At 38.8% G+C, this 72,089-nt stretch overlaps 2 protein-coding genes across 2 annotated transcripts in view; both read left to right on the top strand.

Moving 5' to 3' along the window:
* The first annotated feature begins 3,471 nt into the window (after positions 1–3,471).
* LOC398377 (alcohol dehydrogenase 1) lies at positions 3,472–21,459 on the top strand. The gene is made up of 9 exons (XM_018243398.2): positions 3,472–3,567; positions 10,745–10,846; positions 12,651–12,792; positions 14,596–14,683; positions 15,095–15,314; positions 16,210–16,470; positions 19,064–19,199; positions 20,204–20,342; positions 21,273–21,459. The coding sequence occupies exons 1-9, from the start codon at positions 3,550–3,552 to the stop codon at positions 21,301–21,303; spliced, it is 1,137 nt and encodes a 378-aa protein (XP_018098887.1). The 5' UTR covers positions 3,472–3,549; the 3' UTR covers positions 21,304–21,459.
* A 39,427-nt stretch (positions 21,460–60,886) lies between these two features.
* Positions 60,887–72,089, top strand: part of LOC108706741 (NADP-dependent alcohol dehydrogenase) — an 11,835-nt gene continuing 632 nt past the window's right edge. The window contains exons 1-8 of the mRNA XM_018243399.2: positions 60,887–61,006; positions 63,649–63,750; positions 66,283–66,424; positions 66,959–67,046; positions 69,567–69,783; positions 70,201–70,461; positions 71,428–71,563; positions 71,864–72,002. Of these exons, the coding sequence (XP_018098888.2) occupies positions 60,989–61,006; positions 63,649–63,750; positions 66,283–66,424; positions 66,959–67,046; positions 69,567–69,783; positions 70,201–70,461; positions 71,428–71,563; positions 71,864–72,002 (1,103 nt within the window). The 5' untranslated portion in view covers positions 60,887–60,988. The remainder of the gene's footprint in view (positions 61,007–63,648; positions 63,751–66,282; positions 66,425–66,958; positions 67,047–69,566; positions 69,784–70,200; positions 70,462–71,427; positions 71,564–71,863; positions 72,003–72,089) is intronic.

A 72,089-nucleotide genomic window follows, 5' to 3' on the forward strand; every position in this document is an offset into this window, starting at 1 on the left:
AAGGTAAAACCACTGGGGTATGGCAAGTTGTTAGGCACCCCCCAGTGATTCTATTCATTTTTCTTCCCTGAAAAGCTACCCTGCCAATATCTTGTTCTGGCGTCCTAGTCATCCCCTACACCTATTGTAACTGGGCACATGTGCAGTACAGAAATCATTGAAGACCACCACTCCTCAATTAGAATTCCAGGCTAGGACCCACCCATGTTTTTACTTTTCCTTGTCCTTTAAAATGCAGCTGATGCTGTTTAGTTCAAAGGGGCAAAATAGCATTTTACAAATCTGATATTCATTTCACATGCTAAAATAATACTGTGCCTATATATAAATACAGAATGCAGTCACCATACACCTTCTCCTAACTGGTGGGTCCTGCCAAGCTGTCCCCCATTACTGCTGAGGTGTAAGGGGTAACATTAGTCTGGTAACATGGTGCTAGGTGTGCCTTACGAAAAAGTACATTAAATACACATAAGCCATACCTTTTTATTATTTATCAACCTCTTATTTTAATGGGTGTTGAAGTATAGTTGAAGGGAGATATTATACTGCACTTTCCTACCTAAGCAGAATACTAACCCTTAGGTTGGTGACAATTAGGGTGGTGCAAATTGCCTCTTCTTCGGGCGACTAATCTCCCCTAAATGCCTTCCCGCTGGCTAAGATGTAAATTGCCGGTGGGATGGCACTCGATGTTTCCTCGCAAGGCGATTTGACGCTTGCTGTCTAATCTCCCCCAGTAGCCACGTGTGCCACCACCCTAAATGTCTAAAGCCAATCACATGTTACTTGCCTTTAATCTTCACAGTATCACCGTTTATTTGTTTAATGCAAAATCTGATGTTTGGCATACTTCATAAGGCCAGAAAAGAGTTCTGTTATATTTTATTTTATCTTTTCGTTGTGCATTGATGTTGCAAATATAATAAAGCTTTGTTGTAAAAGAGCAAAGGAACAAATAAAAATGTAGACACAATGTAAGTGGCCCCAGCTTTAAAAAATTAGTTTGGAGATAAGAGGGAGGAAAAGGACAGAAAATATAATAAAATAATGTAACCGAGGTTTAATGCAACAGCTTCTGCTATTGGACAACGAGCAATGCAGATTAAAGGACCAGTAACCAGAAATTTTTAACAGAATACACCATTGTGCTTTTATATTTGCAACCTACCCTTTATTTATCTTTTCCATTGATTTAGCAATAATCATACTGGCAAAATGTGCCTGCTATGGAGCAGCAGTCAGAAAGAACAGCTCTTAGTGTAGAAAGAAAGTTATATTGCAGACATAAGAAACTGCATTCCATACATGGTTATCAAGGCATGTTAAGTACAAACATCTGCACTGAAGTGAGATTGGACAAGCAGAGCTTTTCTGAATGCCTGATTGCTCTGCACTGTTTTGCACTTGGAGAGACAAACCTAATGAACAATTTCATTTGGAGAGATGGGGCGGATGTGATTGGGCAAAAATATTGTCCCCAACTAAACGTGCAAGCTAATAGAGCCCGCACTCCTGTTGGGGTAACATTTGTTTTTTTTTAATTGCTCCTCGCTAGCGCTAGGCCACCTGCCTAAGGACCACAGAGGGAGCACCCGGTACTAGTGGTCATGTTGGGCACACACATATGCATAATAAGCAAATGCCATGACTTGCTCATTATGCTCATGTGTGTGACATCAAAGGTACATTTGCGCATACGCTTTGACTGCCACTGCTAATGTCCTAGTGCTGGCAGAGGCAATCTAATTAAAAAAAAAAACTACTGTTGCCCCAAACCGGAGTGCGGGTTCTATTAGCCCACACCTTTGGTTGGGGATAAAATTTAAATGATAAACCAGTGACATCAATATTAGAAACATTTCTTGTTTGAAGTGGCATGCAAGTTATTTCTATCCTGTTCATGTACAGATGTTTACTTTGAAGCAAACCCTCATTTAACACAGTGAATTTGCTATAGGTTTTGCTGTGTTCAGCATTCTTTTATCTGTTATCTAACAAAAGCCTACCCACTTTATTGGGCTCAGTTGATATATAGATACCTGTTCAGGAGTCATCCCGAAGCCCAACCAAATGTGAATTTCATGCTATCTAGATAAAGTTAAGAATTTTTGATCCTACAGTCTAAAGATAGTGTGAACATAAGGCAGTTTTTGGAGCAAAAATACATATTTTATTGTTTTCATACCAAAATCTGTCCTGTGCACATTAACGGTTGATGCTATTCCTGTCAGTTTCTCTACTAGTGGAGAATGTGATGTCTGCCACTAGCCTTTGGGTAGAACGGTAAAACTCATCAGCAATTGAAGGACGAATAAAGCCAAATGTTAGGCACCCCAAGTGATTTTTTAGCATTAAGCTGATACCTTGGGACCTTGCTCCTATTTACTGAAACCTGCACCAGGACAGGGTACATCTGTAGGAGTCCAACACAAATGATTTTGGCCCTCGCACACCCTACCCACTAGGCGAAAGAGAGATGCCTGGTGCACACAGGTGGAGGCCCGGCCACCTCCCAACAGTAACTCCAATAGAAAAATTTCAATGGCACAGAGGTCTGCCGAAACACCTCAAGTGTTTATTGCGGAGTGCAGTGCAATGTTTCGGAGCGGACCCCTATGTCAAAATGTTGCACTGCACTCAGCAATAAACACTTGAAGGTGTTTCAGCAGACCTGTGTGCCAATGGAATTTTTCTATTGGATAGCCCAGGGCCATCAAATAATGAAGATACAGAAAAGGTTGTGTTTTAGCTAACAAAAGCACTGGACCAAGGTATCAGGGAAGTGATTATTATCACAGGGGGTGCCAAATGTTAGGCACCCCCTCCAATTATTATAACTTTACTTCTCTTTTAACAACTCAGCCCCTAAAAGAAAATAATGGTTAGGAATATACATCTTAAATCACATTGCTCCCATGGCCCCAATGAAGGGGAAATGTATGTAATATTGCAAATATGACATATTATCAACATGGAGATGGCGCGATCTTTTATAAATTTTGTTTGAATAAAAATTATTTTTGAAAAAAAGAAAATAATGTCTAAAGCATATAGCGTTTCAGCACCTGCAGAGTATTCACAGACAGACTACCTGGTAGGGTGAATATGCTGGCAAGTAGTGATGAGCTAATCTGGCCATTTAAACACTATAAACATTAAAAATGCAGACCAACAGAAATGTGAAGTGTGCTGTGAACACCATATTAAAGGTTAATTTTAAGCAGAAAAACCAGTGCTGACCTGTTGCACTGATCAAATATCTGATAAAAACACAGAGCTCTGTTTATTGCAGTGAATAGAGGTCATTTCTTAGAGCATGAGATTCCGGCTGGTTACATAATACTGTACATACACAATACATACATAGTATATTCAGTTGGTGTTTACTGCTCCTATATAATCCCGTGCAAATTTACAGCAAGAATTTTCAAGGAGGAGTGAACATAATACAGGGCGGTGCTGGTAGGTGGTTACATTAGTGACAGCTATAGATAGAGTGTAACGGTGAGCAGAGCAAGCTTTTAGCTGGGAAGCACAGACATCGAGATGGCCACTGCTGGGAAAGTAAGCAGCTAACTCTCTACTGAATACACAGCTATACATTAGAACTTTTTTTTCAAGGAAGCTGCAGTCAATTCAGATACAGAATTAAGCTATTTCTCCTATGTTATCACAAAAGAAATTATGTAGTGTAAGACACAGCTTAAAAGAAATTGCAACTTGTTTAACTTTTTAAGATTCATACTTGTATGGAAATAAGAATATATTAATACTTGGGTTTATCATTTCATTTAGAGTGTGTGGGTATGCAAAATGCAGTCCAAACATAATTGCTTCTTGGATTTGGTCATAATTCATTCATTACTATTCATTTGTAGTAATGTACCCTAGATAGGGTCAAGATAAATATAAAATGAGAAATAAGGTATTATTTTTATTTTGTTTATTGTTTTTGGAGTGTTGAATTTTACAATGTGCTACCTTGTACAATACTATTTCCCTTTTTTCTATCTCTATGTTTTGTTCTAACTTGGAAGTGTAGAAATTACATAGCATTCGATTGTTTTTTTTCATGCAGTATCATGCATGCTTATGTTAATGATTCTTAATTTATGAGTCGGTACCCAAATATGGACCCCCAGTGCTGTTTAGGCTGGCTCTATGTGATTCCCTGAAAATACTGAGTTTTTCCTATTAAAAAAAATGTATAATTAGATGCATAAATAGTTGTACACCAATTTTTAGGTTGCAAAGCTGATTCATTATACCAAAAAAGGGTTAAGAAACACTTGTTTATGCCAGTAAATTTCATTATATTTTTGTGCCATAACTGAAGCAGGGGTGTCCAAAAGGGAGATCGGGATCTACCAGTAGACCTTTACTGGTGATCAGTAGATCTCAAGACACTGTCAACAAACAGCTTGTCTAAATCACCCTCCTATTTCATGCTTTTCATTCAGTTTTTAATGTTAAGGTTACATAAGAAATACATGTTTAAATATAACAATATATATTTTCTGATAAATCAATTTTTCCATGGTACAGAATACTAACAATGCTTTTATGGATGTAGATAATAATGGGACATCATCACTATACTAAAAGCATAATTAAAAATATGAGATAAGAGTAAGAGCATTTGCATGCTATTGTTCTATATATACAGTATATATATATATATGTTTTAAGTATTTAAATAAAAGCGAGTTTTAACCTTTTTTAAAAAATCCCGGTGTGCATCCATTTATCCACATTCTTGTATGAAAGCACGTTTGGATAGCACCTGGGTTGGATTAACTTTTTCCTGAATGGTGTGCTGAGACCCAACTGGACATTACATTTATCTATATACCTTGCAGGTATTTTTCTCAAGCACCCAGTGTTATCATTTTGAGCAAATTTGTTTGTTTTTTGTCTAAATCAACGGATTGTTTTCCTTCCAACATGGAGGAATATGTGGACCGAGCATTATTGGCAATGGACTATGCAGAGACCTGGCATATATCTGAAGCCGATGCGGACCGAGTATTATGGCAACACAGCCACACAGATTTACCTTGTAAAATGAATGTTAAAGATATAGCAGCTGAGTGGGAGAGAAATAAGAAAAAGGAGATCGATTTGGACTTACATGGTCTATTCCTCTCAGATTATTACAGTCTGAAGCGGATCCCACGAGGATTTCGCATTCACAACACTCCAACCATTGGACGGTCAAATCCTGACTTTTGCAAGAAATGGATAGGCGTCCTAAATCGCTGCTCATTTGATTTGATGATCCTTGTGGTTGAAGAGGTATCGAGCGAGTTAACGAAGCTCCGCAAGACAATGGAGGCGTTTGAAGTTGAGCACGCTGCACTAATCAAAGGAGACGCTGCACCGGAGCTGATTAGTAAGACCGGCGCCGCTATTGAATCCTACAAACAAGACTTGCTGCGATTCAAACGTGAGAAACTTCGCCGTGTTAATGAAGACTATACAACCCATCGAGTCTACCGCTGGCTCAGCGGCGAGCGGCACCCCAGTCAATTTAACCCACGGTTTAGGAGAGCTCCAAGACGCAAACTTCTGAAACCGTTAAATTCTGTGGACACCAGCTCGGGGGATTCTGAGGGCGATGAGTCGGGTCTTACGAGTACTCAGGTGGTGAGTGTTATTGCCGATACTACTCCTATCCCCCCTTTTTTAGAGCAACCCCGGACTGTGTCAGACCGTCCCCCTACGGGTCGGGGTCCCGTAAAAGGTACCCAACACGGAGGGGCAAGAAGGATTAGACATACCAATTTACAATCTTTCCCAGCACACACTGACCTTAGCAGAAGCAAGTTTGCTACGCAAAGGGTTAACCTTTGTGCCCACTTGTCAGTTTAACCAATTTGAATGGGAAGTTGACTGCTTTAAATTTTGCCGGATGGTGAATCTAAAAGATTACTTTAAAACCGTGAGTGATAAAGAATTACCATCTTCTACATTGAGATTGAAAAGTACTTTCACACCCCCTTTGATTAATCCGGCTATAAAGCTGTTTAAGCAAGTCATTGAAAAGGAGGGGGCAGCTTGGTCACCCCAAGACCACAGAAGGGACAATATAACAAAAGCAGAAAGAGCGGCTATTAAAACCTTGACTGCTGACACCAACATTGTCATCCGCCCAGCGGACAAGGGAGGAGGGATTGTAATACTGAATTATCAGGACTACAGCAAAGATATCAAAGATCAATTAAGCGATATTAAAGTTTATAAATGTCTGCAATCTGACCCTGTGTCCCAATTTAAGAAAAAGGTTGATACATTGGTAAATTTGGCTTTTCAACAGGGCATTATTGATGCACATTTGAATAATTTTTTGTTACAGGACCATCCTAGTTGCCCTTTATTGTATTCTTTGCCCAAGGTTCATAAGAGTATGACGTGTCCCCCTGGCCGCCCGATAGTCTCGGGGCGGGGTTCATTATTACACCCCATTGGGATTTACCTTGACAAAATATTGCAACCGGTGGTTCGTAACACCCCGACTTACCTTAAGGATACCCCACATCTGTTGGAGTGCATTAAACAGTTGAAATTGCCCATTGATGGACCCATCATGCTAGCAAGCATGGATGTGGTCAGTCTGTATACTGTCATACCGCATGAAGCAGGGTTGGAGGCGGTTAGACGTTCCTTACTTGAATATGAGTTATATGCAGGCCCACCGATCGATTTTGTTCTGGAATTATTAGAGTTAGCTCTATTGCTAAACTATTTTCGTTTTGAAAATTCATTTTATTTACAGCTACTCGGGACGGCGATGGGAGCGGCCATGGCGCCGGCATATGCTAATCTTTTTATGCATCAATATGAACAGCATCACATTGTACCCAAATACGGCGATAATTTGATTTTTTTCCGTCGTTTCATTGATGATTTAGTGATTGTCTGGAGGGGCACAGAGGTGGAGTTCAGGGCAATGGTTACTGATTTGAATACTAGAGAGAGCCCAGTGAAGTTTACGTTTACTGTACATCCAATAAGAATACAATTCTTGGATGTGGAACTAATACTTGATGGAGACCATATTGCCTATACTTTATTCCGTAAATTAACCGATAGAAATACCCTCCTTCACTATAAAAGCTTTCATCCGCGACATCTGAAGAACTCCTTACCTGTTAGTCAGTTTTGCCGGGTCTTAAGGAACAATTCCGACCCCCACCAGTGTGAGCAACAGATTGAGGATATGTGGGTAAGATTTAGCGTTAGAGGGTACCCTGATGAAGTTTTACGAACGGCCCTGGACACGGCACATAAAAAATGCAATGACACATCTGATAGATGTAAACAAAATCCAAAACTAGTCTTTAGCACCAAATACAATGTGGGTACTAAGGATCTAGGGAATATGGTCAAAAGGCACTGGAATATTATCGGGGCAGACAGTGACTTGGCTAATGTACTCCCTGAACCGCCTATGATTAGCTATAAGCGTGGAACTAACTTACGCGATTTACTGGTTAAGACTGACCCAGTGAATTGCTATACTACTAACAAAAAAACATGGTTAGCAGATTTAAAACTAGGATGTTTCCGCTGCCCAAGCTGCACGTCCTGCCGCTACATGACTCCAGGCACATCCTTTTACATCCCCACACGGGCAAACGCTTCCAGATCCGACACCACATAACATGCACTACCACACATATAATTTATTTAGTAACATGCCCTTGCGGGCTGTCCTATGTAGGAAAAACGGATCAAACCCTCAGGCTACGAATGGATGGCCACCGATCTGCGATTAGCACGGCTTTTAGGGATGGACAGACACAGAAACCAGTGGCCAAGCACTTCCTTGAGAGGGGACATAGGCTGCCCACCTTCAAATATATAGCCATTTATCACATTCCCCCCTTGAGTAGAGGTGGGAATAGATCTAAGATGCTACTGCAACGGGAAGTGTTTTGGATCAAAAAATTGAACACTCTGGCTCCCTCGGGGTTAAATGAACACTGCTCCTTTTTATGTTTTTGAATGAGCGGTGACAATCTTTTTGTTACATGAGACATATTGATTGAATTCGGATAGCGGATGTGTGCAGTTCCATTGGGTGTAGTAGAATAACCAATCACTGGAACAATGTAACGTTGAATATTGGCTTAAGATTTCTTAACTTTATATTTTGCCCTGAAGTATCAAGTTTCTGTATGGTCCATGTGTCCAATTTTTGTTTTTATTTACAATTCCTCTTGTTTGGTTTACCCGTGGCTGCACCTAATGTTGTTTGAAAATGCCTGTATACACATAACAGGGCCAAATATTTTGATTTAAAGTAAGCAGCGGCAGGGTTACCATTTGTGGGTGGGATTAATGTATCTATATATGTGTTCTTTTTTAACCAACCATTTGGGTCTTGACAAAGGTCTAAGATGGAGACCGAAACGTTGACCTGACCATGTTTTAAGTATTTAAATAAAAGCGAGTTTTAACCTTTTTTAAAAAATCCCGGTGTGCATCCATTTATCCACATTCTTGTATGAAAGCACGTTTGGATAGCACCTGGGTTGGATTAACTTTTTCCTGAATGGTGTGCTGAGACCCAACTGGACATTACATATATATATATATATATATATATATATATATATATATATATATATATATATATATATATATATATATATATATATGTATATGTTTGTTGTGTAAAACATATAAATATGTAGCCACAATGTGTGCATCAACACTAGTGAGGCTTCAATGCTAATTTATGACAGACCAAGGAAAAACGTCCAGAGCAGGTGCTCATTCAGCAAGTAATTCTTCCCCAGTTTGAGTGCAATTTGCACCTCAGGGTGGATAACATGATCTGTAGTGGGGCACAAGCCAGGCCTATCCGTAGGGCAGGCATTAAAGACTGGGCCCCACCGTTGCAATCTCTGCCATTCCCTGACTTGCATGTCTGAGTGCCATACAATTGAGAGGATGGGTAGGGACCTACATGCACCCACTCTTATGGCTGCCTAGCTTTATTCAGAACTGCTCAAAAACCTAGGCAATTCTACAACAGAACAAAGTGCAAAGACAGGCACCAGTTTTTTGCACTTTGCACACAGTTTTAGTGGTTGTAAATAACCCCTAACATCCTAGTAAATAAACATTCAGTGTCTCTAAATGCAAACTCATCATCTGAAGCTTTATAAATATCAATATTGATGCCTTAACTTGAGATAAATGCGGCTAACTTACCTTCCTATCTGAATGATCCATTTCCTGCATCATACACAGCTAATTATTAGCTAAACACTGAAAATGACAACTTTGTCCTCTGTTCAGTAAATAAATCCACAGAGGGAAGGCACGTTATTTAATGCAAATATAAAACATATCTTAGCTTCTCTCGGAGCTTGTAGTGAGCAAATATTTGCCTCAGCTTGAAAAAGATATTGGCTCTGGGGAGACTATTTATATTGCAATCTTTTCCATCTTGGTGCACATAACAAAATTAATTAAAATTGTGGATGTTATTTTAGGGCAACCCATGTGCCTATTTACACTCTAGGGAAGTGGAAACCAAGCAATGGGATTGCCTCCCCTGGGAGATATTAGGCAGTGGCAGGGCAGCTCAGGATGCCAGTTAGAGGGGGAGAATAGGCTCTCCTCACCTGAAAGCCCAGCTTGAAGTCAAATATGCAAAGTTTCAGGTGAATATCTATTTGCCTCCAAGATATTGTTTGAGTGACTGCTACACTAATATTTTTCTAATACAGGTATGGGGTCCGTTATCCGGAAACCCATTATCCAAAAAGCTCTGAAATACAGGAAGGCCATTTTAATCAAATAACTGACATTTTTCAAAATGATTTCCTTTTTCTCTATAGTAATAAAACAGTACCTTGTACTTGTTTACAACTAGGATATAATTAATCCTTATTGGAGGCAAAATAATTCTATTGGGTTTAGTTAATGTTTAAATACTTTTTTTTAGTAGACTTATGGTGTGGAGATCCATATTACAGGAAACTCCCAGGTCATGAGCATAGTGGGACCCTGATGGTTTGACCTTCAAGGTAAAGCTTGATCTGAAAAGAAACAATCGCTGCCTTTGGGCTTAGACTAGTGTCACACAAGACTGTTTCTTTCAGCAGGACAGTGATTCCAAACACAAGACCAAAGCAACAATGGCTAGGTTCAAGAATTTTACAATGGCCCAGTCAAAACCCTGATCTCGATCCAGTTGAGAATATGTAGCACTGTTTTAAAACTGAGGTGCAAAAGACAAAGATCCAACCAGGTGTGCCAGCTTGGAAAATACTTACATTTAGATTAAATCTTTTATTTCTTTAATAAGTATATCAACCAATTTGTACAACTTGGGGTAAAATATTAGAACTCTAAACACTTTTGCAATATGAAGAAAAAAGCCCGAAAAAATAGGGTCGGGCAAACTTTGGAGCTTTCCCCGGAAAGTCTGAATTGTTCAGAGTTTTCCACAAAAACTAGTTTTCTGCGTTTTTTGCGCAGAAACCCCAAAATCATTGGATATCAGTGCAGACATCAGCGCAGACACTGGAACCTTCCCCATTGACTTATACAGGACCTCGAGAGCCTTTAGATGCCGGGGTTTCGGATTCAGAGTTTTTAGAACATCGGACTTTAATAAATGTTTAAAAAATGTTTTTGCTCCGAAAACTATGAATTATTTGAGGTTCGGATAGTCGGACCTTGTTAAATAACCCCCATAATGTATATATTTTGCTTTTTACAGGTTATTAACTGTAAGGCAGCTATAGCCTGGGGGCCCAAGCAACCCCTCACCATCGAGGACATTGAAGTTGCTCCACCAAAGGCTCATGAAGTTCGTGTAAAGGTAAAGATTAGACAAAAAATATCACAACTGATTGCTTATTATTGCTTATTTCTATAGATATCTGCGTGCAGTTTGGACTGCATTTGTATAAGCTAATTGCCTGGGTGCCAGAATCAAGAACATTATATAACATCATTTAAAACTGCACTCACATTTCTTGCAAACCTGGTAATTTATTTAACTGACATTTCTGTTTCAATAGAGACCTGCTGAGACCGATCTTAAAGAAATATCATATGAAAATCAAATTAATAATTAAAATTTGAAATATGCGATGGGTTGAATATGGCAATTAGATACACCTGTAGGAATCTTCAAAACAAGTAGCTGGGTGCTGGCTCTTTTCAATCAGAAGTACCTACAGGAAACAAAGAAGGAAGTTTACTTTTGAGGGATATCACTTCTATATAAGGGAAATTGCTGGTTCCATGCCACACATGCAGAGAGGGGAGGGTGCTGGCAAATATAAAAGAATGTAAATAAATTTCACCTAACACACGCACACAGTGTAGATTAGCTTGTTATTTTTACTGCCAAAATTACATTAGAGTTATCCTTAAACAAAATAGTTTTTTATAGTTTCATACCTATAATGAGCTTTTGGTAGTATAAGTATTTTTGTAAGTATTTTCACTGGTGTTCTTTTTTATTTGGTAGTTTGTGGGGGTTTTTTTCAATTATTTGACTTTTTAATCAGCCTCCACCTCGACTAAATTTTGAAATGCTTTCTGATTTGTTCATTGAGCAACATCTGCCAACTAGATGAATCATAAGGCTAGATTGTTATTGCTATTAGTTTTATTTATTAAGAAATTCATATTTATCATAATTCGTCTCTTTCCTATTCATTCTTAAGGTTGTCAATAGGTTCCAACTAGGGATGCACCAAATCCACTATTTTGGATTCGGTCAAGCTCCCGAATCCTTTGTGAAAGATTCTCCGAATACGGAACTGAATCCGAACCTTAATTTGCATATGCAAATTAGGGGTGGGAAGGGGAAAACATTTTTAACTTCCTTATTTTCTGACAAAAAGTCACGCATATGCAAATTAGGATACGGATTCGGTTCGGCCGGGCAGAAGGATTCGGCCGAATCCGAATCCTGCTGAAAAAGGTTGAATCCTGGCCGAATGCCGAACCAAATCCTGGATTCGGTGCATCCCTAGTTCCAACAAAGCAGAAAACACTTGGGACATTTGCCAAATGAATCTTTTTCTCCATCAGCATAAAACACCAATCTGGCCCAGTCTATGTCAGTGCTGTTTGGGTGGTAGGGGTATATCTCTGCCAGTGGAGATCCACCAAGTATGACATTAGGGTAATGGTTCAAAGGGAGATTTGTCACCTTTTTTTAAATTTGCAATACTGCGGATGACAAATTTCCTTGAAATGCTTTCCTATTGAATAATGTAAATTGTCAAATGTAAAACATACCCGGCCCTTTGTTTTCCGAAGTCACCCAAACTTGAAATGTAAGGAAATTCTTGGCAATTTATGGGGCAGATTTACTAGGCGAATTGTCGCAACGACCGATTCGCACACTTTGCGCAAATTCGTTACCACTAAGCTAATTCACAAACTAACTAATGAAGTTGCGTCCTGGGTGCTGAACACTGGCAAACTTTTGTTTATGCCTAGGGAAAAGTCGCTAGTGATCTTCGCTGTTAGTGAATTGGTGATGTCCCTACGGATTGGATTTCTGCCAAATTTTCACTAGCGACACCCACTTCGCCCTTTAGTAAATCTGCCCCTATGAGTGACAGGATATGTACATCTGGGTAACATGTTCCTTTGTAATGCAGATTGTGGCAACCGGCATTTGTCGCTCAGATGACCATGTTCTAAGTGGAGCAATAAGTGACATGAAGTTCCCAGCAATTCTGGGGCATGAAGGTGCTGGTATAGTGGAAAGTGTAGGAGAAGGAGTCAAAAATTTAAAACCAGGTGAGAGCTATTGAACAATGGCTGCAAACATACACTCAAATACATGTCTGTGATTATAAATGTTTTTTTAACAGATTGGAGTATTGATATTTATTGAAAATGACCCCCTTGATGTTTACCTGACTTTGGATTCGTAAACCCTGCAATGTTTAAGAACGTTATTTATAAGGGCATTACCAAGCCAATATAGTTTTACAGTAGGTAACGGAATGCAAAAGAATTAAATGATTGAAAATAAGAGTGAGCTATAGAGCACTTTTGCAGTTTCCATTCATTTTATATTTTTAGTGGTTTCTGAAACATTCACAGTTTTAGTCTGCTGCTGCTTTTAGCTTGATATCTCTCTGATATTCAGCAACTCTAGGATTAGCTGACTATAAAGGATATGCACAGAAAGTGGTGACACAAGTGGTGACACCTTGAAAAAAAGCTGCTGAGCTGAAAGTCTGGTATTGCCAGTCAAAGTTATCTATTTAGAAACCACTAAAAATATAAAATGAATGTCAATTTCAAAAGTGATCAGAATCTAAGTACGTCTACATCAATTCATTGCTTTAGAGCCCCTTATATGTTCCACCTTTCTTCTTTAGCCTGATTTTCACTTCCTAAAACTGTTCAACATAATAATGATTTATAACAAATTTTTCCCATAGACTGGCAATAAAAGGAGTTGTTCACCTTCCAAACCCTTTTTTCAGTTCAGTTGTTTTCAGATTGTTCCCCAAAATAAAGGCTTTTTTCAAACTACTTTCCATTATTTATTTTTTACCGTTTTTCCAAAATCTAAGTTTAAAGTTGGTGTTTCAATCTGGCAGCTCAGTAATTCAGATGCAGACTCTAAAACGTTACAACTTTGCAACATTTAGTTGATACATTTCTCAGCAGCATCTCTGGGGTATTAGCAACTATTGTATCAATTCTAACAACCACCTTTAATGAAACCCAGATATTCTGGTCAGCAGTGACAATGCATCAACTAAATGAATCAATTTCGAACAGTTTGCAGGGTCGGCGACCCCCCCTCCCAAAGCTGCTTTAGACGGTAAAAAATGACACTTTAAGCTTAAATATTAGAAAAACGGTGACACATAAAAAATAGAAAGTAAATGGAAAAAGTCTGTATTTCTGGTGATCTATCTGAAAACAACTAGTTGTTTGAAGGTGAACCACCCCTTTTACTAAATACTGCTGTTTCACTTAAAGGATAAGTAAACCTTTAAAATAAATGAATGTAATATTGATAAGATTGCTATTCTAAGCACATGTGTTATTTTACATTCATTAGTTATTTATTTTTTTATTATTAAGTAGGAAGTTGTCAGGAAAAAGAAGGAGGGCTGCTCTGATGCTCATTTGATTAGGAAAAAATAAAAATCTTTCTCACATGTTTCCTAACCAGAAGAACATCAGAGCAGCCCCCTTTCTCTTTCCTGACAACTTCATTGACTACTTGGTGGTCAGACTGGTTGGATATTGACCAGCAGGTGGTGCTATTGTAACAAAATTCATTAAAGGGCATGTAAAGGCATAAAAATAAAATCCCATTTTTACTTTCTTTAATGAAAATGAAATATATCTTTAAATTTGAATATATGTATTATTAGCTGAGCATAACTGACCAGGGTGCCAGTCAAAAAATTCCACCTAAACAATAACAAGTACTAGAAATATCCCTACAGAGATTATAAATTCTGCATCCTGGGGAACATTGAAATCCAAATGGACTGATGTCCATATATTGATGTGTTGAGTTTTAACAGAAATAAATAAATACAAATAAAACATTGTGTTTTCTAATTCTAGGAGACAAAGTTATCCCACTTTTTGTTCCCCAATGTGGAGAATGCAGATGCTGCACTAATTCGAGGAGCAACCTATGTGACAAACATGAGTATGTGATTTACTCTTCTTACTAATACTGAATGTATACTGAACCTATAAGTACTTAAATGTCTATGTTAAACAATAGATAAATCAACTACAATAATTAATTGGTGAATTGGTGATTCGGATCAGATGTAAAGGGTTAATATAACAATCAACTTTTTTTTAATACAAGTTATAAAATCAATATATATATATATATATATATATATATATATATATATATATATATATATATATGCATACACATTATATAATGAAAACTACAAAACAATTTAACAGTTAACTTGATTGAATGAGTGTTGAAAGCAGTCTTCTTTAGAGTATCTCATTGGTTGTTCACAACTTCACTGGAAAATGAAAAGCCTGAATTGATTTCTTCATATATTAAAAGTGCATTTGTATATGTCTCATACAGTATTGGACCATACATTGGACTCTTGTTGGACAGAACCAGTAGATTTACATGCAAGGGGAAGCCAGTTTACAATTTCCTAAGCACCAGCACCTTTACTGAATACACTGTATTGGATGAAATATGTGTGGCTAAGATTGATGACAATGCTCCTCTCGAAAAAGTGTGTTTGATTGGTTGTGGATTTTCCACTGGTTATGGCTCTGCTGTGAACACTGCTAAGGTGAGGGACTTTGTTGATTGGTATCACCTAATGGTTAACTAATTATATATTTTCAAGTACATTGGTTGAATTGAAGTTCATCATCAATAAACGTCTACCAGAATATGGACACAACACTACTTCATAAAACAGTTGGTGTGTGCAGGGCAGCCACGCCGCACTTTCTTGATTAGCAGGCCCCCTGCTTTCTGAGAGCTGCTGACTTCAGGAAGGCAGGGCGTGAGCATAAGGGGAGGTATCTTCTGTCCATAACTTCCCGTTATTGGTCACTGAGTTTAAGTCCCAGAGCTGCTCAGGGATTGGATAGCTGAGGTTTGAACTTCTCCTCCAGCTCATCCAATCACCATGCAGCTTTACCAGGACTTGAAATTCTGTGACCAATAAGGGAAGAAAATGCTGTCATTGGAAGAAGATGCAGCCACCTGTGCTCCCCTCCTCCCTTCTGTAGTTGGCAGCTCACTGACAGCAGGTGGGCCACACTAATGAAGTAAGTGCAACATGGCAGGGCCCCCCTAAAGGTAACCCTTTGTGGTCCCTGTTGTGTGGTGGGGCCCTGGACACCAACATTTTTTTAAACTTCTGGGAGGGGACAAAATTTTTCGTAATGGGGCCCTACGATTTCTGATGGGGCCCTGGTTGTGTGTACTCACTGGAACATGTATACAAACACCCTAAACTCTTAGTTAGATGAGATGTTCAAGATAACCTGAACTACAGGATATCCAACAAGGGTTATTTTCAGCTAGAAAATAAGATAAAAGTGGGAACAATATTTCTGAGAATTAAAGATCTTGTGGCAAAAGATCTAAACTTATACCTCAAGGTCACAATGAAATATATTGTGCTCATTTAATAAAATCAATATCTCTATATTCATTTTTTTTTTCTCCAACAGGTTGAACCAGGATCCTCATGTGCTGTGTTTGGCCTGGGTGGTGTCGGTCTGTCTGTGCTTATTGGATGTAAAGTAGCAGGTGCTGCTAAAATCATTGGAGTTGATACAAACCCTGATAAGTTTGCCAAAGCAAAGGAATTAGGAGCCACTGACTGCATCAACCCAAATGATTACAAGGAACCTATCCATGAAGTACTGGCAAAGATGTCTGATGGGGGACTAGACTATACATTTGAGTGCATCGGAAACACCAAAGTCATGGTTAGTAACAACTCTTAATTAAAGGGACACTGTCATGGGAAAAAAAACATTTTTCAAAATCAATCAGTTTACAGTGCTGATCCAGCAGAATTCTGCACTGAAATCCATTTCTCAAAAGAGCAAACAGATTTTTTTATATTCAATTTTGAAATCTGACATGGGGCTAGACATATTGTCAATTTCCCAGCTACCCCAAGTCCTGTGACTTGTGCTCTGATAAACTTCAATCACTCTTTACTGCTGTACTGCAAGTTGGAGTGATATCACCCCCCTCCCTTTCCCCCCCCCCTCAGCAGCCAAACAAAAGAACAATGGGAAGGTAACCAGATAACAGCTCCCTAACACAAGATAGCAGCTGTCTGGTAGATCTAAGAACAACACTCAATAGTAAAAACCCATATCTCACTGAGACACATTCAGTTACATTGAGAAGGAAAAACAGCAGCCTGCCAGGAAAGCCTTTCTCTCCTAAAGTGCAGGCACAAGTCACATGACATGGGGCAGTTGGGAAATTGACAAAATGTCTAGCCCCATGTCAGATTTCAAAATTGAATATAAAAAAAATCTGTTTGCTCTTTTGAGAAATGGATTTCAGTGCAGAAGTCTGCTGGAGTAGCACTATTAACTGGTGCGTTTTGAAAAAAACATGTTTTCCCATGACAGTATCCCTTTAAGTTATGTTTTAACAAAACAGTCTTTAGGATAGGGAAAAATACTACCTGGCCTACATATATTATTTAAATTTCCTAGAACCAAAAATAGAAATGGGTCCAATGGGATCAATGAAGAGAAATATGTAAAAAAAACTTTATAACTTAGTTATAAGGCTTAATTTATCAATCCCATGTGCAGAAGATTTGGAGCCTTAAGGAGATACAAAGTTGCACACTTTAGGATCTTTCCACAGTTCTGTGCCCTTTGCAATGAATTCAGTATTAGGTGCAAGGTACAAATTGTAGCCCTGATGGGTGCAATGCAACCTTGTACATATAGTAGTACCTGTCAAAGCCACATCTTTCTAAGTTGCAGCTGAAAATGCTTTCTGACTCTTTTTATGCACATTTAAATGTTCACTGACAAAGGGTGCAAGGTACAAATTGTAGCCCTGATGGGTGCAATGCAACCTTGTACATATAGTAGTACCTGTCAGAGGCACATCTTTCTAAGTTGCAGCTGAAAATGCTTTCTGACTCTTTTTATGCACATTTAAATGTTCACTGACAAAGAGTACTTTTTCTTTTACAGTTTCACTATATTAATTTATGTTGTTTGCCTGCATTTTATTTAGATTTTCCTATTGCCCTTTACTCTGTAGGAAAGGTTAAAATACCTGCTCTATATTACATCTTTTACTTTATTATAGTATTGATATATCATACTGATTTCACTGAGATCTAGGGTCCTTATTATATTCACACAACACAGTAGGTGTAATTTACTGAACCTGAGGCCAGTAGGAAGCACTAGGAAGTGGCCCAAGACTGCTACTTTCTGCAGCAAGTACCAGGCCAGATCAATAATAATAATAACACACGGTGCGACAGCAACATCAGGGGGTTCAGCAGCCCTGATGCTGGCTGTACCTCTTGCTTAATGATAGGCTTTAATGATGGCTTTGCCAAAAATTCATGAAAAAGGCAAAAAAAGTCAATAAATGAATCAAAGTCTATGGGCATTTTTTAGCACAACATTTTTCAAATCGCACAACGATTTTTTACTATACATTAAAGTCTATGAGCAATTCTTCTTAACTTGGTAGTGTAAGGGTCTGTTCTTGACCTGGACCAGTAACACGACCCACACCCAGCACTACTATTCCCCCTACCCAGACCTGCTTCCTAACCCTACAAATGGGGAACCACAAAAACTTGAAGTGATGTTACTCCTGAGGAGGGTAAGGGGGGAAAAATACCTTTTTTTTAAGAAGTGGGTGGGGATCACAGCCAAGTTTTACACTGGTACCTGCACACCACCCCCACGATGAGAGAATCATGGACTTTCTGCCTAAAAAGCACTTTGCGGGTATTCCATGGGTTCCTGCAGATACCCAGCACAATGCAGGTCTCTAGCACATGTAAATGACACTGTTACATTATGTCTACATTCCACCCGCCTGCCTCTCTTAGATAAAGTGCTGCCTAGTGCAGATAGCAGTCAATCCATGAGGTTTGCCACAGTCCTCTGCACTCCAAAATGGCTGTTTGTTCCCCCCTTTTTTTGCACACTGCGTCTAGCATTGTAAATGACCACTAGGGTGTTGTATTGACAATGGAGCCCAGTTCGCCAGTTCGCCATCAAAATATTGTGTCTAATAAATACTAAATAGAGTATCATATGGGGCTCATTCATTAACACTAGTCAACTTTGATAGTGTGATACTCCACATGGCAACCAATAAAAAATGTTTTTAATTGTTTACCATGCAGCTGTCTCACCTAAGCTATTCATTGATGGTCTGCTATAGACTACTGTCCATAGGCAGGTTTGCCCATTGCTAGGAGATGAGCAAATTCATTGAAACTGAAAATAAGGCTTATAAACTATAGCTGAAGACACATTGCCTAATACATGTCACTGTGTGCATGCTTCCCAGGAATCAGCTCTTCTGGCTACCCATTTTGGTTGTGGGACATCAGTCATTGTTGGTTTAGCTCCTGCATCCGCCAGGGTATCAGTGGATCCAATGGAGATGCTTACAGGACGAACATTAAAAGGAGCTTTGTTTGGAGGTAAGGGATTTCAGTTTTACAGTCCATGCGAATATTTTTACATTAGATATAAAATAGATATTTAAGCTAGTGTTACACATACAGTATGCCGTTTAACTTTCTATCATACTTATAATTACTTATCAGTACTGAGTCCTTAAAAGCACTAGCAATCCACTGAACATATGTAATCTGTACGTTTGTCTGTTGTAGAGAGCTGCAGAATATATAATATTATAGTATAATATACAATACTGTGTGTTCTTTGGGTTTCAAATGATTAACATCTGTAGGATTCACTTTACACCACAGGATGTCAGTGCAGTATATGCATGATACTGAATGAATATAATTCTGAAAGGAAGGTGGCAACTAGAGTAGGAATTTTTAACCTAAGTTGTACAGAATTCTCAGGAAGAGATGTGAAATATGTATGCTAATTAAGGGGGTTATTGATTAAGCTCCGAATACCCGGAATCCGAAAAAATTCTGATTTTTTGGACCTTAAAAAAAATCAGAATTTTTAGGGAAGTTATTAAAGTTCGATGGTATCAAAACTCTGAATCTGAAAACCAAGCATCTCAAAGATCTCGGGGTCCTGTATTAGTCAATGGGGAAGGTCCCAGAGTCTGCATTGCTGTCAGTACTGATATCCAATGATTTCTGCCCGAAAAGTGCGTTATCTCCAGAAAATTTGTGGTTTTTGCCGAAAAGTCTGAAAACTTTTCAGCAAAGGTCTGAAGTTTTCGGGTTTTTACACAAACCTATTTTTTTTTTTTTTTGAATCATAAATAAGGTCCATTCGGGAATTTGGAGTTGCTCGGATTTTTATCTAAGAAATACTGAGATAAATTCAGAGTTTCATAAATAACCCCCTTTTGTAGCACATTAAATCAATCTTGCATTTTTAAATTTTCTGTATTTTATGTGAAGTTCTGGCTTCAAAATAAATTTTCTTACAATATTTACTGTAAAGCATTAACAAGGGATGATTTATAAAGTTAAATGAACTGCTACTATTTCAGGCTGGAAGAGCAGAGACGATGTACCAAAACTGGTCGCTGATTTCATGGCAAAGAAGTTTAACCTTGATGGGCTGATAACTCACAGGTCAACCCTGGATAAAATCAATGAAGGGTTTGATCTCCTGCGCAAAGGTGACAGGTAGGTTATTAAAGGGGTTGTTCACCTTCCAACACTTTTTTTTAGTTCAGTTGTTTTTAGATAGTTCACCAAAAATAAAGACTTTTTTTTCAATTAGCTTCTATTTTCTATTTGTGACTGTTTTTATAATATTGAAGTTTAGAGTTTCATATTTCATCTTCTTATGTCTTTCTAAAGCAGCTCTGGGGTGGGGGTGCAGGGTCGCCGACTCTAGCTTTGGCCCTGCTCAGAAGCTGTTAGAATTGGTACAATAGTTGATAATATCCCACAGATGAGAAATGTATCAACTAATGTAGCAAATTGTAACAGTTCACAATCTGCACCTGGATCACTTAGCTGCCAGACTGAAACACAAACATTAAAGTTTAAATTTTAATTTTGGTTTTGGGAAAAAAAGTGTAAAGCAACTGAAAAGATTCCTCATTTCTGGTCAGCAATCTGAAAGCAATGAACTGAAAATGTTAACATTTTCAAATTTAACTTGTGTCATACTACAATAACAAAGCTTGTATATAAGAAAAATCAATAAAATTGGCAAGCTGTTAAAAGGAATTTAAAAGGTCACATATGTTCTCTGAAAACCTGGATTTCTGTGCCATAATTTTATCCCATTGATAAAGGATCAACATGGATCCGAAACATGTCGTGTAGTAGCCTGAATAAACACATCACAGCATAAATTGCTATTTATGAGTGCTCTCCTCATTCTTGGAAATCTTTAATTTTATCCCATTGACTTCAATTGGTTACACCAGGTGTGAGATGGTGCTAGTATACAATGTAGAATAAATTATACACAGTACATGTATTAATACTGCAAAGGTCTCTTTGTAATTGATAATTATTTGAAATGATCTAAAATGCATTACATGACTAGCATATAACTATTTATGGTATTTATAATAAGCCATCTCTTATCTCTTCCCTCAGCATTCGCACCATCCTGCAGATCTCACAGTGAGTTTGCAGCATTTCACCATCCGATCGTGGTCATCAAATCTTCAGTGGAATCACCATGCGAATCATGAGCTAAAATATATAGCAATATTTAGCAATGCATTGTATGGCTTCATACATCAACTGTAAGATTTAAAGACAATAAATATATCTGCTTTAAGGCTGCTGCTCTCTTTTATATCCATCAATATACTTGTGCAGTAACTGGCTCATTTTTTTTCAAGATCAGAGTATGTTCAATATCAACATATCAGAGGATAACTTTAAATTTATATTTTCTGCAGTTTCCATCTTAGAATTTAAATTGTATTATGGTGACATATATTCTCTGGCAAATATTTAATGGTTTGGAAGTCAGAATAGAAGATCCAGAAAAAATACATAAAACAGCACCCGACACCCAAATCGGAATTGCAAAAAAATATAATACAATAGTTAGAGTGTTACCCACTAACCAGAACTACTTGTACCATCCTGCCTTTGTATCATCTGTACGCCCACAAATAAAAAAACAACAAATCATGGGAGGGGGGAAAGGGTATGAAATTTGTTAAGGAAGTGACTCTACGGTGCAGATTTATCAAAGGTTGAGGTGAATTTTCGAATGAAAAAAAATTTTGAGCTATTTTATGTACTTCGACTAGGGAATAGTCCAAATTCGATTCAAATTTAAATATCAAAATGTATCATGTTCTTGGGGTAATTTATAAAGTTCACACTACAAATATTTTTCGTATATGGTTGCATTGCACATGTTTTTTCCTGAACGCTAATATAGTGCACTGCTCTGCCCGTCTTTCCGTTTTTTGCGAATTCGCAGTGTGAATAAATTTTCGCAAATGAGACGGGAGTTTGCGTGAGCGCACCCAATGTGCAAGGTTGTTGTGCGCGAAAATATGACAGTACCTTAAAGTGGACCTGTCACCCAGACACAAAAATCTGTATAATAAAAGTCCTTTTCAAATTAAACATGAAATCCAATTTCTATTTTTTATTAAAGCATTCATAGCTGTTGTAAACTCATTTAAAAATCTCAGCTGTCAATCAAATATTGTCTGCCCCTCCTCTATGCCATGGGCATAGATGCGGGGCAGACAATTACTTTCACTTTCCATTCAGCACTTCCTAGATGTCACTGCTCTCCCCACATTCCCCTGTTCTCTTCACAGTTTAATTGTGTAGCCAGGGCATGGGGATGAACATCGGGTCCCCCATTCTGGTGCACAAACAAGATTCTGAGATGATGCAAGGCTTGCCTTAATAACAGTGTCCACAAAATGGCTGCTGCCTGTTTGCTATAATTATGAATTACCAGACTGAGGGAAACAAGATTCAAATAATGTAATTTAAGTTCATTTTGCTTGACTAATGTGATAAAATAGGATTTTTAATAATTTTTTTGGGTGACGGGTCCCCTTTAAATTCGCAGTTTGCAAAACTGTTTTGCGAATATTTCATCCGCCACCAAAGTTGTGTCGTAATTGAGTCGCAGAGTGTGCTCATAAATATTTACAATTTGCGAATTGTGACATATTTAAAAAGCTGCTATAGACATTCACATTGTGGAAAAAATTTTGCAATTCTGTTTGCACCCTCTTATTCAGCTTTATAAATAAAACCATGCGCAGGGCAAATATATTCACTTTGCGAACCAATCTGCCCTGCGCAAAGTTTATAAATGACCCTCTTTATAATTCGACTTCGACCATTCGCAATCTAAAACCTGCCGAACTGCTGTTTTAGCCTATAGGGGACATCGTAGAACCTACTTGGAGTCAATTGGTGGACTTTGAAAAATCTAAGGTTTTTTTGGGAAAAACATTGAATCGAATTCGATCAAATGTGCTATTTATTCGATTCGTACTAATCAAACGCAGCTGAATACGGACCTATTTGACCAAAAAAAACTTCGACTTCATTTCGGTTGGTCTTTTTTAATCGAATTTCGAAGTTTTTTCAATTTGACCCTTGATAAATATGCCCCTAAATGCTAGCATTGGGCCTTGACACCACCATTTAAGTTGTTATTCTCAATGATGCTCTATATTGTCCTGAGCATGTGCATTGACTGTTAAGGAGGCAAGTACTATTATTCATTTAGTAGAAAAAAATAGAACAGTATGATTACACCCCACTATAAAACAAACAGATTTTTTAAAAAAAAAACCACACTTTCCTTGCCAGCAAGCATAGTGGACACCAGATCCTGGCTAGATCCACAACTGGAACAGAAATTGCTGAATACCTGAAAGTCCTACAACATGTGCTGTTCTGGTGTTACTTCAGTACAGACAGTGAAAGACAAAATACAGTTTTGCAAAAAAACTCAGCAGATGGCAAAATGTGGAATTTTGCAACGAATTTATGCCTGGCAAGCAAATTGCTCATTAATGTTCCTTTAGTCTGAATTTAAATGGAGATACACGTTGGCTGTGTACAGCTGCCTTAGAGGGAAGAGAAGATGTTGTTTAAAGGAACAGTTCAGTGTAAAAATAAAAACTGGGTAAGTAATAACCAAAAAAAATGATTTCTAGTATAGTTAGCCAAAAATGTAATGTATAAAGGCTGGAGTGGCTGGATGTCTAACAGAACAGAACACATTTTCATTTATTTAACTTATGGTAATCCGTGGCTGCTTGCTAGGACAATTGTTCGTATCCAAAGCAGATATTATTTGCCAAGAAAAAACAGTGTAGTATTAATTACTAGTTTTTATGCTAGTAATTGCCATAAAAACTCAAATTTTTAGAGGTTTCCAAGGTTTTCATTTTTTTTTTGAGTCTCCTTCATCTGTTTTTTCTGCTCATGCTTTTTTTTTCTAAGTATCTTTTAAGAACTTTCATGGCATTTGTGGTTTTAGAGAAAATTAATTTATTCATGGTTTCTAAAAACCTCTAAAACTACACCAGTTAGAATTTTGATAAATTAACTTCTATGATTCCACTCACAGTGTAAACTGTTTATCCTGCTATTACTAAGTTGCATCATTACTGGCAGTAACAATGCTGGGTGGGGTATTGCCTTTGCCAATTCTCCTAAGCTCACAAGAAATTGGCAACTGACATTGAACTATGATAAATTTATTTGCCCACACCTTTACCATCAACTGATTTTATTTCAGTATAAAACATTTTACTTTTATGATGACACTGCAAACATGTATTATCATGAATCCATTTAAAGGCAGGGAATATATGTATGATTAATCTTATTTTTACTATGTATAACCATAATCCATGTAACAAAAATACACTGTATAGTATTTGATAAAACAATTTAAGATTAAGGTGCCATTTACAAAGATTTTAAAACATTGTCTACAGCTCATTGCCCATCAATGCTGGGAATTGCAACTATACTTGTTTTGCAATAACTGCCATTATTCATGCAAGCGTAGCAGTTCATTTCAGTGTTTTCTCTTATAAGTTGTTAGTTTTATGAATTTACTTCCATTTGCATAATGTGGAAATAATATTTAAAAATCTGAATTTCTTACTCAAAATGGAGTCTATAAATCTATTCTGGAATTTTTTCTAGCGCTGTTCGTTATCGTTCTTTATAGAACTTTAGTAAAAGGATGCAGTGGGCAACAAAACAAAATACTAAAAACTTGGGTTAAAAAAATGACAAGTAGCTGGTAAGAATAGTGATTAGCTCTACATGCAAATGAGCCAAGAATATATTAATTACCCAACTCTTGAAGCCATAATTGTAGTGTGTGCTACAAAGATGTGGCTTTGCAGATTGAAGCCAGTTTCCATTAAAAAACAAAGTGGCTTGGGAAATATGTAAAGAACAGGAGGGAGATGTGGTGATATTTGGCACATATGCAGTTTTCCTGTCCCAGGGAAGTGCCAAGGGTTTCCCCAAGTAATAGTCCAACATTGTTGTGTTTGGATACAGCAGTTATCTATATACATGTATAGTTGGAGAAGTGTCTTCTGGAACTTTGAGAGCATTTTCTAGGCCTCGAAACTGGCATATAGTCTGCTGTTACTATTTTCTGTATTCTTACTCCCTCTATACAGTGTGTTTGTAATGGGGCAATTATCTTCTGTGCCGCACCCGTGTTTAACCTTGATGTACCACCAACCTTTTGTGTGGACTAACCATTGAGTGAAACACACCAGGCAGATGCTTGCAGGCACCCCTCCTGGACCCTGTCCAGCTCAATCCAGATCAGCCTTTCCTCTTAAAGTTTGGCTGGCGGGATTCCTGCTGAGAACACTATGCTCACCTACGCCTAGTTGCTTTCCATGCTAATTACCTCTCTAACTTACACTTCCTAGAGTGTACTATTACACCACTATGCCTCACACTACCTAGGCTCAGTACCTCTTCCAAGAGATGACTCTACTGCTGCAGTGCCCTCTGCTCATCTTGCTTCCCATGATGCATCTCTGATCTCACTTCCTGAAACATTGCCTTATATCACTTCCTATTCTCCACCCACTGGGGACTTTCCCTCACAACTGTTATGCTCCCCATAGTGGCCAACCTAAATATATGTATTAACCATTACTTAAACATTCATATTAAACCATCAATATTTTGCCCTATTATATCTCACCCTGCTGAAAACCAGACATGTCCTTGTGTCTGCCAATTAAACTACTACTCTACACCTTAACATGTTGACGTAACTTACATGATAGCGAGCATTGATTTACCAGCTGCATAAATAATTTGCTGAAAAAGTGTATCAAAAGGATCACATCAGATGCGACATTTCGAGCAAGTCACCTGCCCTTTATCAAGCTACATGCAACTGACGCACAGAATACATTTACCGTAAAGGGATTTACAGGAAATGACATCACACATCATGTGAAACAAGTAGTATAAGCGTCATACAATAAATATATTTCATAAAGTATCAAACAGTATCATATAAATAGAAACAAATCATAGACTCTATTGAGACCAGTGGGATGTAGTGAATTTAGTTTATTTATCCACCAGACCTCTCTCTTTTTTAACTTTAGTTCTCGATCACCTCTTCATTTCTGAGGTGGTATAGTCTCTAATACCATGAATCTCAATTGTTCTGAGGTGTGTCCTTTTTCTACAAAGTGCTTAGATACGTGACTTGATCATCTGTGTGGTCTCACCCACAAAGATGAGACCAAACGGACACATCAAGACATAAACCGCAAATTTTGAAATACAAGTGTAATATCCCCCAAGAATAATTTTCAAATTAGAGTTGGGGAGGACAAACTCCCTTCCTTTGTGTACATAAGGGCACTGTACACAGTTAAGACAGGGATACATACCTTTTGATCTCATACCCAATAAGGTAGTATGTCCTTTGGATTTAGTTTTAAGATTGGAAGAGGTAACTGAGGCACCAATGGTTTTGCCCTGCTGATACGAGATGAAAGGTGGCAACTTAAACTCCCTTACAGTGGGGTATGCATTTCTAAGTATATATCAGTGTCTATGTAACAAATGAGCAATCGATTCACTATATTTGGAATATTGAGTCACAAAAGGAATACTTTCACTCTGTTTCTTCCTAACTATGGTTCACCCGAAATTGGGCCTCATGTCAAATAATTTTGGGGTAACCTCTGTCTATAAATTTTTGGCACATCTTTTGTGATTGGCCCCCTCGTTCTTGTGTATCACTTACAAGTTTCTCTGGGATAGCTTTTTTTTACATGTGGTGGATGCTTACTCTTGAAATGTAATATCTGGTTACGATCTGTGGGCTTAGTAAAGAGAGAAGTACTTAGATGCCCCTCCTGATCCTTACATATCAAGACATCTAAGAAGCTAATTTGATGAAGATCATAGGTAAGCGTCAAAGCGATAGATGGGTGCATATTATTAAGTCGCTCATGGAACCGCAATAGTGACCCAACGTCACCAAGCCACAGTACAAAAATATCGTCGATGTATCGCCACCATGCCAAGCACCGCATGGTGAAGTCTAAATCACGACAAAACAGATCTTAAAGCCACGCCATGAAGGCATTGGCATATTGACATTGGATCCCATCGCAATGCCCCACAACTGAAGATACAACCATTCATTACCGTATATACTCGCGTATAAGCCGAGTTTTTCAGCACCCAAAATGTGCTGAAAAACTCGACCTCGGCTTATACGCGGATCATACGCACATACTGTAGCCAATCCCTCACCGGATACTGTAGCCAATCCCTCACCGGATACGAGGCTCCTTCTGCGGCCCCAACACACCTCCCTCTCCCATAGCGCATCAGGACTCTGTGACTGACTGTCACGATCGCCGCCCGGAGCAGGTCCAGGAGCTCCGGGCGGCGCGTCCTTCCCTGCCGGCGTCCTTCCAAAATGGCGGCGCCCATGCCCGCCACGTGGGTAGAGGCGCCGCCATTTTGGGAGCGACGCCGGCAGGGAAGGACGCGCCGCCCGGAGCTCCTGGACCTGCTCCGGGCGGCGATCGTGACAGTCAGTCACAGAGTCCTGACCATATTCAGGCATGGAGGTAGCAGGACCAGGGCCCTTTTGTATAAAGTGTTGTGTTATTTCCCAGCACCCACTGCTAGCCCTGTATTCTATATGGATTATCTTCTCCCTACAGGAACCAGCATGGCAGCACCAACTGCTAAACAGGGGCTTATTTATAATAATGGGATTATTGGACCCCCTTCCCCCATCCAGGCCATATTCTCCTAGAAGAGTTTGTGACCAAAATAAGCAGAGGAATTTCAAAGCTCTTGCTGCGGACTGTAAACATTTACATGTGTCCTGCACACTGTTGGGGCCGCAGAAGGAGCCTCGTATGTAGTTGCTGCATCTCTCCATCTCTCTGCCCCTGGTTGAGTTATAAGTTATTTTACTGTGACTGGTGTGCTTACAATTTTTTTTTTTTAAACTGTGGGCAGGCCTACCTTTCATTGTTATTCAGTGGGTGCAGGTACAGATTGATTTTCAATCAGCCCCTAGGCTTATACACGAGTCAATAAATTTTTCCAGTTTTCTTAGGTAAATTAGGTACCTCGGCTTATACACGGGTCGGCTTATACACGAGTATATACGGTAAATGTGAAATAGTTACAACCCAATATGAGCTCCAATGCTTCCAAGAAGGACATCTCTGCATCAGAATATTGAGCCTTTTCCATAAGGATCCAGGCACATGCTCGTAACCCATCAATATGAGGTATAGAAGTATACAAACTGGCCACATCAAATGTGACCAGTATAGTATCTCCCCCCCACCTCACTCTCAAGTGATTTCAATTTATGTAAAAAATTACCTGTGTCTTTAATATACAATGGAGCCATCTGAATTAATGGGCTAAAAATCCTATCTAACATGATGGCTAAAGGACAAAACACTGATCCACTGCCCGCTACTATTGGGCGACCTGGTGGACACCTAGGATCCTTGTGGATCTTTGGTAAAGTATATAATACCGGTGTTACAGTATTTTTAACAGTCAGATATGCACGTAGTTTATCAGAGATTACACCCTCAGTAAACATTGTATCCAATAGATTTCTTATCTTACGTACAATTGCCACATATATATATATATATTTAAATCATTTGCACAAGTTACTTAATAATTAATAATTGACAACTTTAGAGACTTGTGGCATTTAAAAAAGATGAGCTACAAGTCAAAAATATTTTCAGTGAATAGTGCAAATACAGAAGAATGGAAATAACTAATTGCAGCTGTGTTTATCTTGTGTAAAACAAAGGCTAAAGGTGGCCATAGACGCAAAGATCCGCTCGTTTGGCGACATCGCCAAATGAGTGGATCTTTCCCATATGGCTGAACAATCCGATTACGATGCGCAATGGGCTCCGGCGGGATCGGTCGGGTCAAAATCAAACCTGTCCTATTGACCAAATGACTAATCTCCGCTGGACGAAAAATGTCGGCACACTCCACACACAATCCGAAATGGCCAACTTTACTCTGTAAAATAAACAGTTACAAACTATTCATGTTAAGAAAGTCAAAGTCCCATTTTGCTTTAACTTTACCTTATTACAATTTCAGGGCCATGTTACCTCAACAGTGTTTTTTTAAATGCTGCAGCAGAGTTTTGCAACAATAAATTGACTTCAGTAATGGTTGCATTTATCATTATGTGAGAATGCAATAATGATGATTTTGCACCAAACAATGATGGTTTTCCCAAAAATGTGTAAATATACAAAATGCATATTTACTCACAATTTAAATAAATCCTGCTGGGGGTTTTAAAAACTGGGAGCTGGTGGTTAGTTAGTATTATGGGGCTTACAAAGAGATGCAGCAAATATTGCAAGGGTTGAAAGAGGACCTTTTCAGCAGCCTAGTGCACTACTGTATGGCAGGTAGAGGGAGAGCCTGCCATGTCCCAGCAAAGAAATAAAAAGAAAATACTAGTAGGACATTATGACGCTTCGGGGCTTTCAAATCATCTCTCCCCAGGCAAGTGACAGCTACACATGTATTTCCGACGATAGCAAGTCCATGCAGAAAGAGTAGACGCAGGGGAGGAGCAGATACAAATTTCTCACCAGTGTTGTGCTGATTGGTTCAAGACAATCACATGTCCGTATCTTGTTCCCTGGCTATGGAACTTCCTCTCAGCAACATATATACAAAATATGCGGACTTGTGAAGATGAATTAAAGCTTCTTTATTTCTCAAAAATTAACAGTGCATAATGTCCTTACTACTGACGCGTTTCGTGCCCAATGGCACTTCCTCAGAGTATAGCGAGAAGTCTGAATATTCCAGAATGTAGAAACCAACCTGTATGGTCAGAACCCCAGTATTAGGAAGGTCTGAATGTGTTCTGTTAAAAAAATAATGAACTGTGTTCCTGTTTGCCAGTGACTTTATGTTGAAGAGTTTTCCTGAATAAACCTGTGTTTTTGCCTGAATACGCTGTGTCCCTTTATGCTCTTGATCCTCTGCTTACCTGCCTACCATAGTTAATTTCCCCCAAAAATTGCATGTACAGGCAGCCAGCTTGTCACAGTATACAATCCCAGAAGCATTCCTCAAACTCTCCTTGTCGAAAAATTTAGTTGTCAGATAGTTACCCAATCTAACTGTTTGTTATGCCTTGGCATTGTTCAAATAATATTTTATTGAGGATTACAGGTAAAAATGTGTCTGATCATGTAAAATAGCTCATATATTTTATAGTATATAGCAGCTGGACAGGTTTAGTTACTCTGTACATTTGACAGGATAATTGGAAAACATTTAAGGCAAAATATGTTTGCATGGTGTAGAATCTATTTCAAACAAATAGTAAGAAAATCCATGAGAGTAGGCAACCCTATTGGATATATCTGGAGAATGTTGAATGAGGTGCACAATTAACAGCTGTAATACACACAGTACATCGGGGGCTAATTAATAACATTATTATTAAATAGTGAGTAAAGTATTGCAGTAATGGCAAACAATACATTTTGAAGCATGCTAAAACATGGGCAACAAAATGTCTGGAAACAACTTTGAATAGATATTAATACCAATATTTGGCACTAAACATTTGCACAGAAAAACCACTGGAAAATACAGGACAGGGTATTTTCTGACAGCCTTTTTTGCATGCTGCTCACATGGCTTGTAATCGAACCTCTGCTCTTCACTCCCTCACAGCTCCTTACTCCCAGTCCTAAAGAAGCAGATGGCATGAAGAGGCAACAGTTGTTAAGCAAAGTTAATGAAGACCACAAAGTACATTGTTAGGCAACAACTGTGCAGAATATGGGGGAAAGGTCATCAGCAACTGCCCTGCTTTGTATTCACACAGCCCAAGAACACTAAAGTAAAAAGAATGGTACAGCAAGATAGTACAATGTTTTGAGACGCAACAATATGTTACTAGGGTTTAATAAGTGTGAATAAGGTTTGAATTACTGCTGTTGTCCAGTGCGATTTAATGACCGGGGCCTGTTTTTTATAACTGCATTATACTGTTAATAAACAAATAATTAAAGAGGAGGTAAAGTCTAAAATAGAATAATGCTAGAAATGCTTTATTTTGTATACTAAGCATAAACATGAACTTACTGCACTGCAAGCCTAATCAAACAAATAATTTATGCTTTTAAAGTTGGCCACAGTGGGTCACCATCTTGTAACTTTGTTAAACATCTTTGCAAGACCAAGACTGTGCACATACTCAGTGTGGTCTGGGCTACTTAGGGATCGTCATAAATTATCAAAACCGCACAAGTCAAATAATTTCTACCGGAAGTCGATAAAGCAAGACTCGTTGATAGGGATGGGCACATTTTTTTGCCTTGTCGTGCAACAACAAAAAAAATGACGTGCATCAAAAATGTTTTGATGCCCATAGACATTAATGAATAGAATAAGGCTAGAAATGCTGTATTTTGTATATGAAACATAAGCATGAACTTACTGCACCACAAGCCTAATCAAACAAATAATTTATCTTTCAAAGTTGCAACACCAAGACTATGCACATGCTCAGTGTGGTCAGGACTACTTAGAGATAGTCATAAATTTAAATGTAATTTAATGTGGATTTTATAGTTTTTGTATTGTTTAATACAAACTTTCTTCAACTCTGCAGAACCAGTGGCTGGCTGCAGCAAAATAATCCTCCAAATAGAATCCCAGTTTATCTGTTTAAATCTGGCTCCATGATCTTTGTCCCTACAGCTGGAGTTGGAAACAGTAAAGGGGATGTAAAGGCAAAAATAAAATCCAATACAAATCTATACACATTTGCTGACTGCTCTACGGGGAAACAAACAAAGCTGCTTGAGTTCTGCATGGCTGGGAAGTAAGGCGGGGGCTCCCCCTGCTGTTCATAAGTATGATTGTTTCCCTGCAGAGCAGTAAATGAAGGCAGAATTTTACTGCAGACAGTCAGGTTTCTTATAAAAATGGTACACGTGTTTAATTAAAGTATATTGTAGATAGGTCTCTTTTTCATTAAAGAAAGTAAAAATGGGGTTTTATTTTTTTGCCTTTACATGTCCTTTAACAAAAATTTCTCACTTCCAAAACATGGGGGGGAGGTTGCTATGACTTGCCTCACCCAGGCGTGATGATGATGGTGGCTCTACCCCATGGCACAACTGTGAGAAGCACTGGATTTTGTATAAGCCAACATTTCTGTGTAATGTATTTTAAGACCCATGTTGCTGACGTGTATGGTGCAGTTGTGCAGAAACCTCTGCTACTGCAGATAAAGTGGGTTGGATGGCAGGCAATGATGAAAGTGATGGCTTCTGATGACAGTGAAAATGTTTTTTCTATCAAGGAAGCCAACACCGTCTGAACTACCGCCCTAGGCACAGCCCTTAGGTGCTTATATAGAACACATGGCGCTGGATATAATATGTAACAGATAAGAAACTGCTTAGTAGAGTTGTGCCATGTTATCCATAGATCAAAGCCTGAAAATATAGTGTAGGTGAAAAAGTTTATTAGCTAGTTTAGTAGACTATAATATGCAAACTTTTGTGATTACTTTTGTGAAACCTGCTTCAGCAGAATAGCACTGAAAAACTGTGGGAATTCTTGTAACTTGCAAAGAGGCCAAAGATATGAAGAGAAGCTTTTTTGTTTTTGAGGCATTAACAACCAAACAATCTAAAGTTCTTTATAACTGGGCTGTGATAATTTGCCAATTAAACTGAGCTGCTTGATATTCTGAACCAAAAATGATTCACTGTTGAAATATTCCAGTGTAAACAAGCCATCACTTGAGTTTACCTTAAATGACTTTTTTTTTTATTCTGCCAATAGGTGTCTCACTCATACTTGTAACAATGTTTTATGATGGAAAACAATCCTATTTGATTTATCTAATGATATTCAGCAGATTTATGGTATGGTGATATAAATTATGTAATGACAGGTTCACACTGGGCCGTCAGGACACGGGGAAAAACCTGGTGGGCCCCACCAACCTAAACCTGCTCTGTATCTGCGACTACAGGCACTCACCCAATCACAGATACAAACAAAGGATTTAAGGTATGTGCTTTGGTGGCGTGTAAAGGACAACAGCTGGTGGGGGTCCCAGCACTTGTTTATTCAGGAAAACCCCAGTACCAAGTATTCCGATTAATAGATCCTAATAATAAAGATTATAACAATAATAATCTATAGGGGTAATTTACTTAACCCCAGGGCACTAAGGGGTTAACTAAGGGGTCCAAGTGTGCGTCCCTTAGTGCTCATGTAGGAAAGACCCAGGGGTCTGCTGCTCTCTACACCGAGTGTTGGATAAAAAATCTCCCGCTCAGTGCAGAAATTAGCATTCGTAGCTGCAGTTTAGATTTGTCCTTACCATGCAAGGACATAGGGCAGATGGTAAAGACAAGGCCCTGATGCAGACTGTGCCTTTAGCCATTACGTAAGGTATGGGAAGGGTATGGGAAAAATGTGTAAATTTTGGCGCCGGCGTTAAAGTCATTGGGCGTCAAAATAGTGTTGCCGCTCTGCGATTTTGACGCAAATTTCTTGGCGCCGGAGAATTTTCGCTGGAGTTTTGCGAATTTATTTACTGCCGGCGAAACATGGAAATTCGGCACGAATTCGCATCAAGGCTAACTTATTCGCCATCACGAGTCAGCACTCAAATCTAAATATTAGGGAGAGGGGAGAGACAGCAAAGATCCTACTAGCAGCACTCAGATTCAGAAACTTCACATTTAAACTTCATGCTACAAAACATATTAAAATTCCAGTGCCCAATAATTAAAGCAGAATTTATAATCTAGCTCAAAGATAGTGAATATGTTTTTCTTTATTATACATGTCAAATCAGCAAAGCCCTATTAGGTCTGAGACTATCTTTGGGCCATAATATAGAGAGGAAAGAGAAACCACTGGGAACAGAGCCCAACATGATATTACCGGCACCCTGACAGGACGACCGACACCAGACACCTTCTTGTTAAAATGTGTAATGCCTGAAATATGAACAGGTGTCATACTGTATATTCATTAAAGGGGACCTGTCATCCAAAAAAAAATTATTCATAATCCTATTTTATCACATCAGTCAAGCAAAATGAACTTTAATTACACTATATAAATTATTTGAATCTTGTTTCCTTCGGTCTGGGAATTCATAATTATAGCAAGCAGGCAGGAGCCATTTTGTGGACACTGTTATTAAGACAAGCCTTGTATCATCTCAGAATCTTGTTTGTGCACCAGAATGGGGGACCCGATGTCCATCCCCATGCACTGGCTACATAATTAAACAGTGAAGAGAACGGGGGAATGTGGGGAGAGCAGTGACATCTAGGAAGGGCTGAATGGAAAGTGAAAGTAATTGTCTGTCCTATCTCTATGCCGAGGGGTATAGAGGAGGGGCAGACAATATTTGATTGACAGCTGAGATTTTTTAAATGAGCTTACAATAGCTATGAATGCTTTAATAAAAAATATTCAAATATTCAATTTAAAAAAGGACTTTTATTATACAGCTGGGTTACAGGTCCACTTTAATTGTGCATAAAATGAGATGTAAATGACCTATTCAGTGTAACTAGATAGATATGCTATGCTTAAAGTGTAAAAAAAAGCATTGCCCTCTATCAGCTGTCCTGGGAGCAGAGTGCCAAAATGGACAATCTGCCTATTATCCCAAGATGTGCCAATATAATTTGTACTGAAAATGTATATTCAGCATATTAACTACTGCAATTTATATAAGGGCTGTGGCAGATGTGGTGATTCCAGGGAGATTAGTCACCCATAAATAAATCTCCTCTTCTTCGGGCGACTAGTTTTCCTGAAACGCCATCCCGCCGGCAAGAATGTAAATCGCCGGCGGGATGGCACTTGGATTGATTTACTTTTCCAAAGTTTCCTTGTGAGGCAACTTCAGCGACTTCAGAAAACGAAGCAATCTGAGTGCCATCCCGCCCGCGATTCACATTCTTTTTGGCGGAAAGTCTTTTTCGGGGAGATTATTTCCCCAGAAGAAGAGGAGATTTGTCGCTGGAGCGACTAATCTCCCCGAATCTGCACGTCTGCTTCCACCCTAAACAAACTGCTATATAGTCATGGGCAGGGCATAGGACAGCCATTCAAAGCACAGGTTACACAGCAGATAAGAGACGCATTCTGTAGAATCCCATTGTATTCTATTCCACAACTTATTTGTTATCTGCCAAGTAACTTGTGCCTTTTTTCCTTTTTCAGCTTGAATGGCTGCCCCCATGACATTACAGAAATCTCTTTATATAAACTATAATAGTCTTTTTAAAGCAAACATATAACCTTTACCAAAGCAGGGCAACAGTACATGATATTTTAATTACTTTAAAATGATTCTTCTTTTTTTTTGTGCCATTGTTCCTTAAATCAGCAATCAATAGCAATCTGGTATAGGGGACTGTGATCTGTAAAGTATGTAAAATTCCAGGGGGAGGTAAGTGCCCCCCGTGCTCCTATTTACAGATGCCCATGATCACAAGTTTCCAATGCCTGAAAAAATGTCCACAGGATAACAATTCCCTACACACATAAATCATGCTAAGAAGGGAGTTCATTTAAAACCTTTAGGGTCTCAGTAACATGCATAATTATTATTAATAATAATAATAATAATAATAATATGTATCAATAAAGCACCAACATAGTCGGCAAAATAAGAGCAAGGGCTCCCCTCTCTGGAAGTCAAGAGGGGGAGGAACTGAATGTGGGAACCCAAGGCATCATCACTGGGGACTTGGGGAGAGAAGCCATCATCCTGCACTTTGAGCCCACTTTTTATTTTGATTATGTTTTGTATATTATTTTTGCACTTTCGGAGACCGGCCACGGGAGCCCACTGCACGGTGTCAGTAACCTTAGGTAGATAAGTGACCAGGGCAGGGTCCCAGGAGCCATGGGAAGAGAAGCAGTCAGCCATGCCTTTTGGTTCCTGCCAGGAGACACCCCACTCTGGAAATCAACGGGCAATGAACCGGCTGCCGTAGCCCTGGGCAAGGTCCCTAGTTGGGGAACTAATGCATACCTGGGTGGGTTAGAAGGGCAAGTAAAGGCAAGGCCTTGATGGGGAACCATCACATGCCCAAGGCAGGGTCCCAGGAGTCATCGGTAGAGAAGTGCAATAACCCAGGACAGGGTCCCTAAATGGGTAACCACCATCTACCGGGGTAGTTAGAAGGGCCAATAAAAGGCACGGTCTTGATGGGGAACCTCCATATGCACAGGGCAGTGTCTACACTACTTTAGAACTGGTAGCTAAGGGATGCCCCTTTCCGGAAGTCTGCAGGGGGAGGAATAGGCCACATGAGCTCAGGGCAGGATCCCAGGAGCCTTGAGAAGTCAGCAGCCTGGTGTCTCGATTCCCACCAGGGAACACCTCTCTCCCAAGGTCCCCAGGGGGAAGAACCAGCCATGGGAACCCAGGCTAGGTTCCCGATATGTGTAACCAGCATATACATGGATGGTTTAGAAAGGCAAATTAAGTTCAAGGTCTTGATGGGGAACCACTATATGCATAGGGTAGAACAATGAAATTAAACATTTTATAGGTTGCCATAGGTTATTGCCTCGGTGCAAATTTTCCCAGTGTTCATAAATGAGTGCCTTTTATTACATATAGGTATTGGTGTGATCTGGTGCAGTAAAAGTAAGGCAAATGTATCCCTCTACCGGTTCAAAAGGATTACATATCTTTTATTGAGGGACCATCTAGTGCCTTTTTTTAAGTGCCTTTTTGTGATATGTACTAGCTGGAGCAACGTCGTCTCGTCTCACTGTGTATTCGTATACTGCTGAGATGACAATAAAGTTTACTTTGACTTTGACTAGTGTTTTCAACGAATTACACCTTGCATTTTTAAATGCCAAAAACCTTTACACATTTGCTAATAAATAACAGTTTGTTATGTAACTAACAAGAGTAATCAGATCTATATCTCAGTTGAGTAGACTGTGTAAATGTAGAATGGATTAACAGTGGGTGTGTCTCACTATATTCAGTAAACAGACTGTGGCTTTAGAGGAAAATCATTACCATTAAACATGTAACAAATGAATAAGTTATTGTCAGCTGTATTTAATTGTTCGATTGGATAATATATTGTCATTAGTCTGCATCTTTTACTAGTAACTTTTTCTTTTGACAAGTGCACATAGTAAAAGATTATTTTGACCAATTCATTATTTTCTAGATTCAAAAATAAAAGGATGCCAGAGACCTGAATAAATGTTGTACCTTTGCTATTTCGACTGATTTTTGGTTCTTGGCTCATTCGTCCTGTTTCTGACCACATTGTTTAAATGCCTTCCTGCCCTGAATTTCATTGATCTACTTAATCCTTTTGTATTGCGAATTGGACTATGTCTTGTCAGTTTGCACACCAGCTTCCTCTTTGGTCCTGACTCCAACCGACTAGAGCCACTAGGCCTAGTGCCATTTCTATGCAATGGGCTGCCTGAGACGGCACCTCAATGCCGCCCCTCACCCCCCCCAGTACTTATGTTTTCTGGGGTCCGGGGGGGCACAACGCTAGTGCACTAGTAGATCCGAAATTCAATTTTAAATACAAGAAATTAGTCTCTTTGATTTATCAGGTTTTTTGCCACCCCTGGTAACTTGCTCCGTGCTGCCCACTGAGGTGAGTTTTTCAACTTAACTGGTGAAACAACCCTGACTAGGCCCTGACAAACACCTCCTGTAGTGATGCAACAAGAGACTGAATCCTGTTTCATAAATGTGCACTGTCTCATCCTCAGTTTCTTGACTCAACACAAACTAATCTCAATATTGTGTTGCCCCTACATCTGATTTGTTAGGGGAAAATCATTTATGACTTCCACACTTCAACTCCGTGAGTAAACTAAAAAAAACGAATACATACTATATATATGTGGGATTGTTCTAATTATGTAAGGAACTGGAAGAACCTGAATGGCTGGAGGCAAGATAACAGCTGCCATGCAATGTTCTCTTCCTAAGGCTAATGGCACACCAGTCAGCATCAGTATTTCTGATATTCACTGTGTGGGCAAAGAAAATGCAGGTGAAGAGTAGCTGAGGCTGCACCCAGCTGCCATTAGCCTTACAGTCACCCATCAGTAATTTTTATGATTCACTAAAGTTAAGGTGAATATTAAAATGTTTTCAGCAATGGTCCCCAACCAGTGGCTCATGTGCAACATAGTGCTCACCAACCAGTGTCCTCAAAGCAGGTGCTTATTATTTAAAGGAATTGTTCAGTGTAAAAATAAAAACTGGGTAAATAGGCTTTGCAGAATAAAAAATGTTTCTAATATAGTTATGCAAAAATGTAATGTATAAAGGCTGGAGAGCTTTTCAGCTCTCTTGGTTTACACTGACTGGTTACCCTGGTTACCAGGCAGTAACCAATCAGAGACTTGAGGGGGGCCACAAGGGTCATATCTGTTGCTTTTGAATCTGAGCTGAATGCTGAGGATCAATTGCAAACTCACTGAACAGAAATGTACCATGTGGCCCCCCTTCAAGTCGCTGACTAACTCAGAGTTATAGAGCTGAAAAGCAGGAAGTAGTGTTCTGTCTATTATGTTAGACATCAAGTCACTCCAGTCTTTATACATTACATTTTTGGCTAACTATATCAGAAACATTTTTTTTATTTTCCACAGCCTATCTATTTACCCAGTTTTTATTTTCAAACTGAACTGTTCCTTTAATTCCAGGCTTGGAGGCAAGTTTTGATTGTATAAAAAAAAAAGGTGTACTGCCAAACAGAACCTCCAATAGTGTGCCAGCCCACATAGGGGCTTCCAAATAGCAAATCAAAGCCCATATTTGGCATCCCAAGGAACTTGCTTGTGCTGCTCCCCATATCTTTTTACATTTGAATGTGGCTCAAATGTAAAAAAGGTTGGCTTTACAGTATAATAACTGCTAAAGAAAGTGTAGGACCCCAGACTATGCAATGAAATCAGGCCTGGACTTCCTTGTCTGGCGCCCCTAGGCCCACAGGTCCTAGAGCCCACCTTCTTTGTCGCGCACTGCCGTTATCCCCGTGTGAGCACACACGTGCACAGGCACACATGCGCCGGATTGCTGGGGAGCTATAGCTCCCAGGTGCTCAGCACGATGTGGCTGGATGGCATGCCACCCTGTAAATTTGCCCCGGGCCTTTGTGGGCTCGCCGCAAATCCGAGCCTGAATGAACTAGCAGGGCACTAATCTTCTGAGCAAAACAGGTACTGGGATTAGCGTGGAATTCTCAGTTTCAGTATCCCTTCCCTTTAATCAAGACTTTGCTTTTAAGTTCAGTAACTTTCGTTCATACATTTGAGGCTATACAATTTCAACCCATTGATGAGTTAACAATGCCTGCAAATAACTAATAGATTTAATCTTGCTTTATGAATAAGTGAAGAGTTCCGAATTTAGCTATTAAATTACAGTTAAACCAGTAAACAAAATATCTTATTCTCTACGCACAAATATTACTTTCTTGAAAAATAAACAGGGTAGCTTGTCCAGGCAAGGTATTTCATTACTCCAGAACAAAACGGATTACTCTTTCAAACCAAGTGCCTACATAATACAGAATATGCCTTTATGCATTTTCTAAGTGTGTATCCATTTCAACTCATGGATCTCCATTGATGGAAAGGAGGAAGAAAGCCAAATCTGCCCAGAGTAAGGGAGGTTTTATCCTAGTTCACAGGCACTGAACTTGTACTGTTGGGGGTCCATATCGTACAGTACATGATAGCTTGGTGGCAATAACCTTCTTTACTGTATTTCTAAGCACCTATGTAAGTGAAATACCTAAAACAACTGCATCTGTATCGGCCAGTATAAGACAACTCTTTATGCTTGAAATACAAATTCTGTTAGCTGCTCTTTGTCCTATTATTTACATGCTCTTTTGTGCTGTCAGAGAGAGAGGCTCTTGTGCTATAACTTGGAGCACACGTAGCTTTACCTGCCCCATGAATACATTGCTACCTGTGTTCAAAAGCACTGTACTGATGAGGGTTAGGCACTATGGGGCAGATTTATCAAAGGTCGAGGTGAAGTTTTGAATTGAAAAACTTCGAATTTCGAGCTATTTTTTGTGTACTTCAACTAGGGAATAGTCCAACTTCGATTCGAATTTGAAAAATTCTTTTTGAAGTACTGTCTCGTTAAAACTTCTACTTCGACCATTCGCCACCTAAAAGCTGCCGAAGTGTTGTTTTAGCCTATGGGGGACCTCCTAGAACCTGTATGGAGGCAATTGGGGGAGTTTGGGAGATTGAAGGTTGAAGTTAAAAAAACTTCGAAGTACGATCTTACGTTTCGAAGTAGGTCGAATTCGGCCCACTTCGACCCAAAAAAACTTCGACCTCCATTCAAGGTCGAAGTTTTTTTAACTTCGAACTTCGACCTTTGATAAATATGCCCCCTAAGATATTTAAACAGGGTGTTTAAACAGTATGGCTGCCCTGGCAATGGGTAAGGACAGGGCTGCTTTGCGCCTGCACCTCATACCAGACTTTTAGTTCAGCACATGGTACAGAGCCCAGCAACTCCTGCTGCAAGTACAATGTGAATAAGACCTAAGTGAAACAGTTCTCAGTATTTTGTTGCTTTTTTCCTTGTCTGCATTTTCTAAACATGTCTTTGATTTTCGAACAAATCTGATCTTTATTTAGAAATAACTATGCATTTCCTAACGGATCTAAGAATAATTCTAAGGAGGGTGTATTTTAACTGATAAGGGATCTCACTAATGTACTTCTAAAGAAGATTTAAAGTAAAGTGTTCTTGCTAGCTCAATTTATGACATTATACATTTAGGAAAAATATTTTTCTCACTTTTTTTTTAAGCCTGAAATTATTAGGCTGCTCTGAGGTGAATTATTACAGCCAACAGCTTCATGAACTCTATGAACTCTTGCAGAACAATAATTTTTCATAATCGATAAAGTTGCATTTAAAACAAAATATATTTTTATGCAAACACTTCTTCAAGTCATTTATTTTTGTGATTATATCACAGAAACCTCTTTGAGACACAAACAATAGTATTTCCAAAAATGACAATGAAGATGGCCCCTTTCCATGAACAGGCACAGATTGTGGAAAGGTTTCATTAGTTTGGATATATGGCTGTGAACTAGACTGTATCTGTGCTATAAAACCAGCGGTTCTGGATGCATAGTTGGCCAAAGAGACATAAAGGAATGATTTGCATGTCTCCGCTCATAATAACAACTTCACTGTTGGTGTCTAAAAAAGGATCAGTAAACTTCTTAAGCCAAGAGTGCATATCCCTTGGATGTTCCCATCCTGAACACTGTGGGGTTATTTACTAAACAACGAATGCAAAAATCAAGAAAAAAATGTGATTTTTTTTTATATAAAATCAGACTTTTTCTAAATTTATTAAACCCCTGAGGATGGAAAAGTCAGAATCTGAAAATCTCAGACCTGTCGAGGTTGCATATAAGTCAATGGGAGAAGTCCCAATGATTTTTTGATGTGTGCTGGGCTTCGACAATACCCCAAAGGTTTCAGAGTTTTCGGATGGAAATTACGAAAAGATCGTGAAATTTGGATTTTTTTTCCCGCAAACCAAATTTTAGTGAAAATGTAATAATAATTAAGTGTAAAAAACCTGAGTGGATTTTGTCGAAGTTTATAGCAGAAAATATTGAGATAAATTCGGACTTTGATAAATAACCCTATATCAGTATGGACGTGGGTACAAAAGAACAGTAATTGGGGGGATACTACTGCCCCTAAGCACTACAACCACATAACTGTGGAGAACATAGGGTATAATTGATGGGAAAATAGGGTTTCATGTTCTATGATCTTCCAGGAAGAAAAACCTGTGAAGGTTTAAAAATGTGGCAAGATATGCTATTGTTACCTTCTGCTACTGTTTGAGCATTAATTCTCTTATTTACTCATAGTTGGAACTCATATTCATATATTTTATTACTTTATACAATGGCTGTATGAATGGTATAGAGCATTTTTGTTTGGTAATCACAGATGCAGTTGCCTTAAATAGATACTGACACCAGAAATTAAAACTTTTTTTTACATCTATTATAATTAGGGTTGCACCAAATCCACTATTTCGGAAACCCCAAATCCTTCACAAAAGATTCATCCAAATACCGAACCGAATCTGAATCCTAATTTGCATATGTAAATTATGGATGGGAAGGGGAAAATATTTTTTACTTCCTTGTTGTGTGACAAAAAGTCACGCAATTTCCCTCCTGTCCCTAATTTGCACATGCAAATTAGGATTCGGATTCAGGCCAGGCAGACAGATTTGACTGAATCGTAATCCTGCTGAAAAAGGCCGAATCCTCGTCAGTATCACTTTAAGTGCCAACAAAATCCATTGTGATCCAGTGATCATTAATTGGCACAAATCCTCCACAGTAGGAGTCCTTTGGTTGTCTTGCAAGCTTAATATCTCTCTTACTGGTCACACCTTATTTAGACACGTGTGAGTGCGGTCTCCAGTATGTTGGCAAAACGACTAGACCCCTCAGAAAAAGACTCTCTGAGCATTTGGGGTGTGTAACACGTCGCGATTGTAGTTCTGCGGTGGCTAAACATTTGATTGAATGTCATAACAGTGTCCTATGTGTCCATGTTCAGATCATAGATAGGGTGACTTTAGGGGTGCGCAAGGGATTGATTTACCACTTCTTAGGAAAGAGGCTATGTGGATATTTAGATTGGGCACTGTGGCTCCAAATGGACTCAATAGGGAATGGGAGCTGAATTGTTTCATTGACCGTTAGGAACGGGAATTGACCAGTAGTAATTTATTTGCTTTAGTTCCATAGTCATTTATTCCCTTCCCATTTGGTTTCCCCCTTTTCTCCCTCCTTTCCTCTTCTCTGCAAATGGTGCAGGGTATATAGAAATAAATATATATGTATATATATTTTGCATTTTTTGCTTCGCATGGGATATCTGAATGTTTATTGCTTTATTACTCTATTGCTTTATTTATATAAGATACTACATATACTTACATAATTATGCTTTAGTTATTTGATTTATTTATTTAATTGTTTTTGTTTTTCTTCTTTGTTCTCCCAGCTTACAATGTCTAATTTAGTTAAATTGTTAATTTGTTAAACTATTACTTTGATGTGGTAATTTAATTTCTATTTCTGGCATTGTAATACATGTTTGACAGATGGGTATCTGGATATACCTTTGCATGTATGGACTGCATTATAGCCTCACTATTAATATATACCATTTTTGATACTTTACATCCCTTTACTGTGTGCTAGTGCACGCCTCTATGTGATCTTTTTAATCAGGTGTTTCTTTTTGATCTTAATGATAACTGTTATATTAGTGTGAGCCCAGTAGGGGGCACCTATGCTTCTGATGAAGTGACTCAGTGGTCACGAAACGCGTCAAGCACATATCCCCTGCCCGCTTGTGATTTTAGAAGGATTCTCAATAAAGTATGTACGATTTTATTAAGATGGTTTCCACGTGATGACTAAGTCTGTCCGGTGAAGTCCCTTTCCTGTTTCTTGAAGTGTTCGCAAGCCGCGGCCAGAGCGGTCTCTTTGGGATATATCGGCGTGCAGATTCCCTGTTCAAGGGCACTCCCGACTGGCTACTGACTGCTCCTGACCCCCATATTGGTCACACCTAAAGGTCTGCTTCTCTGCTATTCATATGTAAATGACGAGCCAGGAAAATTTACCAGAAGAGAACCCCACAGGTCTTTTAACTTGAATAAGATAATGGAGTTTTCTTGTGGCAAAATGCCTGATCGCTTTTTGGCTGGCGCAATGCGTCGAGCTACGCTTCCCCCTGCCCGCTATCTGTGATTTTAATTAATATTTCAATAAAGCTATTTAAGTTTTATAATATTGGTTCTGATGTGGACTTTCTCCTGTTGAGTCTGTACTTCTTTATTTGGATTATGTGGCTGGCGCAATGGACCTTTTTAAGCCTGGGGACACTATACCTGTTTTCCATTCCTGGCCTTTGTTGTATATTCTTTCAAAAATAGAATTTATAGTCGAAATACTGTGAGCACTGATGCAAGTGTTCGCAGATTATTTTGTTTTACAGTGTCCGTACAGTCCTGGATATGTGAAGCAGAAACAGAATGCTATGATTCATGTCATACGTGTCTCCTCATGGAAATGCTGGTAGAGATACATGCATAGTAAAATCAGATGACAAATGGTATGTTGCTTACTGCTGTTCTAATTTAAAAAGATTATCTTACTGAGAGATATTTCAATAAATATTTTCAATACATTTGTTAAAAAAAATACCTTTTTGGTTCTTCATTCATACAGATATACAGAGACAAACTATGCTTAGTAATAGAGACATTGTGAACCTTAGTACACACACACACACACAAACAAAAAGCTGTCCATGCTGGTCAGACACACAGCAGCTCAGTTCTGCAAATTCCACCATGTTGTGCGCACAAAAAGAATTATGTATAGCAGAATCTCTGTTTTGAGTGAATTGAATTGCAATTGCACAAGCGCCTCACCTGCAACATGTAATTCACATTGCAAAACACACACTTATTCCATTGGTATGGATTGTTCCATGTGCACTTTAATTGCACCATCAGTGCATAATGTTTGCATCATCTGTACATCATCTCAGGTACATCAACCTTACCTAAGGAGATATCACAAGTTACAGTACATGCTGGAATATATATATATGATCATGGGAAAAAGAAGCACTGCTTTTCAAAACTGCAGTTTTACAAATCAAGATCTAACCAGTGATAATTGAGGTAAGCAGATAAATATAAATTAACATGACAGATAGCCCACCACTGATTTGTGTTATCATTATCAAATCAAATAATCATGAAGTCGTCACATTTAGTGGCTTTCAGAACCAATTTGAGCAGAAATAACACAAGGTTAACTTTTTCTGTCTGGCAAGGGAGAAGGATTGCTTCAATTTCACCTGTAATGCAGGAGTATGCAGCAAATACTTAGTGAAATAGTCATTTTGCTACTACAGGTGTGGGGCCCTTATTTAGTTACACAGTTATATAGTTAGATTGGGTTGAAATAAGACCAAAGTCCATCAAGTTCAACCCCTTCAAATGAAACCCAGCATCCATACATACATACACTGACCCTCCATACACTCACACATAAACTATATATACCCATACACTAACTATAGATTTTAGTATCACAATAGCCAAGGATATTATACTTGTCCAGGAAATCATCACTCTTAAAGGCATTAACAGAATCAGCCATCACAACATTGTCCGGCAGTGCATTCCACAACCTCAGTGTCCTCACTGTGAGCCACCAACCTAATGTTTTCCGAATGAGGGGCCTTTCCAGAATTTGGATCACCAGACCTTAAATCTGCAAAACATCATTAAAACATTAAATAAACACAATAGAATTGTTTTGCCTCTAATGAGAATTCATTATATCTTAGATCATGAACAATGTATTCTTAGATTATTACAGGAAAAAATTAAATAATTTTTAAAAATGTTATTTATTTGATTAAAATGGAGTCTCAAGGAGATGACCTTCCCAATCCCATAACTCTGGAAATAACTGAAATCGCCGTTGGTAAAACCAACACATTTCTTTGTTCTACCGAAGTCGCCTTAAATTGCCAGGAAAATTCAGGCGACTTCGCAATATGTAGGTTTTACTGCAGGCAAATTCAGTTATTTCCAATGGAGACACATTTTCACGGCGACAAAACTTTCACTGCCCTAAAGTAATGCTAAAATCACATTTGGCCTTAAAGTTTGAAACGTGTGACTTTATGTGCCATGTTACATTCTGTAAGGGTCGTTTTAGGGTAGGGACACACTGGACGATTTGTCGCCAACGTTTTAAAAAAGTAAATCGCGGCGACAAGACGATCGTCTTTTTTGAACAGACGATTCACAGCGACTATTGGCACAGAGCGATTTGTATCCCATTACTCTGTGCGGTACGTGCTCCACCCAAACCGGAAACGGTTTGTGCTTCCCGCTGTAACCTGGCGTCTTTACGTTCTTGCGTCATTGCGTTCGCATTGTAATTTGAATACAATTGAATACAATTGCTGCTACTTATCTGTATGTGTGTGCGTGTCTAGGAGATTTCAGTGCTTTTCTTAGTACATGCTATTTCTAATAAATCGCTCGGAAAAGGGTCTCAGTGCGTTTTGGAGCTACAGGCGATTCACAAACGCGCTGTGGGCACAGGAGCTGGCGTCTTTCATTTGGTTTTGTTCAGAGACAAAACGAGCGATATGTCGCCGCGATTTGCTTTTTAAAAACGTTGGCGACAAATCGTCCAGTGTGTTCTTACCCTTAATCTCTGGGGGAAAATCCTGCACAAAGAGCAAAGCGCAGCAGGAGGTTCAGATGAGCCCCATCCCTGCAACTGTTATACTTTGCATTCTTCTCTGTATATAACCCCTTGTTTGTGTCACGGTCGGCACCCTAAATTCAGAACCTATGCTAAGCACCCTGTTCTCGGCTCTTGCTTCTGCCTTTAACAGCCGCCTTTCACCTCGGGAGGAGCCCTCGGCTAATAGGATGCCGTCAGGTCTTATTAAAGAGATACTGACACCTGAAATTAAACTTTTTTTTACATCTATTATAATATTGGCTTTGCAAGCTACTTCTAACTTTGCCATAAAGTATTTGCATGATGCTTTTACATTACCTGTCTGATCCCCCATGTTCCTGTATGAGGGGGCTGCCATATTTGTGCAGCAGGAGTCCGTTAGCATTAGAAACTGTAACTAACAGGCTGAGATTGGACAGTCAGGTTGGCAAAGTCAGAGTCAGTGGCGTAACTAGATATTACTGGGCCCCACAGCAAATTATTTTTCAGGCCCCCAAAATGTTTAGAGGTTGACTTGTTTCTCCAATATTTATTGAAAATGTATATGAATTAGGGCCTCATGGGGCCCCTATACCTCCTGGGCCCCCCTGCAGCCGCAGGGTCTGCTTCCTCTATAGTTACGGTCCTGGTCAGAGTGTCAGAGTGTCAGAGAGTCAGGCTTAGGAACTTCAACTAACAATTATATACAAAAACAAACCTCTCAGCAAAAAATGATCAACATGACGTATAGGTAACATTTAGGGGCAGATTCACTAAGGGTCGAATTTCGAAGTTAAAAATACTTCGAAATTCGACCCTCGAATTGAAATCCTTCGACTTCGAATATCGATGTCGAAGGATTTAGCGCTAATCCTGCGATCGATCGATCAAAGGATTTTTCGTTCGATCGAACGATTAAATCCTTCGAATCGAACGATTCGAACGATTTTAATCCAATGATCGAAGGAAAATCCTTCGATCATAAAAAGGTTAGCAAACCTATGGGGACCTTCCCCATAGGCTAACATTGACTTCGGTAGGTTTTATCTGCCGAAGTAGGGGGTCGAAGTTTTTTTTAAAGGGAAAGTACTTCGACTATCGAATGGTCGAATAGTCGAACGATTTATACTTTGATTCGTTCGATTTCGTTCGAATTCGAACGAATTTAACCAATTCGATGGTCGAAGTACCCAAAAAATACTTCGAAATTCGAATTTTTTTCATTCGAATCCTTCACTCGAAGTTAGTGAATCTGCCCCCAAATGTACATTCATATGCTAAAATTCATTTTTTAGTGTCAGTATCACTTTAAGAGAGGTGCCAAGCAAAGGGTTCTGGACAAGCAAAGGGGCACGATGGTAAAGCAAAAGTCTTTTGGGCAGAAGGTCACAGTAAAAGGCTTAGGCAGAAAGCGTCAAATCACGCCAGGTCGGGGCAGGCAAGTACAAGCGGAGTACAAGCGGAGTCAGACAGGCAAGGGTAAAACCAGGAGGTTAATCAGAAGGGATGCGGATATAGAGGAGTCAGTTACCAGGCAGGGTCAGGATTGCAGAAGTCAGGATCGTCAAAACAGGCAGGGGTCACAACAAGTATCATATATCAGACAGAATACAGGTTCAGAAGCACCAGTACACGCCAGCGCCAATGTGCACACATATTGCGGAAGTGCGCGCACGCCCTAAGGGATTGGCAGTGTGAATGAAGAGGAGCGGTGTGATGGGCGTCCCCGCCGATGGCACGGCAGGCATCCCCACAGCATCACTAGACCACCAGGGAGGTGAGTCGTCACAGTTTTTCTGTATAGAAATTCTACCATTATTAACATTATTGCCTCCAAAAGCCAAATGTTTATTGACTGTTCAATGAATACAGCTTTTATATTTATTTCATTTCCTAATGATTAATGGAACAGTAAAACCAAAACAGTAAAAAAGCAAATTTCCACATATGATAACATTTAAGCCACATAGAATACTATTGGGAAGATTTATTAAGGTTTGAATTTTCTAATTTTTTATATGGTCAAAACTCTCAAATTCGAATTGTGAATGATCAAAACTCAATTCGAGATTAAAATTTGGAGATTTATCAGAACTCAAATCTGACTATTCGCCACCTAAAACCTGCCGACATGTACAGGTATAAGTCAAAGGGAGAGGTCCACGGATCAATTTGGACATGTTAGTAGCCTTCCTGACAGTTTTTTTTCAGAGAAAATACTTGAATTCAAGTTTTCCAGTCGGTTAAGTTTGTGCGAGTTTAAGATATTCAATTTTTTATCAAATAACTCCCCAATCGAATTTTGAGCATATTCCAATTTAATAGAGTTTAAAGATGAATTAGAAATTCGACCTTTAATAAATGTGCCTTATAAGTTGAGTTAAACACGAGCCAAATGTCAATCATGGCTTTCTAAAGGGTTACAGAATGATAACCACTCTTTTGTTGCCAGGAAATATTGTAGTTTATATAGGTCAACAGACTATAATCTTAACATGTAAAAAGTATATTTTCACTTTTTGACATTACTGGTCCTTTAAACATTGAATTCAAGGAGTTGTGCATGTGCCTGTGAAAGAATGTAATGTTTATAGTAATCGCGTTATTAAACACTGTAGATTAGCTCATGCAAGACAAACATGATTAACAATAAGAAGTGTGAAGGACATGCATAAACACATACTATTTACATTCCAGTGCATAACCCGGAGCTTTAGTATTTTATCTGCTCAGAATCAGAAGACTGCAACTTATCATCTTTTTTTTTCCACTGTAAAGGGGTTTCTATTTCTAAATATTGTAAGTTCAAAAAGGCGTTGATGAAAATAAATAAACTGTTTCCACATTTTGCCTTGAAGGGAATAAATATCCTTCCTGACTTCAAGATTATTATCTGATTCTTACAGTACCTTGGCCAGGCATTCTATTGTGTTTAATGAAATCATTATAAAGAATATGTGACCTTAGGCTAATGTCACACAAGGCTGCACTTCAGGTTTTCTGTCTGCATTTTCTCTGCTGATGGGGAGAAGCCTATGCACAGTAATAGTGATAGGGAGAATAAATTCACCAGACACCAATTTGCAGCGAATTTCCATGTTTTTCCGTAAGTGAATGCTGTGCGGAGACAATTCGCCACGTCATAAAAAAATTACCAATTAACTTAAGTGCATTTGGACCAAATAGTCGTGCGTATAAATGAGATACTTGCGTCAAAATTGACGAGCATCAAAATAATTTACTGGTAAACGGCACAGATTCACCCATCACTCTTTATTGCAGGGGGGAGAAATGGGAGGGAGGCATGATGAGTGCCAGGTCCTGCATTGGGAGCAATGAGCCTTTGGCAGATGACAACATAAACATATGAGCACAAAATGTAGACTTACAAATACAATAAGCAGAGAGGCAGTGGGAGGTAAATATTGTGTTTTTAATTAATCAGATCCTGAAGCTTTGAAGTATGGGAGGATAATTACTGTCAACTTGATATTACATATTAAGTCCACTTCCTTTATCATATCCACTTTACTATTGTTGGGGAAGATTTACATTTTCTTTTCATCATATATCTGCCTGTTGCTGTGCCATTACACATAAATGAGGCTGGAAAGACACAGGTGCATGAAGATTAATCTCATATAATTCACACAATTTACAAAAATACATCCTCCATCCACATTCCATTCACTAAGGCACATGTGTCCTCTATACTTCTGCCTGGCACCAAAGTACCCTTATTGTCTGCCTTTCCGTTTTAGGTACCAAATGCAAAGTACAGGGTATACAGATGCAAGGGAATCCTGAAATGATTACCTGTCCCTTTTATACAAGCACAATACTGGAATTCTGGAAAACAATGCAACATTGAGCAGGGCCTCTGTTTCAGAGACTGGATCAGAAGAGTATTGTTTTTCCCCTCCATTTCTGGCAGAAAGAATTTAATTTACTTTAGAATATAAGCAAACCACTCACAACTAGTAATGGGCTAATTTTTTTGCCACAAAAAAAAAAAACCATAGTCTAATGTATAACAAAAAAAATTTGGAAAGTCACATAAAAAATGTCCTTTTACTTTAATATGTTTGGCAAAACACATTCTCCACAAATTCTTGGGGAAACTAAACGAGTCAGATTTGCCCATTACTAACAAAATTCAAGTTTATTGAAATATCAAATGAAACTAAGAGGCTGTTGTTTTAAAATTAAATTGTAGGGGGCCCACAAGTTAACTTCCTTCTGAAGCCCCCAGCCTATAATGCAGTGATCCCTGACCAGTGGCTTTTGAGCAAAATATTGTTCCCCAACCCCTTGGATATTGCTCCCAGTGGCCTCAAAGCAGGTGCTTATTTTTGAATTCCTGGCTTTGAGGCAAGTTTTGGTTGCATAAAAACCAGATTACTGCCAAAGAGACCCACCTGTATGTTGACAGTTAGCATAGGGGCTACAAAATTGCCAATCGCAGGGTAAAAAAAAGTTGGGGACCCCCACTATAATATATGGCCTGTGGGAAGAAAGGGAAGGGAGCACAAGGCTCTCTCTTTTTAGTCTCCACTTGGTACCAGGGGTGGATGCACTGGGGAGCCAGAAGTTTTGATCACTAAGGTAACCCAATCCTTAACCAAGTTAAGGAGCAGGGACCCCCATGAATGACCTAAAATAGTGGTAGACCATTCTCATTATAGTGCACTTATAGGAGAGCGGTGAGATAAATAAGGTAGTTTGGCGGAATTTCTTTCCACCAAGGAGTAGAAGTGTGCAGTTAGTATTCTCCAGAAGACACCTTCCTAATATAGTTACATAGTAACATAGTTACAGTAAATCGGGTTGAAAAAAGACAAAATCCATCATGTTCAACCCCTCCAATCGAAAACCCATCATCCATACACAGACCCCTCCATACTTTCACATAAATTCTATATACCCATATCTATACTAACTATAGAATTTAGTATCATAATAGCCTTTGATATTCTGTCTGTCCAAAAAATTATCCAAGCCATTCTTAAAGGCATTAACTGAATCAGCGATCACAACATCACCCGTCAGTGCATTCCGCAACCTCACTGTCCTCACTGTGAAGAACCCCCTACGTTGCTCCTAATGAAAGTTAATTTTAGTCTAAAGGGGTGGCCTCTGGTACTGTGATCCACTTTATGGGTAAAAAGGTCCCCTACTATTTGTCTATAATGTCCTCTAATGGACTTTTAAAGTGTAATCATGTCCCCTCGCAAGCGCCTTTTTTCCAGAGAAAACAACCCCAACCTTTGCAGTCTCCCCTCATAATTTAAGTCTTCAATCCCTCTAACCAGTTCAGTTGCACATCTCTGCACTCTCTCCAGCTCATTTATATCCCTTTTAAGGACTGGAGTCCAAAACCAGGGACCTATAAAGAGGCATAATTATGTTTTCATCCCTTGAGTTAAAGCCCTTTTTTATGAAAGACAGTACTTTGTGAAAGTACAAACCAAAGCTGTAAAAAAAACTTCCATTGCAGGGGAGTCATGCTATGTCTTCACACTATTCTGTCATCTTTTATTAATAATAATGTATAACCATCTCCACTGCCTTTGCACTGGCATTCTCAGAAAAGTATCTCACTTTAATTTTGCTTGTTCAGTTAATTGCCTTGCTGGTTAAGAACCACAGGTGCCTACGGTTTTTTTTTATGAGAAGTGTTGTAGTTTAGCTTGTGAAATCCTACATTCAGCATCAGTTACAGCTTGTGAACCCCTTGTTGTGTGGAGCCAGCTGAGTGACAATAATAAATGTGCTCCACTATTTGTGGAGGTAAGAAGGGATATAATATGATCCCACCCCAGAACCTTTTGTTTTGCTGTTTTTTCACTAAGTATCTGAATATGCCTTGGGGTGTAAGGGTCATATACTTGATGGAGCAAAGTTTCAGATTATTTGTAAAACAAGATTTTTCAGTTCTTCCAACACAATATCTGTCACAGTAAAATCTCCAAAATGAATTAAAGTGTAACAATATCTACCTAAATAAGTCAAAATGTAAGGTGTGCAAGTTTCCAAATATTGATATTATGGCTGGCAACCACAGAGTTCACGTCAACAAGAAATAAGGGCTTGTCCTTCAAAATTTCTGTAAATTTCCATTTATAAATCTGATGTCATGGCATCAAAGAACCAATCTGCCAGTCAGGTGATTGCCCACCCATGCTCCGAATCAGAAACCTGACACAGTAAATCAAATATTGACGATTTGTTGGGTGCACAAAGGTTACACCTTTATTAAATACATCTGTAAACCTTACCATGCAATAATACACCTGTGCAATGAAGGCAGGAAAGGCTGAAATTCAGAGTCAGAAAATCCTGAAAGATCAACTACCAATATTCCCCATTCTTTACCTACACAACACACTTTGACCACTTAGATTTATGGTTCCATGGTCACCCTATTCAGAGGAATATTTATTCTCACCCTAAATTCTCCATATACTGCCAGGTGATTCACACATGTCTAAACTGGCATAATTCCCCCATTATCATGAATATAAGAGTTTTATATTTCACTCGTCATAAACAACACAAAAGTGTAGCGTAAAAAAGTGCTACATTGAACTACCTGAAGCAGTTTTGTAAATGCTAGAACTCTGCATTAATTATTTCCAGTGCTAAAAGCCATACATCTACAATATACAATTCCTGGGGTGACTTCAAATATCCAGACATTGACTGGGATAATGGGGTTGCCAAGTCAGAAAAAGCTAGAAGGTTTGTAAATATGCTGAATGACAACTTTTTATTTCAGCTTGTTAAAGAACCTACTAGGAATCAGCCTCTTTTGGATCTTGTAATAATTAATAATATAAAATGTATCTCTACCATTTGCATGGGTGAGCATTAAGGGAATACTGATCATAACATGGTCTCCTTTGAGATTATATTGCAGAAACAGCTCTATAAGGGAGTAACTAAAACACTAAATTTTAGAGGTGCAAACTTTGACAGTATAAGGTCAACATATTAAGTGCGAAATGCTTTTCACAGGGTTGAGATGAGACGTTTTTAAAAGGCTGCTTAATAAATATTTGACAGTATAATCCCATTGTAAGCAAGGAACGTTGTTGCAAAACAAAACCTTTGTGGTTCAATAGAAGTGTTGGTATTGAGGTAGGTAAGAAGGCTTTCAAGTTAGAAGGCTTTCAAATTAGCTGAAACGTTTATTAGGTACAAAGAAGCTAAAATCAATATGGAAAAAAGTATTGCAGCAAGCAGTAAAAATAATCCAAAATTATTTTTTAAATATGTAAATAGTAAAAAATGAAGCAGGAAGGGCTGAGACCCTTAATATCAGAGGGGGGTCAGCTGGTTGAAGAAAACAGGAAAAAAGCAGAGATTCTGACCTGTTATTTTTCATCTATCACAAATGAGGAACTGGTTAATGAAGGTTTTCTTCTTAATAGTCCCAATCCTAGTAATACAACTAATGTTGCATGGTTCACGCATGAGGAAATTCAAAAGAGACTAGAACATGTTAACTAAACAAAGGTCTTGGACCGGATGGTATTCATCCCAGGGTACTTAGAGAGCTTATCTCTGTGATTGCCAAACTGCTTTACTTAATTTTTCAGGATTCATTGAGGTCTGGCAACGTGCCAAGAGACTGGGGGATTGCTAATGTGTTGCTGCTATTTAAATAGGGATTTCATTCTCAGCATCAAAACTATAGGCTGGTTAGTCTGACATCAGTGGTAGGAAAGCTTTTCAAAGGGGTAATAAGGAATAGGATACTGGACTTCATTGCAAATTATAATACTATGCATGGTTTTATGCCTAATAGATCTTGCCAGACTAATTTAATTTACTTTTTTGAAAAGCAGGGACAGGGACCTCAATTCTGGGATGGCAGTGGATGTGATCTAGTTAGACTTTGCTAAAGCCATTGATACAGTGCCACACAGAAGGTTACTGGTTAAATTAAGGAATGTTGGCCTGGAACTTAGTATTTGTACCTGAATAGAGAACTGGCTAAAAGATAGACTGCAAAGAGTGGCGGTAAATGGAACATTTTCTAAATGGACCACTGTTGTTAGTGGAGTACCGCAAGGCTCTGTAATTGGTCCTTTGTTTTTCAGCTTGTTTATTAATGACCCAGAGGTGGGGATTGAAATTACTGTTTCTTTCTTTGCTGATGATACAAAATTGTGCAGAACTATTGGTTCTATGCAGATGCTGCCTGTAAATGTGAAAGGCCTTCCCACCGGTAAGAATGTGAATCGCTGATGGGATGGCATACACGTTACACCACCCACTAAATTCAATGCAACTGTAATCGACACAATAGAAACATCACTTGACATCATTGTCATGAATATCTTAAAGTAGTTTCTGATAAATGCCAAGTCAAAGTCTATAGGTCAGCTAATGTATTTAACTAATGTAATCTATTAACTCTTGATAATGAGTATTTTCACTTATTTATAGTGCAAAAGTCCAATGTTTCATTAACATGTGTGTAAATGACTCTTGAATAGCCAGTATTTTCTCTTCCTCTTCTTATGGGGCTGGTTTATTACAATTTTAACTAGGGAATCTGAATGTAAAGTGTTTTAAATAATTTGTACATTTATCAGATGTCCATAGTAGTGCCCAAGGCAACTCCCTACTCTGGTTGGTGTAAATACTGGATGAATGCAACAAAATTCATTAATAGGACAGAAAGCAGAAATTAACTTAATCTAATTCATTAAAACATGCTAACTGATATGTCTTGTTATAAAAGCTGCCATCTTCAGATTAAAAATGTTATTTTATATTGTATCTTTCAAAGGCCCTAGACACAAGTGCTAGAGAAAAAATGGTACAAGGGTGTTTTAAGAATCTCTATCAAGGTGCAGAGCACAGTGGTTGCAGGCACAAGACAACACTGCCCTGTGCAGTATACCCTTCACATTTTAATCACACCTAAATATTAATGCAAGAATGATACTCTGTACATTATGGGAAAAGGGCTTTACAGATTAGAATTAAGGTCTACTTACAGCCTGCTCAATGCCCGTGGCAGGTGTTTAGTTTAGAGTTGCCTTGCGTCTGACAGTGCAGTCTGTACCTTAGGCCAGATCACATTTCATTGGACAGTGAATGTAACCCAAGCCACTAGTAAATATTCCCTGTTGAGTAAACTTGATATCTCTTTTTACATTACAACTGTAGAGGCTGCTATTTTTTAATAGACAAGCCAAACATATAAACCCATATGCATAACTACAGATGAAAAATGTCAATAGAGAACTCTATTGAGCATGTTCATGATTATACAAAAAGGCTGATGGAATAACAGAAAAATATATTAGGAGTGGCAAATGCCTTCTGGCACTTACAGCTCCACACCTAATGACATGGCAAAATATTCTGTTTAATGTTGGCTTAGGGAAAATACAACGCCCTTTATTAACAAAGCACAGGTAGAGTACTCATTGCTAGTTTGCTTTGATAACAGACATATGCATCTAGTTCAAAGCTGATGTTATTACTTTAACAGGAAGGTAACTTTAAGGGCATTATTTATCAAAATCTGAAATGTTCTCACTATTTTCAGAAAATTGACTCCAACCAACTCCACATTGACTTTCCTCCCTATTAATCAACACATTTTTCCAGAAATTTCTTGTGTGGGAAAAAACTGATAAAGTCACGAAGAAATCCAAATCATACAAATTTTTTCAGATTTGTCGCAGAAAACGGCAACTTTTTCTAATTTGATGCCCGAAACCTCAGACTTTTTTGGATTTGACGCTCGAAAACCACAAAATCTTTGGATTATTGAACAAAACCTAGGGCAGATCACGATGTCACAGGATATCTGCCGTGACTTCTACATGAACTCGGCAGGTCTGAGTTGGAGTACTTTTTTATTCAGACGTTTAACATCATTGGAGTTCAATAAATCTAGAAAAATTGGAGTTTCAAGTGATTCCCAAACTGTGGGGCTAGCTCCCCTAGGGGAGACAAAAGATGTAGCCCATTTTAAAGATGATTTCAGGTGGAGAAAGAATACTGTTTTGCTACTTGATACACTTGAAAGCTCAGATTGAAGGTTTTTAATTTGGGTGAGATTTAAAGGTGAACACTTTAGGGGTCATTTACAATGCAGAACGCAGTGTGCAAAGTGCAGAAAAAGGCTGCAGTTAGTAATTTTTATGCTGCCTCCTCCATTGTGTATGTAGACACACACCTCTGTACCCCGTAGCATGCCCCTTGAGTGTATGCATTTTGCAGAGATCATTCATTACAAGTGGGGCAGAGGGAAGCACATAGCAACCCCCAGCCTGTACCAGGGCCCTGTCCTTTCCCCCTGCCCAGCGTACACTAGCATTTTCACTCTGGGGTTCAAATCCTATAACTTAAACAAGCAAATGTTGCATATACAGTATCTATTGGCTGGTTATAAGGCAAGGAACCTCAAATAGGGCCTGATCTAAAAAACTCAGAAGACCATTGGTTTAAAAGAGAAAATAACTGTAGTCACATGCTTACTTACTTTTCTAATAATTCCATATTGTTTTTGATGTTATTTTTAACAGTATTTTATTATTTTTTGTCACATTAGAAGTTTGTCGTGTGTGTGGTTTCAATGTGTCCAATATATGTTGCCCAAGGTAAACTTCTTTCTATGGCTTTCAGTACAGGCCTAGGATGCGTTTCATACTGTGCTCCCCTGCAGTAGAAAGCAGGAAAATTTATCACAGGGGAATGCAGGGCAGACATCCATGTTAAAGGGTCCCTACGCAAGATAGGGCTTCAGTTGTCAGTCTGGAAATAGAAATGGTAATATACATACTAAGCAATGGGTTGCTCCATGCACTGCCCCTGCTAAATTGCTTACATCATTGTTTTCTAAGGGCAAGAAAATACATTTAATTCTGATGACAGAATCCCTTTAGATAGTAAAGTATTATGGTTGCACACTATGTACTTTCTCAGAATATAGGCACTATTAGAACAAAGAAAGTGGACATTTATATACTGTATAGAATGGATACTTAAAAAAGCCTTGGAAACATGCTAAAAATATACATGGTCCAAAGTTCAAATGTAATGCAGAATATCAACAAAAAGTACAAATTCCTATGAATGAACCTCCTGACACAGTTTTTCTAAAAGAATTGTGATCAATTGAAATAGATAATGGCTCCTTAATTCTGATTGACACTGACACTGTAAAAAAACAGATACATGTATACCATTATATGCATGATACTAGGCATGTATGCACCAGGAGTGGGACTTTCAGGGGCCTTCATGCAAACTGAAGGACCCTCCTCCTCCACCTGCCCAACCTTGCACTGCTCTCAGTCCTGTCCCATCCCTATCCCCTCGGGTTCGGCTGGGGGAGAGAGAGGGGGCTGTCTGGGTATCCCGCTGGCCCAGTCCAATACTGAGTCCAAATTCATTACATTACTGTCCTGCCCAGTTAAAATGATGATTGACGTTAATATTATTAATATGGAAGAAAAATAAAAATATAGGAAGCCTGGTGTTTTTTTTCCCCAGAATAGTTGGCAACCCTAATTCCATAAACTGACTTTTTACTACAGGTTTGCCTGCCTAAATCTGTCTTCTGGATATCAAAAAGTTATTTTGAGCTAGTTTTCAAGCAAACAAGCACAGGTTGTGTCAGCCTATTCCTGCAGATGACTTATCAGTTTGTCTAGTATAGTTTAACCCTTTGATGTCCAATGTGGTAGAATCCTCTGGGCTAGGAACTGATGGGAATGGTGTAAAATGAACAGTCGGATGGGCATTATGCTGGTGGTGGGAGGCAACGGTGTATCTAACCAGAGTAGTTAGACGATCGAGAGAGTTCCTAGCAGCACTGCCCATTACCGCTGATACTATATAGCGGTTCACAAAACCAACTGGCAGACTCAACCTTGATACCTATTATAGCGGTACTTTGCTGAAAGGGGAAATCGGAGTGGTGGGAGGCAGCGGTTTATCTAACCTGAGTGGGTAGAGAATTGAGAGACCTCCCATTGACATTGCTCATTACCGCAGGAACATTATATCGGATCGTACAACGGTCGGACAGATTTAACTGACATTTGTAACAGCAGCTGGGAGCTGTTATGAAGCGATGCCTATAAATTTGTTCCTTAAACGCTACATCCTACATGAGTTTTAATTCATTCTTCTGGACATCATTTTTTAATTAACTCTTAATAAAAGTTACGTTTTAATTCATTACAGAGAACTAGTGACAACCTAGGTGGGAAGGTGCAATTATTATGGGTCGTTCTTTTTCTCATGTCTACTCTCTGTGAAGCATATGTATATATCAGGAAACAAAAGAAATCTTTTTTGCTGCCTAAATTCTAACTGAATAATAATACAGGTATGGGATCCATTATTCCGGAAACCCGTTATCCAGAAAGCCCATAGACTTTAAAAATGATTTCCTTTTTCTCTGTAATTGTACAACTGTACCTTGTATTTGATTCCAACTAAGATATAATTAATCTTTATTAAACTAGAATATTGGGTGTATTTAATGTTAACATGATTTTTTAGTAGACTTAAGGTATGAAGATCCAAATTATGGAAAGATCTGTTATCCAGAAAAGCCCAGGATAACAGGTCCCATACCTGTAACAACATGATAACTGCATAATAAAATTGCATTGCTAGGCAGCATATGACAGTTAAGGAGCCCAGAAACTGGCAGATTCAAAGATGGTATCATAACTGTTTTCTAAAGTAGCCCTTTACTGTTGCACAATATCATTAATTATAGTTTTCAGCAACAAACATGCCAGTGCCATACCTGCTGATGGAGAGTTATTACATTGTTGTATGTAACAACTTGTAAAGAGGACATTTGCAAAGAGATTTCAGAGTCGTGCTTTGTAGGCAATTTAAACATAATAATTGGGTGGAGATGCATAATGGATGCTATGCATTTATTAGTTAATGACTATTTTTTTTTCTCTCTCCTTCTGTTTATCTTTGCTGAGCCCTGCAGTCAGGGGTGATCCTGAGGCCGACGCTGCCCCCCTCCCGCTCTACACCTAAAACATCTGCGTCGGAGTGGGTTAAAGGAGGGCCGCATTGCCTGTGCAAAGAGTGCAATAACGCTTTCAACTGCACTAGCGTAAATTTGCCTCTTAAAGTTACAGTTTTTGCTGCCCCTCGGGGCACAGTATTGGGGCAGCGGGACACCAGGACACATGGGCACCGCTGATCCAGATCCAGTCCCCCACCCAGACTGCCCCCTCACCTGCCTCATGGCAAGAACGTCCCTGCCTTCAGACAACTTGGGTCCTGCTGCATGCAGTTTCAGGTTCAGACTGGGGGGCCCAGGATCCATTGGGGCTGCTATCTCAGGTGTCCCCTTCCAACCCCGCCCATACTACAAAACCCCCTCTGGGCCCCACATGCGCTCTCGTACCCGCCTCACGCGTGTGACTGAAACAAAGTGTGACCAGGAGAGCAGGAGGAGTTGTTTCGGAGCAGCAGTGACACGGAGCGGGTCCAGTCCGACCCTGCAGTTCCACAATTAATTATTTTGGGCACTTACAGGAGTTGTTTTATGCATTTACAAACTCACTCAACCTGCATAAAAATGCATATTTTGCCTTTATAACTAAGTGCATTTTTGTACGTTCCAAGAAAATGTTGCAACTAAAAAAAACACAAACACAATGAAACAGAGTAAACACACAACTCTGAACACCAGGCACCACCAGGCACAATATAAGTGCGTTCAAACTTGTGTCTCAAATGCACAACAAACTCATAAAAAAACTGGTTGTGTGATCCCCCTAAGAGGAATATACATACATTCTTGCACATACATTCTTACTTTACGATTCCCACAGGGTCCAGTAGCGTAAACTTTAGCGACAGTGCCTTCTAATTCCCAATTTGTATATTCACTTCTACACACAAAACCATGCCATACCCCCTTTATCCATCTTGCCTTGCACAACACAAGCCAGTGGGTATAGAAAAGGAGCATGTGGACCAAGTTCAGTCAAATGATGTCTGCTTATGTCAAATAAACAAATGCAATCTTTCTAAACAAGATACATTTTAAAAAATGCTTGCAAAGATAATATTTGCAAATATTACAATTTATACACGTTTACTAACTGACTGGTAGAAAGATTCAAATATGCTGATATCATTATTATGCTGCATTTTTTCCTCTCTCAGCTCACGCCTAATGACAAACAGTTCTATGTTTAACCTTTCATTCAGAAACAGAATGATGGATTGCACTGATTGCCTCAGAAAACGTGGAGTTAAAGGCTGAATATGAATGAAGCCAATCATATGTTTAAATACTGCTCTTGGGGAGTGGTTCCAGCTCTTATAAGGTACTCCTAGAAAAAGCAGATACACTTTCTGAAGTAGCCGCAGACATGGACACCACAGGAAAAGTATTTAACTTTTTTCTATATCGATAAAAATGATGGCAATGTAATGATCTGATATGCACATTGAGTTCTCATGTCAATAAGCTGTTATGACTACATGTACTGTGTGTGCTGTGTGGGTGTGGAGCTTGGAACTGCAAGCGTAAACATACTGACTTATTCATTCTAGCACAGTCTACAAAGTTTTCCTTTTTGTATTAATAGTTTTAGGTTGCTGTTTTCTTTCTGTTACTCTTCTGTTTGCTTATTTTGCTCTTCTCTTTGGCATTTACTGGTGAATGTAATAAAAGTCGGTAACGGAAAAACTATTCGCAAAGTGAAAAGTTATGCCTTTGCGTGAACAAATTTTGCTTTGTGCAAATTTAATATAGCTTTTGCGAACCCTGAAACTGTTTAGCGACCACTTCTATAGTTTGCGCCAATGCACATTCAATGTAATAAAGCCGCTTACTGAAAAAGTTGTTATGTTTGCTCCAAAAGACTACGACACCTTCAAGCACTTCTTAAGAGTGCGCAATTAAAATTCGCAAAGCACAATTAAAATTCGCAATGTAATAACAGTTTAAGGAACAATATTACATTGCGCGATGTGGATTTTTATTCTTATTGGTGTGAATTGTTTTGCTCTTTGCGACTTTTATTACATTCCCCCGTTAGACTTTATGAAGACGACTATGGCATTTTAATGCAAAATCCTATGTTGTTTAATGTTATATTAACATAATACAGATTTAAAATCAATACAGTTAACCTTTGTTCTCATTTGTACATCATTTTAAAAAAAGCCTGATTATTTCAGTTCAGAGAGAAGCAACCTGCAGCAAACAAGTTTTTATAGAAATACAACTCCCAGCATGCCCCCATCAGCAACAAGCTTGTCATTTCACATCTGCAAGAGCTAAAGCGCCAAAGGAGCTTAGAATCCTTATTTTACCTTAAAGGGGAACTCCATACAAACATAATTTAAGCTTTTTTAAAAGTAAACATAATTTCAAGCAACTTTGCAATATACATCAGTTAAAAAATATGCAGACTTTTCATGATTTTTAATGGTTTGCAACAGTTCCCTAAGTTTAGCCCTCTGCTCTCCTCCTGATCTGTCTGACTACTTTGCCGAGCTGGCAGATTACTGTTACTTTGTATCCGCATCCAGGTGTCCTTTACGGAATGCATTTTAGGACATCCTAAAGTGAAATACCTGTCCTTCATGCGATGTCCTATGCCTTCGGAATGGCGCATCGGTTGCTTTTACCGTCATTCATTGTCCAAATCTGCAATCACACCTTCGTCCTCAACCCTCCTTTCTCAGCCATCAGTCATACATACTCCACCCTCAGCCTTCCGCCCTCAGTCCTCCATCCTCCGCCTTTAGTCCTCTGCCTTCCGCCCTCTTCATTTTAGTCCTCTTCCTTCCACACTCTTTCCTCCACCTCCCTGCTCAGCCCTCCACCCTCTTTCCTCAGCACTCCCCCCTCAGATCTCTCTTTTCAGCCGACAGTCTTATCCATAAGTTTCTGAAGTAGTGAGCGAGGGCGGAAGGAAAGGGAATGAGGGCGGAAGGCAGAGGACTGAGGGAGGAAGGCAGATGACTGAGGGAGTAGGATGGAGGGCTGAGGGCGGAAGACTAAGGGAGGAAGGCTGAGGGCGGAGTTCATATGACTGACGGCTGAGAAGGCTTAGAAGGGAGGATTGAGTGTGGAGGTGTGACTGCAGATTTGGACGATGAGTGACGGTAAAAGCAACCAATGCGCCATTCTGAAGGCATAGGACATTGCATGAAGACCAGGTATTTCGCTGCAGGATGTCCTAAAATGCGTTCCATAGTCCTTAGCCTGCATCCTCCAAAGCCCACAATTCCCTGCACATGTGATTTTAATAAGGAATGGAACATCATAGTGCAATGCATTGTGGGTTATGTAGTTCCTGCATGCTGTCTGTAAGCTGTGGAGAAGTTGTTTTTGGTTTGGAAGCCGGAGTTCCCCTTTAAAGATATATTGGAAATACTGTATACGTTATGGCCTACTTATCTTTTACATTTGCTTCAGCTATTCCTGACTTGCTCTATATACTTTTCATCATTAACAACAAACTAGCCATGCTTTAAATATTGAAAAAAAGAAAGTGGGTTTGTGAAAGAGTTTATTAAACAGTATGGGGTAATGTGGATTTTTGAATATGATTAAATCTACATTTCAAAGTACATTTCAAAACAACTAGGCAACTAGGAATACTTCCCCATTCACAAATCATTGTAAGTAAGGCCCCATCTTGAATATGCCATGTCATTTTGGTCTCCAGTGCTCAAACTAAGCTGGTAAAGGGTATGGAAGATGTCAAGTATGGATTAAGAACGTTTGGCCAAATTGGGGTTCTGTATAGTGGAGAAGAAGTACTTGAGATACATATCTGATGCTTTATTCACTAATGGGTCCTTCCAGCAGACACAAGGGCATCTATGAAGATTAGAAGAAAAGAGGTTACATCCTAATATTTGAAAAATTATTATATTACAGTGATAGCTGTGTAATTGTGAAATTCTCTCCCTAAACTGGTTTTACTGGCAGATACAGTACATTCCATAGCTTTAATAAGGGGTTGAATGGCAATGTGGTGTGGTGATCTTAAATAAGTTATTTGTATTTTAGGTGATCAAATGTAAGGCGGCTATCGCAAGGGGAATACATAAACCACTCACAATTGAGGACATTGAAGTTGCACCCCCAAAAGCTCATGAAGTCAGAATTAAGGTAATGTTATTTGAACTGGAATGTTATGTTGCAAAGTCAAATATTAATGAAAAACAGTACAGTGTTGTAAAGTTCCGTCTGTCAATCAAGTTATATGGCTCAGTCTCTTTCTCAGTTACTACTTATGCTACAGGCCTAAATATTATGTCGGGGGGATTCATTGTAACTGTTATTGTACAGTTTAATTAACTGCCTTCTTATTATATATATACTGTATATATATTTTTATATAGATATATATACACAGTATATCTTTATTTTAAAAGCCAATAAAACAAAAGTGTTACAGCCTTTCTTTTAAACATTCTCAGCTAAGAACTAGTGGTCTTACACGCAAGTCTGACATAAAGCATTTGAACTAGCACATTGCAGTTATAGTTAGTAGTAGGCAGGCTTTTCAGGTAGTGCAGAAAAAGCAGACTACACATTCAGTAATATTTTAGGAATTCACCCTAATGAATCCAGTTAAAACCTGGGCTGTCTTCATTCTTTGTTGTCACCTTCTTCTGTTTATTCTTCCAAGTGAGTAGGAAATGCCCTATTCACTTGGGGTGTATATCTGTGAATACAACTGCAAAATTGCACAGCCATATCTTCCTTAGGTTTCCTAGGCAACAATATTGCAGACGTGAATATGTGCAGTAGCTGAGTAAAATTGAAAACTTGTGTACATGCACAAGTTGAAGTTGATGAGGGACACCATAGCTGTTTTGTCAGGATTTGCCTGGTTTGGACATCCTTTCCATCAACCTTCCATCATATAAGCACTATTTTGGGCTATTTTAGTCCAATAAAAGTTAATGTCAAGCTATACAGTAGAGCACAGGTTTCACTTGAAAGAATGGTGTAGTTGAACTACAAGTCATATAGATTACTGTGTTAAAATAAGAATAAGACAAATGATCCACAAGGTTAATACTCACAGATCCACAGAGGTAAATATGCCTGGACAGTTTAGCAAAGGCAGTACACTGTTACACCATGTGGATGCAGCTAGGTAAGTTTAAGGTGTACCTCTAGATTTGAATGGATCCCATACAGTGGATTTATCAGGGAGAATAAATTTAAGCTTGATTCCCTATAGAGATGCAGACCCTTCACTTTAAGCATACTCAGGTCCTAGGGGAGAGCTACTCCCTACTACAATCTTTGCTGGAGCACAGGCTGCTTGTGCTAATACCTCTCTATCTCACTTTCCTAGAAAGTACTATTAAAGAGTTAATCTGTCTCTGGCTAGGCTTCATTCATGGGGACCCTGCTCCTCAACTTATCACTAGAGGTCCCTCTAGGGCAGAACAGCTTTACTGGGCCATGGTGATCCCAGGCTCAATGGTACGGATGCAGCTAGGCCAGCAATCAAAGGCCATAGAGAAACATGCACCCCTAGCCAGATACTGGGGGCCATTTATCAACACTGCAATGGCAATCAATCAAATTGCTTCATTCATTGTTCTTCTTGCAGCTGGCTTTAAAAAGCTAATCACTGATCGGTGGCTATAGGTAACTGCTCATGGGAAATGTACCCAGTGTTGATAAATGAGCCCCACTATATTAATGTGTCGCAGATAGTGGTCATAGACCAGTAGGCCAATAGTAAAAATATGTAAATGAAGTAACTAGATACAGTGATTTTCTTGAGATTTTCAAGTTTCTCAGACTAATTCAATGCCAACATGTATTCGATAATGTCTTACTTAGCTTTCCCAGGTGTCCCAGAGAGATCAACCTGGAGTAACAGGAACTGGGAGGGGAAAATGGCACACACAGCCAAAATGTTTTGCTTTCCCATCGATGTCATGAGAAGTGACATAATTGCACCTGCCTCAGAAGTGACTGCACATAAGCACATGCTTGTCTAAGGCCACTGGTTGTTTTCTGCACAGTTGTGTCACTTTCAGCAGCAGGCAGGCATGATGATGTCTCTTCCTGTGACATCAAGATTTCACATCAAGATGTGCCAAAAATGTTTTGACTGCATGTGCCGCAGTCCCCCTCCAAATACCGGTCCCCTAGGTTGACAGCTCTGGGACACCTGGGAAAAGTAAATAACATGGCTCTGCACAGCTTTTTTACCCTGGGTAGTGCATTCCATTTTTCTGAGGTGAATATAAAAATGATTTTCCCCATGTTTGCACCTTTTGCCAGTAGAGCTAGGAGTATTAGTACCCAAGACAGTACTACTTGGCCCAAAGCTCTGACCCACCCTAATGCTTGCTCACACCCATCTTCCATTTCATATAAATAAAGAATTTCCTTTTTAATAGGATGTGAAATTGGATGATCCCATATATATAAAAACTACTAGCCCACTCTCTAGCTCTTATGTAGGCACACATAGTTTGCTGGCATCAGCCAAAGCATAGACAGGATGGTCCTTTACTAACACACTTCCTCCTGTTACTGTTAAGTATTTTACCCAGTTTTTATTTTTACACTGAACTGTTCACTTAACATGGCATGATTACAGTGAGCTGTATCGTTATTATCTCTTTATTAACTAAATCCACATTTTTTGCATTCCTTGTATTGTAGATTTTGGCATCTGGTATTTGTGGCTCAGACCTCAGTGTAATGAAAGATAAACTTAGTGATATAAAATTTCCAGCTATTTTGGGTCATGAAGCCATTGGTATTGTTGAAAGCATCGGTAAGGATGTGACTGTGGTTAAACCAGGTGAGTTTTGTATGAGTATTACTTCTTTTAATGAACGCTCAGGAAACCAGTGGGATTGAAAATTAATTGCGACATTTTTACTTTTTATTATACCAAGGTGATACTTTGCCAGTGGGGCCCTTATGTAAATTTTTCCTAGGCAGTCAGTTGTTTCCTTTTGTGTGCCATGTTTTTTTTACTTTGCATAAGTTAAAATTGCTGTTCAGCAACAGTCCTCGGTTAATCTTCCAGTCATAAAATACAATTTTATTTTAAGATCACTTGTGTAATTGTATTTGTTAATAGATCGCGGTAACTTGGAGAGGGTCTAGTAGTTTTCTTATGCATGTTTTAATGTAACTGTAAGTGAACTCCGTGCAATGCCCACGCTATCCTTCTGTGTTAACGTGAGGGGATGCTTTCTACCAGCTGTCGCTTGCTAGTACCTGCAACAAAATTTCACTTTTCTAGGGAGACACTGTGTTATAATGCATGTAAAAGTCTTAACAAACTTTTTATAAAGCACATTTCATATTTCTAACTTGCTTCCTTCAGGTGACAAAGTGATCCCACTGTTTTTACCTCAGTGTGGACAGTGCAGGGCTTGCAAGACTTCAAATTGTAACCTATGTGAAAAAAATGAGTAAGTTATACATTTGTGTACATTTTTCTGTTGACTGTTATACCACAAATATAAAACATACATATCGTTGTTTAAAATGTATGCCATAGATTACTATAATAATAATTTACAATTCTAAGCTTTAAGTACGGTACCTAGTGATGAATGAATGTATTCGCCAGTCATGGCTTCATTGTAAAATTTCGAATTTCGGCATGTGCGAATTTTTTTCATGGAACTGCGGCGATAATTTGCATCGGAAAAATTTGCCCAGAAAAAACGTCCATTGACTTTAATGCATTAGAACAAAAAAAGTTGCCATAAGAAAAAATGACCATTGACTTTAATGCATTTGGAGCAAGAAAAATTGTCGCACGCCTAAAAATGATCATGCATAAAAACGCCCATCGACTTCAATGTTTTTTGCAAAATTTTTGCAGTTTCGCAAAATTTTTTGCAGTTTCACGATTCGCTAATCACTAACAGTAACTACATAAAATCAGTGTCTACTTATGAATGATTTATTCTACAAATAAATTCAGTTGTCTAGATATAGTAACAGTAGCTTCTGGACGGTTATTTAGTGTTTGCACTGAATCTGAATTGTGCACTGTGCCTTGCTCTGGAAAGATCTGTCAAGTGTCACACAATCAAGGCGACAATCACAATTTTAGATTCATTCATGTTCAGAGAGTGAAGATCACTCTGTTTCCCAGCCCCTGGCATTTAGCTAATCAATTTGGCAAACACCTAATTAAGGGCTCTTACACATGAGCGTTCTGACCTGCGCTCCCCTGCGTTCCGTTTTTTGGCGTTCAGCCGCAGGGGAGCGCAGGAATAGACGCAAGTCATTATTTGAAATGGGGCTGTACTCACTCAGGCGCGTGTAGGCGCCGAACGCAGGTTCAGACGCAACATGCTGCATTTTTCCTGCGTTCAGCGCCTACACGCGCCTGAGTGAGTACAGCCCCATTTCAAATAATGACTTGCGTCTATTCCTGCGTTCCCCTGCGGCTGAACGCCAAAAAACAGAACGCAGGGGAGCGCAGGTCAGAACGCTCATGTGTAAGTACTGAGTATACTGTACCTTTACAGAGGCCCAATACAAGGTTTCTTACAATAATCTGTTCAGTTGTTGAGCAAACAATCAGGACATATATACAGCCTTAAAAACACTGAACAAATCAATGTTTTTCTCTGTAAATATATTTATAATGGGGCTATTGGCATGAAATTTACACCAGATGTTGAAGAACTCAAAACAAATAGGTCCAAAAATCAAGTTATCTGTAGTAAAGTGGAATGATGCAGGGAAATATTAGTATTGAACTATTGAACACTCTTAGTGAAATGTATTTAATGCTATGTAGAAAAGCCTTTGTTGGTAATGCAAGCTTCAAGACGCCTCCTGTATGGAGAAACTAGTCGCATGCATTGCTCAGGTGTGATTTTCGCCCATTCTTTCACACAAACTGTCTTCAACTCTTGAAGGTTCCGGGGAGCTCTTCTATGAAATCTGATCTTCAGTTCTTTCCATAGATTTTCAATTGGATTCAAGTCAGGTGATTGACTGGGTCATTATAGCAGCTTTATTTTCTTTCTCTGAAACCAACTGAGAGTTTCCTTGGCTGCATGTTTGGGATCATTATCTTGCTGAAATGTCCACCCTTGTTTCATCTTCAGTATCCTGGTAAATGGCAGCAGATTCTTATAAAGAATGTCCTGGTACATTTCTCCATTCATCCTTCCTTCAATTATATGAAGTCTGCCAGTACCATATGCTAAAAAACAGCCCCACACCATTGATGTTCCCACCTCCAAACTTCACTGTTGGTATGGTATTTTTGGGGTGATGTGCATTTCTCTTCCAAACATGGTGTGTGCAATGACATCCAAAGAGTTCAAAGAATTTAATTTGTTTGTCTAAATGTTGTGCAGCAAACTTGAAACAAGCTTCAACATGCTTTTTCTTCAGTGGAGTCTTGTGTGGTGTGCATAGAGGCCATGTCGGTTGAGTGCATTACTTATTGCTTTCTTTGAAACAACTGTACCTGCTAATTCAAGGTCTTTTTGAAGTTCTCTGCAAGTGATCGTTGGCTTGGACAACACCTCTGATTATTCTTTTGACTCCTCTGTCAGAAATCTTGCAAAGAGCATCTGGTCATGGCCGGTTTAGGGTGAAATTATGTTCTTTCCACTTACAGATTATGACTTCATCTGTAAGAATAAGAATATGGTCACCTTAACTTGTCTGATCAAGTTGCTGCAGCAAAGGTCTGGAAACTGCTGAATGATGCTTATACACTTTTTTTGGAAAGGAAGACTTGTGTTCACTACACTTATGCAAGTGCCATTTAGCATTCCCAAGAAGGCATTTACATTAACCACTTTCACTACAATGAATTTGCACATGGCAACTAGGGAACCATGACAATTGTATATCAAAAAAACATAAGCCATTTTCATAGAATGAGGAGTTCCCTATTATTCTGTAGACAAAAACAAACAACGAGATCATAAATTGTAATTTTTGTTTACCAGCTTTAGTGCCAAAACAGGGCTGATGGAAGACAAAACCAGCAGATTTACATGCAAAGGCGAACAAATCTATAATTTTATGTGCACAAGCACTTTCACAGAATACACTGTTGTGCCTGACATATGCGTGGCCAAAGTAGACCCTGCTGCTCCTGTTGAAGGTTGCCTTATTGGCTGTGGATTTGCTACTGGATATGGTGCAGCGGTGAACACTGCTAAGGTAACTAGATACATATTATACTAATGTGTAATAGCCTGATATAGCATGTTTGGATAATGTTGAAACAGATTTGAGAATATGAATAAAGCCACTATCTTATGAGGACATTTTCTCTATTACTATGTGGACTTGTCCAAGATAACCCACTTTAAATTTTCCATGAACATATATTGGTTTGTGATCATTCATCATTTCATATATAGAGTGGTATCTATTACATGGTAGGCCTCGAATATTGTATGAAAATTTTAAATTTTAGCAATTAACAAAAGCAGGTGAGATCCCCTAAATCACCTAGATCCACTTGCTCCTTTTCAGTAGATTCAATTAACTATATTAAAGGTAGCAGTGATTGTAGCCATTATGCGTCTTTATAAATTGTAGTCATAATGCATCTTTAAAAATCTATTTTTTCAGGTTACTCCAGGATCTATGTGTGCTGTATTTGGCTTAGGAGGTGTGGGATTTTCAGCTATAGTTGGCTGCAAAATCGCTGGAGCAGGTCGGATTATAGGAGTTGGCTCACATAAGGATAAATTTGCAAAAGCCATTGAGTTGGGAGCCACTGAGTGCCTAAGCCCAAAGGATTATGACAAACCAATTCAAGAGGTCATTAGAGACATAACCAATGGAGGAGTGGATTTTGCCATTGAATGCACTGGATATATTGAAACAATGGTAAGGATTTTGGTTGACAAATATGCCCTATGCAGGGCCATTTAAATAAATGGGCACAAGGGGCATTCATTTAGGGCAAACCAGGGCAGGGGGAACAAAAGCAGACTTTTTATCTTGTATAAATGTTTAGAGAAGCATCCCAGAAAAATGGCAGGCACCTCCATTTTATCAACATGAAGAGGTCTACAGATTTTTTTTTATTATTTATTTTTCCTTTTTTTCTTATGGCATGCCTATTTGTCATTTATCTGCTCCCATGGCTGCTGTTCCAGGGTGGCACACCTGAGGCTTATGTCTTCAGTAAACCAAGGCCGTTTCTTCACGGCCTGCATTATATGGAATTTCTTGGGGCAGTCAGTGTCCTCCCTAGAAAAATATACCTCCATCCACCTCCCATGCCATATAAGAATAGTTTTGACAGAACTACAAAGAATGTCCCAGCACCTTAACACACTACAGAGCAGAAAACTCACTTATGGAGACTGGACAAGATGGTGCCATTTTTTTTAATGGAATCCAGTAATTGATATTATGGAAGCATCAGTTCTAATTCCAACATAGTGCATCGGATAAACTGCAAAGCATTTTATTAGATTTTCATATATATACATATATTGTGGCTTAATAACCCTGCAATTAAAAAAAAGTATTTTAGGGCCCAATGAGATAAAACACAACGCAACAATGGCACACAGAAGTAGATATTCCATAGGCAAACCTTTCATTTGTATCTCAATTCTGGTGGAAAACCCTCACATTTACAAAGCTATATAGGTGTAAAGTAGACAGGACAGGGTTATGGATGGATCAGGTATGTATAGGCATGGCTAGGGCAAGGTTATATCTTTCTAATTTTTCATTTGGGAACGTTGACATGTAAGCATATGGATGTAAGCTAAATCTAAATGTGCATGACCATAGCAGCAATAGTATATATTCTTTATGATGTATTCTTTCTTTATTTAGAAAACTGCATTTGACTCAACTTACATAGGCAATGGGGTCACTGTTGTGCTTGGAGTAGCAGGCCCAGATGATAGACTTTCTTTTCATCCTGGTGAACTCTTGATGGGGCGTACCATGAAAGGATCAGCATTTGGAGGTAAAAAGAACCTCCAAAAACTAAAAAAATATGTGTGCTCTACAAAGCAACAATCCACTGAGAATAAAAACATCAGATGCATTCACAAAACATTAAAGTACAGTGTTAATTTGACTCCTGCTAAATACATACCTACACAATACCAAATCTGTCATTGGGATAAAAACTCAAAAATATGAGGTGCATGGAAAGAGACACTACTATATATAAGTTGTGTGTATGTAGTTTTACCATATATTGTATAATCAGTCTTGATTAGAAAGAAAACACTGACACGTTTTCTTTTAATGTTTTTCATAGGTTTTAAAAGCAGAGATGAAGTACCAAAGCTTGTTTCTGATTATATGGCAAAAAAATTTAGCATTGATTTCATGGTGAGCCAAAGAATGCCATTGGAAAAAATCAATGAAGCATTTGAATTGATGGAAAGTGGGAAAGGGTATGTGTTATCTTACAAATTTGCAAAATACCAACACTGCAAGTAAGAATTAGCAAGTACTAATACTGTTTCATACGCAGAAGTTCA

The sequence above is a fragment of the Xenopus laevis genome, chromosome 1S (genome assembly GCF_017654675.1).
Source record: "Xenopus laevis strain J_2021 chromosome 1S, Xenopus_laevis_v10.1, whole genome shotgun sequence".
Classification (NCBI taxonomy): Eukaryota; Metazoa; Chordata; class Amphibia; order Anura; family Pipidae; genus Xenopus; species Xenopus laevis.

Bases quoted from the DNA above. Each gene is read 5' to 3' on its own strand.
- LOC398377 (XM_018243398.2), top strand. The intron at 14,684-15,094 runs GTATGTGATTTA...TGTCTCATACAG, and splicing joins AACCTATGTGACAAACATGA to TATTGGACCATACATTGGAC. The intron at 16,471-19,063 runs GTTAGTAACAAC...CATGCTTCCCAG, and splicing joins TCGGAAACACCAAAGTCATG to GAATCAGCTCTTCTGGCTAC.